The sequence below is a fragment of the Salvelinus sp. IW2-2015 genome, linkage group LG19, assembly GCF_002910315.2.
Source record: "Salvelinus sp. IW2-2015 linkage group LG19, ASM291031v2, whole genome shotgun sequence".
In the NCBI taxonomy this organism is placed as follows: Eukaryota; Metazoa; Chordata; class Actinopteri; order Salmoniformes; family Salmonidae; genus Salvelinus; species Salvelinus sp. IW2-2015.
The window spans coordinates 12,610,926-12,683,014 of NC_036859.1; the positions used below are offsets into that span (position 1 = coordinate 12,610,926).

Consider the following 72,089-nt stretch of genomic DNA (forward strand, 5'->3'; position numbering starts at 1 on the left):
GGTTGGTTGTTGAGCAGTGTTGAGCTACAGGGGTTGGTTGTTGAGCAGTGTTGAGCTATAGGGGTTGGTTGTTGAGCAATGTTGAGCTATAGGGGTTGGTTGTTGAGCAGTGTTGAGCAGTGTTGAGCTATAGGTGGCTGAATATTGAGCAGTGTTGAGCTATAGGGTGGTGAGTGTTTAGCAGTGTTGAGCTTTAGGGAGTGGGTGGGGAGAGGAAGGCTGGAGGTGTTGCCACTAACAAGCCTCCRTCAGCTGGGTGGGTGTTAATTTCAATCTGCAGTCAGATGTCCTTAAGTTTGACCCTCTGGTCAGGGTCACTTGCCAGGGTAGGGAGGGAGAGATTTTTTCCTTGTCTTTCTCCTTCTCTTTTTTATACTTCCTTCTTGGGCAAAAGGCTGGCGTAATAGAAAACAGACACGAGTCAGAATGTGAGGCATTCACAGGAGAAAGAGTTCAGTTCCGTCCTCACTGAGTGGATAAGTCAGGAGAGGATAAACAGAAAAGGCTAAGTAGTCTTATTATACAATGTTTGTTGTTTTTACTATGTGGGGGAGATTATGTTGTTGGTAGCTAGTGTGTCACAGCATCAGATCAGGATCAGGATGGACCCTCCATGCCATCGGCACGGACTTGGCACGGGATGGCCGTGAAAATGTGGACAAAGTTATGTCTYAACAGAGTGTGCAGTGCAACTTCTTCTCCAGGTGGGTTTTGTTCATTCTCTCCCAAACCCTAGGATGCGTAGCTCTTTCCTCTGTCATACTGTAGGTGTGGTAGACTGAACATTTTAAATGAGATTACAATCATTTTATGCACAATTCAGGTGTAGAATGTTACATTTTAATTGTATGCCAAATGTAGCATGGTTTTAAATCAACAGGGTAAAAGTATGGTGCAAAAATATGTATTGAGATGAGCCCAATATGTCTCCTCAGGCACCAGTTTTATTTCAAAACATATACATATTTTAGTCCCACTGTGTAAAACTGGAAGGATATTATTTTGCAGCAAATAATAATCTGACACCAGGTCATTTGTAATTCTTTATCATGTATATTCTCTCAGGTCGCTACAACCTAAACATTTGTTAATTTCTCAAATGGGTTTTTCTCAGTTGGCCGTAGATGGTGATGTTGCCGCTGCAACAATGGGGATAGAGAGAAAATGTTGAGTTATGGACTAATATTAAGAGAATTGCTATGATATCGTCAGTAAACGTGGTCCTATGTGGGTTGGGGAGGGGGGGATGGGTGGGTGTTTTGTATTTTTTKTTTAATCCTTACTGTTGTGTCTTGGCTGTGTTACCATAAATAAATAKAACATGTAAGAAAAAATATATAAAATCCAGAGAAGAATTCCACGCAATTACGGCAAGGTGTTACTGCAACTTGTTTACACCAGGCTAATAAATACTTGTTCTATAAGATATAGAGATGTAGTTCTCATTATTGTTTTCTTGTTATACAGATTTGTACCATTTGAAATATATAAAATATAATATATTTTACATGTGTTCAAAATATTGGGTTAGATTACGTTTAATGATGAATAAAAGTGATAAACTATACCTTTACGTTACTTATTAGGACACGGGTCAAAAGTCAAGATCATGAGGGCAAGTCAGGTGGGATCACCTTCGATGGGAGAACAAATCTTWTGTTGTAATACGGAAATGGAAAGATAGCCTACATAAAAACAATGCATTTATTTTGTCATATCACACAGTCATTTCTTTTCCTCAGCTAAGTGCGGATACTGAAATCAATATTTACAAGATTGATTGATATTAAGAAAATGTATTCATATTTCGTTTTCATTTTTTATATCTGTGTCCATATTGTCCATGTGTTTCAAGTAGATAGACCATACGATTTAAGTGAAAATAGCATTATTTTAAATTAACTGCAACTCTTCTAACTWTTGACTTTTCTTCACAACTACCATCAGTTCGATGCCAAAAGYTTGACAACAAATACATATTGARATAGTAAAATAAATATATATAAAGTATATTTCATGCTGAAAGCCTCATATTTAACACCGATGATGTTCACTGACTGAGTTCATGGTTTATATTTAGGATGTTTTACAGATTTGTCATTCTATTATTTATTTTAAAATCCTCAAATGTAATTATTTCAAATATTGTACATGTGGTAAGGCTACACAGAGGGACAGAGATAGTTACAGACACCTGTGATAATCTGAAGTACCCAAAAGGGTCTTGAGATAGATTACATAAAATCCTTGAKAGATAGCASAATTCTGGTAGTTTACTGGMAAACCTTTAAAGTTTCCAGTAATATACCTCCCTTAAGGGAAAAAAACTAAAACTGGTAGTAGTGCCTACAATTAAAACMTACACATGCATATAGTAATTGCATTCATTAATACAACATTCTCAAATCAATTTGTTCTATCATAATTTTTCCAATATTATTGTTAAAACATGTTGTTTACAGAAATGAAATATTTATATTTAGTAATCCCCAAAGGGCATGAGCATGAAACATGTTTATTGCTTTCTTGCATGAGTAACTTCTGACATCTAGCATGGAATTAACATGTAGAGTCCTAAAATAAAACACGGCAATATCACACAGCGAAAGAGTAATGTGAACAAGTTACACACAAACGTTTTCTCTTTTCCAGTTCCAGTTCAACCAACTGCATAAAATAATGTTMCAAACTACCCACAAACCACTGAATTGCTGTACACAGCAGCCTACCACTTCCAAAGCATGCTCTCATGGGGCACCCTTCATAATAAAGCCATAATCCTTACTGGGCTTCAGTTAAACAAACCTGCCCATCCTCAAGTTCTGGGCAGGGATGTATTGTAGTAAAATGTAAACTCAGTTTACCCACCTTTATTCATTTTATGAACAGTTTACTAACTTATAATACTAGATACGTGTTTCACATGAGGGCTCACCCACCTTATTTTGCCCACGGTAGCTGCCGTCTGTGGCCTGGCCATGTGGTGCTAGCTGCCCCTTTCTCCCCAGTGTGAGACAGCAGCAGCACAGGGTCTGGTGGGTCTGGAGGGCAGACCTCGTGGCAGCTAGACAGACGAACAAGCCTCTCCTGTTCACTGTTTTCACTCAGATGGCAGCTAGCGGAGACAGTGCTGCTATACAGTCATGATACTATCAACTCACAAAGCAGGCAGTCAGTCTGCTCTGTGTGTGAGGGGAGTAGGGACACTAGTGGGAGAACATCCTGGGAGAAGCTATAGATGGCCTACTTCTCTTCCTCTAAACTCAATCTGAGAGTCCCAGGTCAACATTCAGGGGAACCTACAGTATAGGGATTTTCTCTCCGAATAATAGTTTCGCACACAGAGACACCTCCACATCTGCGTTTTCTCTCCTCCCCCATATGCCTCCTATCTTGATATTACCCAGGTGTGTCACTCACAACACTCCTTTAGCTTGGAAAGAAWTCATCTAAATATCCCTCCATTCAGTCATCGAGAAGCTGCATCATTAATCATTAAACAGTATGAGAATAGTAGAAGCTTTTGAGTAATCTATACACAAGGTTATGTACAGATCCTCTCACTATTTATGCATATGCGTTACTTGTCTAAGGTAACGCTCCTGATACTTTTAATGCATTTTTTCAACAAAAAGATGGGTAAACTGTTGCGCAAAATAAAAAAGTTGGGAACAAAACTGTATTTATTTGCGTTTACACCACTATACCACTGTGTGTGATACAGTATGTCAGCAGTAAAAAAAAAGAAGTATTTTGCTAAATTGAATTGATAATTATAATTATTTAAAAAATAATGCATTTGTGTTTTATAATTATAGTGTTTAAGAAAAAAGATTCCAAGAATGCTAATTTAGAACCAKATTTTTTGCACATGGAAGCGAGTGAGAACATCTGTTTATTAATTTCAAATGGGTCCCAGGGATTATGTTCACAGTTGTTGCTTTTAATTAACATTGTGTTGTGTTGTGTTGCGTTGTCATTATGTACTATTATAGCAAAAGTTGTGTGCAAATATATTATTTAAATCTATTTTGCCTACATGTTGGGATTAGAGTGGAATTGTTCATCTCAAATAAATATTTTAATGTTTGCAAAAAGTACACAAACATATTTTAGAGGAATATGAGGATCATAACACAATTGCTCTGTATCATGTAATTTGGTAAATTAAAAGAAAGCAAAAGGTTTAATCAACTGATTAAGGTAAATCTGCAGTAACAAGTTGACTTTGAAAAGGGTAAAAGAAGAGACTTGACTTCTAGGATCTGGTTGGAGTAAAAGTTTTAAAGTAACTGTCTAGTGTTTCCAATATGAGTGAACAAGTTTTCATTCCAAAAACATGGAATTCAATATGTTAAAAAGCAGCTTTTCTGTGTTGTAATGGTGTGGGCATACCCKAACAACAGAATGTTGAGGCCGACTGGGCACACACTTGTCATTAAAAATATTCATTCAAGTAGACTGCTGATTGGACAGCACAGCCAATGAGCCAACATGAGATCATGTTATTTGAGGAAATAGCATTTTTTTTTTTAAATGGTCTGTTTGAGGTGTGGTTTTTTAAAGTGTATTTTTCTCCAATTTATGCTTTGGCCACAAATACGAGAATAGGACGAGTCAGCAACATTATTTGGGAATGAGTTAAACAGAATATGAACTTTTAAAAGTGAGATTTTCACTGGATAGTTACTTTAATACAGAGCTTAGGAGTACAGGTGGTCATGTGAAAATGCAAAGGCAAAAACTCTCTGGTTTGGGTTGTCCTCCGTCATCAATAAACTCTGAGTGGGACAGACAGGGGGGTTTGTGGTTGTGTGAGTACATGTAGGTGGTACCAGTGTTTTGAGTATTTGAGTACACTAATAGACGTACACTAATAGACGTACACTAATAGATGTATAGTCCGGATGGTGTTGATTGTGGTGTTGGGATAACTATAGACAGTGTGTATATATCATTCTTATATCATTGATCTTGGCTTCATAATACAGTTTCTTCTTCTTTTTGTTGAGTTTAGTAACATAATATCTCAATTTGCAGTAAGTCAGCAAGTCAGATGTGCAGCCAGACTTATTAGCTACTTTTGCCCGATCTCTTTCAACCATACAGTTTTTAAATTCCTCATCAATCCATGAAGCAAGGATCTGACCCTTTTTTWAAATGTTTGCCTAAAAGAATATAACACATTAGATCTGGTAAAAGATCAAAGAGAAAGACCATACTTTCAGATAGGAGTCTGGGTGTAATTCKGATTTTGGCCACCGGAAGGCAGCGGTGTGTGTACAACGTTTAAGACTGATCCAGTGAAGAATTACATTACTACCAAATATTTTGTATCAAGTCTGCCAGAGGTTTGCCCAAAAGAGCCGAATTGGTCAATTGGTACATTTTCAAGTACATCACTATAGAGAACATACACAAATGCTATGGTAATACAAAATGTAAGTTTACACACTCCCAGGAATGTCATACATGATGGACCATTAGCTTATACACTAACTTTCACACATCTAGAAGTCCGGGCGTGTGGGAGTGGAGCCAGAGACAGCAGTGGGGTCAAACTGTAGATCCCAAATCCTACATTTGAACATAAAAAGGGATTTAATCAAACAAAACTATGCTACATTTTATCTCTGGGACCCTCAGAATGACAAATCAGAGCAAGGTTACTGAATGTAAGTACGTAATTTACCTTCAGAGGTGAATGTATCACACCAGTTGCCGTGATAAATGTTTTTTGTTGTTGTGCACTCTCCTCAAACAAAAACATGGTCTTTGTTTTCTGTAATAGCTACTGTTAATTGGACACTGCAGTTAGATTAACAAGAATATAAGCTTTCTGCCCATATAAGACATGTCTATGTCCCGGATAGTTGGCTGTTGTATACGTCATTCTAGTCACATTAGCAACAACCATCCCGATTTAGGGACACCGATCCTGTAGAGGTCAACAGTTCTAAGAGTCAGTTTCTTAACAGGTGCATGTTTATCAATAAGTAGCAATTTCATAAATTCATCAAGTGCAGTGTCTGGATCCTCCTTTTTAATCACATCATACCCACACATATTTTTTACATCATCCACATAAGAGTCACAGTAAAATCTTCTGTGTGATCTCTTATAGACTATTTTAGGCCCATCTTTCAAAACTTTGGCTTTCCTGGATATAGCCCTTATATTGTGATCACTGCATCCAATGGGTACGGATACAGCTTTAGAACAAAGTTCTACAGTATTAGTAAAAATGTGATCGATACATCTGGATGATCTTGTTCCTGTAGTGTTTGTTAACACCCTGGTAGGCTGATTAATAACCTGAACCAGATTACAGGCACAGGTTACAGTGAGAAGATTCCTCTTGAGTGGACAGCTTGATGAAAACCAGTCAATATACAGGTCCKCAAGAAAGTAGARCTCTGTTTACATCACATACACAATCAAGCATTTCACACATAGTATTTAGATACTGTCTGTTTGCATTTGGTAYCCTATAGCAACAACCCAAAAGAAAAGGCTTTAGATGTGCCAAGCAACCACAACACTTCAAAACATAAGATCTTCTCTAAGCATTTCAGGGATATGGCTTTGAATATATACAGAAAAACCTCCCGCATAAGCATTTCTGTCTCTTCTATAGATGTTATATCCTTGTTTTGCTACTACTGTATCATCAAATTAATTATCTAAGTGAGTCTCAGAAAAGGCTAATATATGAATGTTATCTGATGTTAGCAAGTTATTGATTTCATGAACCTCCTTAGGGRTAGCTGTCCCACAACTTCCGGTGAAAGGAGGGTGCGCAATTCAAATAAATAATCCTACAAACGATGGATATTAAACATTTAGGTAAATATAAGTGTCTGATATCGGTTGAAAGCTTAAATTCTTGTTAATCTAACTGTACTGTCTGATTTACAGTAGCTATTACAGCGAAAGCATGCCATGTGATTGTTTGAGGATGGCGCCCCATATCAAAATATTTTTCATAAATTCACAAATAGCGATTAAATATTCACTTACTTTTTGAAAATCTTCCTCTGATTTGTCATCCAAAGGGTCCCAGCTATAACATGAAGTGTCGTTTTGTTAGATAAAATCCTTCTTTATATGCCAAAAAGTCAGTTTAGTTGGCACCATCGATTCAACTAGCCGAGAAAGGAATCCYAAAATCTACACAGAAACCTTGTTTCAACAAGTCAAAATATGTTTCTATTCACTCKTCAGATACCCTAAAAGGTAATCAAACTATAATATTTCTTACGGAAAGAAGCATGTTCAATAGGAAACCGATTTTAGCAGGTGTGTCCTTTCTTCATGATGCGCGCAAACARGAATTTCCAAGACMGTGTCCCTGTACTAAAACTGGTATTTCTTCTTCGTTTTTGAAGTTACAAGCCTGAAACTTTGAACATAGACTGCTGACACCCAGTGGAAGCCATGGAKATTGCATCCAGGGTGCTAATTTCCAGTATGCCCTTATACTTTCCATTGTAAGAGCATGGTCTCTCTCTCTCAAAACATTTCCGGTTGGTTTTTCTTTGGATTTTCTCCTACCATATCTATTGTGTTATATTCTCCTACATTATTTAAACATTTCTACAAACTTGTTCTTGTTCTTCTACAAACAAAGTGTTTTCTTTCCAATGGTGCCAATTATATGCATATCCTGGCTTCAGGGCCTGAGCAACAGGCAGTTTACATTGGGCACGTCATTCGGGCGGAAATTGAGAAAAAAGGGGCCTAGCCCTAAGAAGTTTTTTAATATGGGCTGTTTTCAGCCCTTTTCTGGGTAGCTTATCAGAGATAGACATAATATGGAAAAGAGCAGACAAAGCAAGAGAAAAACATATGCATTTAGCAGTCCATTAAATTAATCAGTTGGTGTGTGTGCTGCGGGGTTGAAGCTACGAATCCATAGGCTTGGCTCTCTCATCCCTTCCAGGCTTTTGAGGGGGAGGGTGGACAATGAGTGTCATAGCGGATGTAAGCAATGTCCCCATGCAGCTTTCATTGCTGGGATAAGTTCTTTCCTCTTCTGGCGCACAGCTTCAGGATAGACCTCATTAAGGAAGAAATACTGTATGTTCCTCTCAAGTTCTTGGTTCTTTCCAGAACAGCTACCTTGTCCTTGAACCTCAGCAACTCAACGAATATCAGCCTGGGCCTGTCACCTGGGCCGGTGTTGGGTTTTCTAGTTCTGTGGGCACGCTCCACCTCAATCTTCCTGTGGTCCATCTTCAGTTTCTCCGAGAACATTTCCTTCACTTTGTCCTCAGACTCCGTCCAGGTCTCATGTGGAGATTCWGCAACTCTGCCCACAACCATGTTGTTCCGACTTGATTGTCCCTCGAGATAATCTGATTTCTCTATCATCGTCATCATGGATTCACACACAGAACTGATGTCCTCTCTCAATGACTTACAGATTGCTGTCATCTTGCCGTTCTCCTGTTTAAACTCATCAAGCTGACCCTGGTAGAACTGCAAACTGTTCTTCAGGTCCTGGACCTCTCTGGTCAGGTCTTCTATTCTTTTATTAGTTGACTCCACCAGAATTTGGACAAAACACTTGAAGGTATTTTCTTGTTGTTGTAACAACTGCTTGTAGAACTCTTTTTGTTCTTTAAWTTAAAAACCCTTCACCTGTGATTGAGAGACACCACTGTCTTCAACATTCCTCCTTCCGGCTCTGTGCTTTATCATGTTAGCTAGAAACGTAGGTTACACTGTTACTCCTCGCAGTTCCAGACAGGGCAGGTCGCAGGGAAGATTGAAAACAACAACAAACAGCAGGGATCTAGACAGCCACAAGCCCAGTACAATCCACATTCCCAGCCACAATGGCTAACCGCGTTGCTGGCTGCGTTCAAGCCRTCAAAAAAACTCAGCTAGCTTGATAGGCAGCTAGCTAGCAGCTAGGCTAGCTACTACGCCAAATAGCTCCTCAGACCTTGCCTTGGTTGGCAGGATCACTGGACGGAGAGTAGCAGTCCCAGCATCTGACGCCAACTGCGTCGCGGGATCCAAACTCAAAAGGTAGCTAGCTACTAAGAAACTTTTCATTACACTTTCAAAACAACAAACTTTCCAAAACAACAAACTTGAGCTGTTCTGTTGGTGCTGTGTATGGTCTGTGACTAGTTCTGTTTATCAGGAATCAAGACCCAAGTGCAGACTGTGTGAAGTAACAATGTTTATTGTAACAACAGGGGCAGGCAAACGACAGGTCAAGGCAGGCAGGGGTCGACAATCCAGAGTAGGAGCAAAGGTACAGGATGGCAGGCAGGCTCAAGGACAGGCAGAGTTCAGTAATCCAGACATGGAGCAAAGGTACAGGARGGAAGGCAGGCAGGACGAGAAAAAGAGAGGCTGGGAAAAGACAGGAGCTGAKAGGACAAACACTGGTAAGCTTGACAAAAAATACGAACTGGCAACGGACAAACAGAGAACACAGGTATAAATACACAGAGGATAAGTGGGGAAGATGGGTGACACCTGGAGCGGGTAGAGACCAGAACACGGACAGGTGAAACAGACCAGGSCGTGACACTGTTGGTGTTGTGTATGAGCTGTGACTAGTTCTGTTGGTGTTGTGTATGAGCTGTGAGTAGGACATATTCAATCTCTCCCTACCCCAGTCTGCAGTCCCCACTTGCTTCAAGATGTCCACCATTGTTCCTGTAGCCAAGGTAACTGAACTAAATGGCAATTGCCCATAGCACTCACTTCTGTCTTCATGAAGTGCTTTGAGAGGCTAGTTAAGGATCATATCACCTCTCGCTTACCTGACACCCTAGACCCATTTCAATTTGCTTACCGCCCCAATAGATCCACAGAAGATMCAATCGCCATCGCACTGCACACATACAAGCTCATCATTAAGCTTTGGCCGTGGGTCTAAACCRCWCCCTGTGCAACTGGGTCCTGGACTTCCTGACTGGRCACCCCCAGGTGGTGAGGATAGGAAACAACACCTACACTTCGCTGATCCTCAACACAGGGGCCCTACAAGGGTGCATACTCAGCCCCCTCCTGTACTCCCTGTTTACCCATGACTGTGTGGCAACGCACACCTCTAACTCAATCATCAAATTTGCAGCCGACACAACAGTAGCAGGCCTGATTACCAACAATGACGAAACAGCCTACAGGGAGGAAGTGAGGGCCCTGGGAGAGTGGTGCCAGGTAAATAGKTTTTCACTCAACGTCGACCAAACTGCAGAGGGAGCACGCCCCTATCCACATCGACGGGACCGCAGTGGAGAAGGTTGAAAGCTTCAAGTTCCTCTGCGTACACATCACTCTTGATCTGAAATGGTCCTCCCAAACAGACAGTYTGGTGAAGAAGGCGCAACAGATCCTCTTCAACCTCAGMAGGCTTGTTGTGGCCCSTAAAACCAACACAATRTTTTACAGATGCACAATTGAMAGCATCCTGTAGGGCTGTATCCCGGCCTGGTACGGCAACTGCACTGCCCGCAACTGCAAGGCTGTCCAGAGGGTGGTGCGGTCTGGCCAACGCATCACCGGGGGCAAACTACCTGCCCTCCAGGACACCTACAGCGACCCTGTGTCAATGGAAGGCCAAACAGATCATTAAGTAAATCAACCACACGAACCACGGCCTGTTCACCCGCTATCATCCAGAAGGCGTGGTCAGTACAGGTGCATCAAAGCTGGGACCAAGAGACTGAAAAACAGCTTCTGTCTCAAGGCCATCAAACTGTTAAATAGCAGTCACTAGCCGGCTTCCACCCGGTTACGCAACCCTGCACCTTAGAGGCTGCTGCCCTTGGAATCACTAGCCACTTTAATAATGGAACACTAGTCACTTTAATGGTTGGAGTCATTAAAAACTCGTTTTTCAACCACTCCACAAATTTCTTGTTAACAAACTATAGTTTTGGCAAGTCAGTTAGGACATTTACTTTGTGCATGACACAAGTCATTTTACAACAATTGTTTTACAGACAGATTATTTCATTTATAATTCACTGTATCAAAATTCCAGTGGGTCAGAAGTTTACATACACTATAAACAGCTTGGAAAATTCCAGAAAATGATAAAGCTTCTGATAAGCTAATTGACATAATTTTAGTAAATTGGAGGTGTACCTGTGGATGTATTTCATGGCCTACCTTCAAACTCAGTGCCTCTTTGCTTGACATCATGGGAAAATCAAAAGAAATCAGCCAAGACCTCAGAAAAAGAATTGTAGACCTCCACAAGTCTGGTTCATCCTTGGGAGCAATTTCCAAAAGCCTGAAGGTACCACGTTCATCTGTACAAACAATAGTACGCAAGTATAAACACCATGGGACCACTCAGCCGTCATACTGCTCAGGAAGGAGACGTATTCTGTCTCCTAGAGATGAACGTACTTTGGTGCGAAAAGTGCAAATCAATCCCAGAACAAAGGACCTTGTGAAGATGCTGGAGGAAACAGGTACAAAAATATCTATATCCACATTAAAACAAGCCCTATATCAACATAACCTGAAAGGCCTCTCAGCAAGGAAGAAGCCACTGCTCCAAAACCGAGATAAAAAACAGCCAGACTACAGTTTGCAACTGCACATGGGACAAAGATCGTACTTTTTGAAGAAATGTTTTCTCGTCTGATGAAAGAAAAATAGAAACTGTTTGGCCATACTGACCATTGTTATGTTTGGAGGGAAAAGGGGGAGGCTTGCAAGCTGAAGACACCATCCCAACTGTGAATCATGGGGGTGGCAGCATCATGTTGTGGGGGTGCTTTGCTGCAGGAGGGACTGGTGCACTTCACAAAATAGATGGATTCATGAGGCAGGAAATTATGTGGATATATGAAGCAACATCTCAAGACATCAGTCAGGAAGTAAAAGCTTGGTTGCAAGAGGGTCTTCCAAATGGACAATGACCCCAAGCATACTTCCAAAGTTGTGGCAAAATGGCTTAAGGACAACAAAGTCAAGGTATTGGAGTGGCCATCACAAAGCCCTGACCTCAATCCTATAGAAAATTTGTGGGCAGAACTGAAAAAGCGTGTGCGAGCAAGGAGGCCTACAAACCTGATTCAGTTACACCAGCTCTGTCAGAGGGAATGGGCTAAAATCCACCCAACTTATTGTGGAAGCTTGTGGAAGCTACCCAAAAATGTTTGATCCAAGTTAAACAATTTAAAGGCAATGCTACTAAATACTAAGAGTTATGTAAACTTCTGATCCATTGGAATTTGTTGATGAAAGAAATAAAATCCGAAATAAATCATTCTCTCTACTATTATTCTGACATTTCACATTCTTAAAATAAAGCGTTGATCCTAACTGATGTAAGACAGGGATTTTTTACTAGGATTAAATGTCAGGAATGGTGAAAAACTGAGTTTAAATATATTTGGCTAATGTGTATGTAAACTTCCAACTACAACTGTATGCGTACGTGACCAATAAAATTTGATTTGGTGTTGTGTATGAGCTGTGACTAGTTCTGTTGAGTGTTGTGTATGAGTTGTGTCTAGTTCTGTTAGTTCTTGTATCTCTTTTATTCAACTAAACCCTTAATTATACTTTTTATGTGTTTCCAGATTCTAGTTGAAAAGCCTCTATGACCACCATGAGCTGGAGCTTTCTCACGCGTCTTCTGGAAGAGATCCACAACCATTCCACCTTTGTGGGGAAAGTGTGGCTCACGGTGCTCATCATATTCCGCATTGTGCTGACCGCTGTGGGGGGCGAGTCCATCTACTCTGACGAGCAGACCAAGTTCACCTGTAACACCAAGCAGCCCGGTTGTGACAACGTGTGCTACGATGCCTTCGCCCCKCTCTCACATGTCCGCTTCTGGGTTTTCCAGATCATCATGATCTCCACCCCCTCGGTAATGTACCTGGGCTACGCCATCCACAAGATAGCCCGCACCTCCGAGTTGGAGCGCCGGAAGTTCCACCGCCGGAAGAAGCTCATTCATGCTCAAAGGTGGACGGAAAGCCACCCGCTTGAGGAGGTGCTGGAGGAGGATGAGGACAACAATGCAGAGCCTATGATCTACCAGGAGGAGATGGTGGAAGCTCAAGAAGTCAAGCCTGAGCCGGACAAGCCGCAGAAACATGACGGCCGCCGGCGGATCATGCAAGAGGGCCTGATGAGAATCTATGTCCTTCAGCTACTGTCCCGGGCCGTGTTTGAGATCGGRTTCCTGGTGGGCCAGTATCTTCTCTATGGCTTCCGTGTTAATTCATCATATGTGTGCAATAAGGTGCCCTGTCCCCACAATGTAGACTGCTTTATTTCTCGGCCGACGGAGAAGACCATCTTCCTGCTCATCATGTATGTCGTCAGCTGCCTCTGCCTGCTCCTCAACGTGTGTGAGATGTTCCACTTGAGCATTGGAACATTCCGAGACACTCTCCGCAAGAGGAGGAATCAGGGGGGTCGACAGCCCTCGTATAGTTACCCGTACTCCCATAACATCCCCGCATCTCCCCCCGGGTACAACCTGGTCATGAAGTCAGACAGGCCCAACCGGATTATCCCCAACAGTCTAATTATGCACCATGAGCAGAACATGGCCAACGATGTCCAGGAACATAAACAAGAGTGCACCAGTCCAGATGACAACATCCCCTCGGACCTGGCCAGCCTGCACCGCCACCTACGGGTGGCCCAGGAGCAGCTCGAAATGGCCTTCCAGACCTACAACACCAACAAGAACCAGCCCACCTCGAGGACAAGTAGTCCTGGAAGCACCATGGCAGAGCAAATCAGGGTCAACACAACCCAGGAGAAACAAGGAGCCAGGCCGAAATCAGCCACTACAGAGATTGCTGGGACCGTTGTAAAAAATGGAAAGAGTTCTGTATGGATTTAGGAATTATTAACTTCACATGGTACAGTAATCGTAGTGAAAAGTAATTTTCAATCTCCAGGACCATATTCTGTGGATAATGGAAGATGTGAAATGAGACAAGATAGTTAAAAGCTTTGGAGCGTGAATCGATTGCACTGCCTGAATAGATTTAGCTTTGTCACAAGGAGAAACCAGCAGTGTGATGTGTCGGATCAGGAGCACACAAAATATGCACTATTTACATGCGATATCAAAACAATGGTAAACATAAAAAGGAAAAACAAACATGAAGATATCACTAAATACAGTAATAGTGTATCCTATTATTAGGGTGTCTTTTTGTGCTTTAAATAACATAGCTTGAACATAGTTAATATATGCATATGTTGCTTAGTCAAACATTTCTTATTTTAGCTACTTACAAATATAGGGAGATTTAAAATGAACCATGATGGCAATATATTTTGAATTATTTTTACTGGGATTATTAATTTAACCTTGCTTTTGAACTGGATTAATTTGACAGAATATATTTATAATGTCTTTAAAACTATAACAATATGCAAGTGTGTCTATTTTAAATTGTGACTAGTTAAAAGCAATACCGTGGTAAGCACATTTTAATGGCACTACGATTGAATCCTGATGATGTTTAAGAAAAGGACAGTGAACCAAATGTGAAAAGTAATCTAGAAATTCCTAACTGTTCAGATTTGCACTTGGAACCTTTTAACTAATTTTGAGTTGTATTAAGACATTTAAAAAAATATGCATTAACAATTTATTTGAGGAAGAAATGCTGGATATGTATGGGTTAGGTTGAAAGATAAGATGTGAAATGTTATAGGACAAATGGTGTTCCATCAGCAGAAGTTTGAGCAACACTGTTCTCCGTAGAGTAAGATTTTATTTCACTCTACTTTTCAAAGCTTTGTTGTAAGATTACATTTTTATTTAGCATTCTGCAGTGTCGGAATAAATTAGTTAAAGAAGAAGTGAAAGAAAAAGGTAAGTAGGTTGTTGTTTTGAAAATTTGAACGACCAATTTCTGATAGTTTCTGCTGTTTTTGTGGGCCAAATAATGAATTAATTTACTTTGCTACATTTTAACACAATGTACATATACAGTACATTGCACATAGTAGAAGATGTACACTGAGTGAACAAGACATTAAGGACACTTTCCTAATATTGAGTTGCACCCATTTGCTAAATGACTAAAATCTATAAATGTAAATGTGTCGAAAGTGTTCCACAGGGATGCTGGCCCATGTTGACACCTATGCTTCCCACAGTTATGTCAAGTAGGTCTTTGGGTGGTGGACCATTCTTTATACACACAGGAAACTGTTGAGCATGAAAAATCCAGCAGCGTTGCAGTTCTTGCCACAAACCGGTGCGCCTGGCACCTACTACAGCACCCCGTTCGAAGGCACTTAAATCTTTTGTCTGAGTCACATACACAATCAATGTCTCAAGGCTTAAAAATCCTTCTCTTTCCCTTCATCTACAGTGGCTTGCAACAGTATTCACCCCCTTGGCATTTTCCTATTTTGTGCCTTACAATCTGGAATTAAAATTGATTTTATGGGGGTTTGTATCATCTGATTTACACAACATGCCTACCACTTTGAAGATGCAAAATATGTTTTATTGTGAAACAATCAAGAAATAAGACAAAACAGAAAACTTGAGCGTGCATAACTATTCACCCCCCCCCCCCCAAAGTCAATATTTTGTTAGAGCCACCTTTTGCAGCAATTGCAGATGCAAGTCTCTTGGGGTATGCCTCTATAAGCTTGGCACATCTAGCCACTGGGATTTTTGCCCATTCTTCAAGTCAAAACTGCTCCAGCTCCTTCAAGTTGGATGGGTTCCGCTGGTATACAGCAATCTTTAAGTCATACCACAGATTCTCAATTGGATTGACGTCTGGGCTTTGACTGGGCCATTCCAAGACATTTAAATGTTTCCCTTAAACCACTCAAGTGTTGTTTTAGCAGAATGCCTAGGGTCATTGTCCTGCTCGAAGGTGAACATCCGTCCCAGTCTCAAATCTCCGGAAGACTGAAACAGGTTTCCCTCAAGAATTTCCCTGTATTAATTCTTCAATTCTGACCAGTTTCCCAGTCCCTGCCGATGAAAAACATCCCCACAGGGATGGTGTTCTCGGGGTGATGAGAGGTGTTGGGTTTTTTCCAGACATAGCGTTTTTCTTGATGGCCAAAAAGCTCACTTTTAGTCTCATCTGACCAGAGTACCTTCTTCCATATGTTTGGGGAGTCTCCCACATGCATTTTGGCAAATACCAAACACCTTTGCTTATTTTTCTCTTCAAGCAATTACTTTTTCTGGACACTCTTCTGTAAAGCACAGCTCTGTGTAGTGAACGGCTTAAAGTGGTCCTATGAACAGATACTCCAATCTCTGCTGTGGAGCTTTGCAGCTCCTTCAGGMTAATATTTGGTCTCTTTGTTGCCTCTCTSATTAATGCCGTCCTTGCCTGGTCTGTGAGTTTTGGTGGGCGGCCCTCTCTTGGCAGGTTTGTTGTGATGCCATATTCTTTCCATTTTTTAATAATGGATTTAATGGTGCTCCGTGGGATGTTCAAAGTTTCTGATATTTTTTATAACTCAACCGAGATCTGTACTTCTCCACAACTTGTCCCTGACCTGTTTGGAGAGCTCCTTGGTCTTCATGGTGCTGCTTGCTTGTTGGTTCCCCTTTCTTATTGGTGTTGCAGACTCTGTGGCCTTTCAGAACAGGTGTATATATACTGAGATCATGTGACAGATCATGTGACACTTAAATAAAGTCCACCTGTGTGCAATCTAAGTAATTATGTGACTTCTGAAGGTAATTGGTTGCACCAGATCTTATTTAGGGGCTTCATAGCAAAGGGGGTGAATACATATGCACGTACCACTTTTCCATTTAAATTRTTTATTTTTTTGAAACAAGCAATTTTTTTCACTTCACTTCACCAATTTGGACTATTTGTGTATGTCCATTACATGAAATCCAAATAAAAATCCAGTTAAATGACAGGTTGTAATGCAACAAAATAGGAAAACGCCAAGGGGGATGAATACTTTTGCAAGGCACCGTACACTGATTGATGTGGATTTAACAAGTGACATCAATAAGGGATCATATCTTTCCCCTGGTTTCACCTYGTCAGTCTATGTCATGGAAAGAGCAGGTGTCCTTAATATTTAGTACACTCAGTGTATATCCTCATAAGTTTAAGTTGACTCCATATTTTCTTATATTTAGTTATCTGTCTTGAAAAAGAAAAGCATTTAATTTATTTTTTACTCCCCTTTTCTCCCCAATTTCATGATATTAAAAATGTATATATATTTTATTATTAACCCATCTTTGGAGGACACYTATCTTTTTCTTTTTTTTACAACTTTTCTGCTACATATACATACATTTTACATACACATTTTGCATACACATTTTACATACATGGTACTTTTATATAAAGCAATCACATAACAATAATACATTACCAAACATAAATTCTTTAATCCAACCCCTCAGCCACTCTCAGCCCATCTCACCTATCACAATAGACCCCCCTTGTTTGGTTTCGATCTTGTCTCATCGCTGCAACTCCCCAACGGGCTTGGGAGAGGCAAAGGTCAACTGACGCGTCCTCCGAAACATGACCTGCCAAGCCACGCCTCAACACTTGCTCGCTTAACCCGGAAGCCAGCTGCATCAATGTGTCGGAGGAAACACTTTTAAACTGACAACAGCAGTGAGTCTGCAAGCGCTCGGCCCGCCTAAAGGAGTCGCTAGAGCGCGATGACTCAAGTTAAGTCCCACTTTTATAGTCTTAAGTTTCATCAGCTGTGTTGTACAATATGATATAAACACAGGATATACGGAATTTTGACTGCACTGGGCCTTTAAAACTTTCCGAAGGAAGGTTTCCATTTACCCAGATTTATTAGGCAAAAGCAATGTTGCAACAACAACAAAAACATTGCGACACATTTAATGGAAACGGCAGCCATAGGAGAAATGTTCGAAAGATCGACAACATTTTTATCTGTTCGACAAGGGTGGATTTTTAAATGGGTGTCATGACTCTCTTATCATAAGAGTAGGGGTGTTAACCAGCCATAAAATTATGCAATATATGTCACAACAGGTGTAAATATATTGGTCATGACAGTGTTATGACCATATTATGACAGGTTAGAAGCTGTTATGACATATTATGACATGGTTATGACCGTGTCATAATGTGTTATGACACTGGCTGTTAAGTAAAGTGTTAKCCAAGTATCACCATCCAATATTTTTTTTTCTTCAAGAGTGCACGTTCTARCATTGCACGGACCGTGGCGATACGTTGGCAAATTAGGATGATTAGAAATGGCAAATATTAGTAAATTCTTACATACTATCCATGCTGGGTTTTGCGGGCTACCTGAGACATGAAACAGATAGATGGAAGGGCATACAGGCAATTTATTAATGCGCAATTTGCCTAAATGGATAATAGAAACACTTCAACCATTTAATTTGTGTCTGACACTCTAGGTCAGGGGTACTCAACTCTTACCCTACGAGGTCCGGAGCCTGCTGGTTTTCAGCCAATTGTTGCATTTATTTTTGATGCAAACTTTCTAAATGTCGACCAAAAAAATCTCTGGTCAAGTTGATGGAAACATAGCTAGTGTAAATTAATCAAGTTGTTTGTTGTAGATACATAATTCTGCCTTTAGCATTATGATACTCCAAAGTGCCTCAAATGGTTAAGATTGTTCCTGTGTTTTATTTTATTTTTTAAATAAACCTAGATGAAAATGCTTGGTGTGTCTCTAATTATATGTCATTGCATAGAAATAACCACACACACACACACATACACACGGACATACACACACACACACACACGCTATATGTATAAAGTACAGAATAACATCAAGTCCAACAACTGCAATCACACTTTTCGCTTACTTGACCAATTACTTAACACAACGTGCCATTGGAACACAGGAGTGATGGTTGCTGATAATGTGCCTCTGTACGCCCATGTAGATATTCCATAACAAATCTGCCGTTTCCAGCTACAATAGTCATTTACAACATTAACAATGTCTACACTGTATTTCTGATCAATTTGATGTTAATTTAAATGGATTTTTTTTTTTCCTTTTCTTTCAAAAACAAGGACATTTCTAAGTAACCAGAAACTTTTGAACGGTAGTATACAGGTAAGGTTACATGGAAATGCACTCAACTAATGCCTTTTTATTGTATGCTGTTACTGACATGTTTACACCAGAACCTCARTTATGGGCGTAGCTTGCTTATCTAGCCATTGAATTACACACTAAAGTRAGTGTGCAGCAGTGGAGGCTCCTCAGAGGAGGAAGGGGAGGACCATCCTCTRCAGTGAAATTTCATAAAAATAAAATAGTGAAACATTTAAAAAGTTATCCTTTTTAGATTAAACTATACTAAATACTGTATGTTCATATGTCACCAAATAATTGGTTAAAATATACTGTTTTGCAATGAAGGTCTACATTAACTTCAACAGCACTGCCGAGGCCAGCACCATGGTGTAGCCGGAGGACATGGTGTAGCCGGAGGTCAGCTAGCTTCCGTTCTCCTCTGGCTTCATTGGCTTCAATACAAAACCTAGGAGGCTGGTAGGCCTCACCCCCTTCCATAGACTAACATGGTAATTATGACGACTTCCGAAGGACGTCCTCCAACCAATCAAAGCTTTTGCAGAATGAATTGACATGTTGTCTGTCATGTCTTTGGCATCAGTGAAGACTGATATTTTATCAAATCAATTCTCTGTAATTATTATTACGTGATTAAACTAATCATGTAAATTTAATTGACTAGGAAGTCGGGGTACCAAGGAAAATCTTCAGATCACAAAGTTATAATTTTCCTAATATAACTCTTCAGATATTTTAATATTGGATCAATTAGTCTTTTAATMAATMAATTATTCTTTACCTCACGTTAGTCTCATTCCAAACGTTGTAAATTGTTGGTTATCTGCACGAACCCAGCCTTCACTATGAATCATCCATACATCAATAGTATCAATCATTTATTTACTAACTAACTAAATAATCGCAGAAATGCATAAACAAACAAACAAAGTAGATATGGTTACAAGGAAATGATAGGGGATGTTCCCTAGTGGGCTAACCGATATGGCGGCTTGGTAGACAAAGAGACTGAGAAGGGCGCGAAAGACAAAAGACACTACACAGTTGATAATTATATTAATTGAAATGCTAATCCTTTGCACATGAACGCTCACTCATTCAGGAATAATTGCAATCAATATATATATTTACGCTCAGTGTGTCGTCGTGATCTCTGTTGGAATCGTCAGTCTTTCTGTTGAAAAGTTCATCTGAACTTCTCTTTGCGTCCCTGGAGTCTTTCGTGGTTAGAATGGATACTTCAGAGTCCCATTCAGAAATATTCTTGTAGATAGATGTTTCGGCGGTTGTCGGTCTTCGCATTCCAGGTCGACATAAATTATAGCTGCAGACTAGTAATTAGTATCGAAGATTTGCTCTTATTCTGTCGGTATAGATAGTCTCAGAGTTTAATAATTTCCACCAGTGTAGCCAATGCTCCACGTGGTTTGGTTAGGAATTCAACAACCGTTACAACCTTAGCTGCCTCAGATGACCGAGGAATGCATGGTCTCTACTCAAACCTTAGCCCTCTCGGTAATCGATGTACGCATGGTCTGAAGTGGGCTTCTCCAGGTGGGGGTTATATTCGGAACAGTAGAAAAGGCTGTCCAATGATGCCAGATCAATGGCTGTGCTCATGGAGCGGGCCAATGACTTAGTTAAACTTTAAAGGGAATTGGATTCTCTTTCATTAAACAGTTTAAAATCACATTACATAATTTCACAAATAGTTTAATCTTTACTCATTCATTTTATACAATAATTAGATGCAAATCTCATAACGGAGACTTGTATAAACAGAGTTATGGTAATGTGGCTGTATTGTCTCATGAGGTCACCAACATTAAACAAAATGGACCGGTCGTAGCTGGATTCTCCACCGACCGTTTACACATTCTCCAAAACATGGATATTGGTCAGTTCTCAAGTTCTGTGAGGTAGAATAAGTTCCTTTGTTCTACTGTGAACCCTCTCTCTATACCGCATGGCCGGGGGGGACGAGAGTCTCCTCATGGAATTTACGACAGGAGATAACAGAGCCTGGGTGTAGGAGGGAGAGAGAGGTGGTAAGAAAGAGAGGGAGGGTACTTTCTACACCCAAAGAGGGCCACGTCATGACATGTCCATCCAATCATAGAAGGATCAGAGAATGAACCTAGTATGTTGCATCGGGATTGTGCCACAGAGCATTATGGGGGTTCTATGTATTAAAGCGAGGTTCGATCTCTGCCTAAGATTGATTTCATGAAGAAGGATGAAAAGGTGAGGGCGTTCAATACCAACTTGTATCAAATGTATAGCTGGTTAATTAACAGGGAGCCTTTCATCAAGCCGCCTGTAACTGCACTTCACAATGCTTTACATACTGAACATCTTTTCTGGGATGTCGAAAACAATTCTGAATGATTTGATATCTTCCATCGCATCATCCGTTAAAAGTTTGATTACAGAGATAGGTTGACGCATTTATTTGCGTGAGCTCAAGTAGGCTTTGCACTTTCCTCTTGTATTTATTTAGCAAAGATGAAAATAGTCACTCCAGACAGACACAAGCAAAAACTAATGACATAAATGTTGCTGCAGCCTAGGCTACACCTAAACATTAGAAATCTGACATGCTGTATGGGATGAAAACAATACTTTTTTTCCGTTTTATCAACTGTAGGCTACTAATAAGAGCAGCTGCATAACAGCCTATGCGCCCTGTCCATCTGTACAGGGCCAACTAATTGATAACGTCATGTATTTATAMTCCATTTGTTTGTCAGGAGAAAATGTGAATGTGATCAAATCTAGATTATATAAAAAATAAGGCTGGCTAAAATAGGCTGGCTAAAATGCCTATACAGTTTTATAGGAAAAAATGGTCCTATCATAGCCCATATAACAGCTTTTTACAACTGATTAATCACTGTCATACCTTTTATAGGTTCCAGAATTTTCCTAGTTAGGTTAACGTATAAGGAAAAACTCCAGGCCCCAGGGGGTAAAAATTGCCCCACTGCTCTGGGACCTGTGGTGACACCAGTCTGCTTGCAGGTGTCAGTTATCGTCAGGTATGTGGATGATCAGGGCTTTATTCAGGAACATTTCTTGGGCTACTTTGATGTGTCAAGTGGGCGAGATGCGCAGTCTGTGTTTGACTTTGTGAATTTGGAGATGTCTGAGTTTAACTTCAGAAAAACTCGTTGTCCAAACCTACGATGGCGCAGTTGTAATGGAATGTATCTGCTATTTGTATTTTACAGCTAAGTCCCCTCATGTTCCCTGATTAAGAGGTGATGTCTACTCCACTCCACTACCATTGTCAACATTCTCCTGACATGAACTGAAGCCACGTCTCATGTGTCCGCTCATCCACTGGCACATTGAATGTTTCCCTTCCAAATACTGTGAGTACCGCTATCAATATTCTCTCATTACTGTATGTAGAGTCAATCACATACACAATCACATTATTACACACCAATGATTTTACTCCTTGCTTGGACTAACTCATTCTTAGCCCTTTTGTCTAACTGTGTAGTGTCTGGTGTTATTGTTTTTTGTCTTCCCAGTCAAATCCTATCCTGCACTGGTCAAGCCTCTGAACACCTCAACTCATGCCTCATACCCTCAGTCAATCACTGCGCTGTGATCCCTTTCCAACACTGTGTAAGTAGCCCACTCATTCCCAATCCCCATAATATTCTACTATAAATGGCTTTATTAAATGCTTTAGGTTAAAATAATTKGTGTTTGTCGAWTTTTGAAACACGCTTTGTGGTCTCCGTGCCTTCCGCGCCTATACCGTGGGTCTCCAATCCTTCTCAATTTTTCAAGTCACCAGCCTCCACTGGTGTGCAGCAGTTAGATAATGTTTCAATTCAAGTTAGCTACTAGAAACCCAGGCATGATATTCATTTGAAYCACCCCCATATGATGGTTGACATGTTCTTTCTCCTATTGTTATTTAGATTGAAAGAAGCAGAAGTGGGTTGTGGTGTTCTCGTCAAGTGTGACAACACCATAAAATACACACTTTTTAAACATTTGAAGGTTTATAAAAATCTTCCGTCAGGTGAAGATCAGCCCGTCCAGAGCTTTTTCTATGGGCTGTGTTGCCTCATGGACAGGGATGCAAACTAGTCACCTTTCGGCAAAATTCGCCGTTTTGATTCCAAAATAGGTGACCTACGTGAATGGTGTAGATCCGATGACAAAAGTTTGTGTGGGAGGGGGTTGGATCATTACTGGCTGTAAGCGAACGAGTGATGCACCTTCYGAGCAATACTGGCTGTATCCAAGGCTCAGCCAATTGTTCACATAACAACAGAATGCTGCACACGACTGAAGAGACAAGAGACAACCAATTTGCTAGTTATTGGATCAGCGTGCGCTATGGAAAGACAGCAGATAGTGCAAAGGCAGTTACAGCAGCGCGTTCCCTGAACGATAACGAAGAGGTAAGTGAGAAGCCTTAGCTAGCCAGAGAAATGTTGAGCAACATTAGCCTGCTTAGCTGATCAAATAACAGAGTTTATTGTGTGAAAATTAGCTGGCTAATAAAGTCAGACAGCTAACGTTAGTAACCTAACCAATTCGCTATAGTATTAACTGGTATACGACTCCTTGCCGGTGTTGTGCAGAAAATCTCCCCCCTACCTTCGCGTGAACGCGCACGCACTATATTCTTCATCGCTGCAACTTGCTTGCTAGTTGAGATTTCTGATCACGTTAAGCTGCGTTTCATTKGATMTTTTATGTCGGTTTGATCGCGTGGGAAGCCCTAGTAATGTCCCCAGTTTTGAGTTTGGCTATTTGTTTCAAGTGTATTAGTCTATAAATAAKTATTTTTTGCCAAAATTCGACATCTCTCCCATGTCTTATTCGACTAGTAGTTGCTTGCCTACATTTTACCCCTCCTCTATGTTTAATATAACACACACATTTTCACTCGTAACTTCTCCGCTATGCAATCTGGTTTCAGAGCTGGTCATGGGTGCACCTCAGCTACGCTCAAGGTCCTAAACGACATCATAACCGCCATCGATAAGAGACATTACTGTGCAGCCGTATTCATCGACCTGGCCAAGGCTTTCGACTCTGTCAATCACCACATTCTTATTGGCAGACTCGACAGCCTTGGTTTCTGAAATGTTTGCCTTGCCTGGTTTACCAACTTCTTCTCTGATAGAGTTCAGTGTGTCAAATCGGAGGGCCTGTTGTCCGGACCTCTGGCAGTCTCTATGGGGGTGCCACAGGGTTCAATTCTCGGGCCGACTCTCTTCTCTGTATACATCAATGATGTCGCTCTTGCTGCTGGTGAGTCTCTGATCCACCTCTACGCAGACGACACCAGTCTGTATACCTCTGGCCCTTCTTTGGACACTGTGTTAACAACCCTCCAGACGAGCTTCAATGCCATACAACTCTCCTTCCGTGGCCTCCAACTGCTCTTAAACGCAAGTAAAACTAAACGCATGCTATTCAATCGATCACTGCCTGCACCTGCTCGCTCGTCCAGCATCACTACTCTGGACGGCTCTGACTTAGAATACGTGGACAACTACAAATACCTAGGTGTCTGGTTAGACTGTAAACTCTCCTTCCATCCAAAATTAAATATAGAATTGGCTTCCTATATCGCAACAAAGCGTCCTTCACTCATGCTGCCAAACATACCCTCGTAAAACTGACCATCCTACCGATCCTCGACTTCGGTGATGTCATCTATAAAATAGCCTCCAACACTCTACTCAACAAATTGGATGCAGTCTATCACAGTGCCATCCGTTTTGTCACCAAAGCCCCATACACTACTCACCATTGCGACCTGTACGCTCTCGTTGGTTGGCCCTCGCTTCATACTCGTCGCCAAACCCACTGGCTACAGGTTATCTACAAGTCTCAGCTCACTGGTCACCATAGCAGCACCCACTCGTAGCACGCACTCCAGCAGGTATATCTCACTGGCCACCCCCAAAGCCAATTCCTCCTTTGGTCGTCTTTCCTTCCAGTTCTCTGCTGCCAATGACTGGAACGAACTGCAAAAATCTCTGAAGCTGGAGACTCATATCTCCCTCACTAGCTTTAAGCACCAGCTGTCAGAGCAGCTCACAGATCACTGCACCTGTACATAGACCATCTGTAAACAGCCCATATATCTACCTACCTCATCCCCATATTGTATTTATTTATTTATCTTGCTCCTTTATCTTGCTCCTGGGCCCTCACCAGTTTGCATCCTTGCAGGGAACAGCCCCAAGCCAGGGTAGGCCCAAGCCAGATCTCACTTCCCCAGGAACACTCTGATGTGGGAGGAAGATCCGAGAACTCTGCAAATTATTCCATCGTGTCTGTCAGCAAGTGGCTATTTTAGCATGTAAATCTTGGTGGGGCAAACTCTGTATGAACTATAACAGTGAGAAACGGTGCCCACAAACTGTTAAGTCCTACAGAAAGCTGTCCCAATAGAATAACTTTTTTTCAGCACCATGGAGTGAATCTTTATCACTACTACACCTGGCTGTCAGCAGAGCCTTGTCTGGCAGCAAAATAGTTAATTCAGCCTCATTTACTGCCTGTCACGTTCTGACCTTAGTTCTTTTGTTATTTCTTTGTTTTAGTATGGTCAGGGCGTGAGTTGGGTGGGTTATCTATGTTTCTGTTTCTATGTTGMTTTTTTCGTTTGGCCTGGTATGATTCTCAATCAGAGGCAGGTGTCGTTAGTTGTCTCTGATTGAGAATCATACTTAGGTAGCCTTTTTTCACCTGGGTTTCGTGGGTGGTTGTCTTCCGTGTCTGTGTGTTCCACACGGAACTGTTTCGGTTTTCAGTAGTTCACTTTGTTGTTTTGTATCTCAGTGTTCAGTTTGTTCAATTAAAGATTCATCATGAACACTTACCATGCTGCGCTTTGGTCCTCCTCTCTTTCTCCAGACGAAGATCGTTACACTGCCTTTAAAAAACATAGCTGATATGGCTGACTTGCTTAAACAAATGTGGTTTCTACTGACAATTGAGATGTACAAACTCTAAAAGGCAATCCGTATTTTTTAAGACTTTAATGAGCGAGCTAGGACGGACATAGTCAATATAACTATTTGTTCAGCACTTTTGAAACGTACAACGACAGAATTCAGAACATGGGCCGTTCTTACAGTATTCTCCCTGTACACCAAGTCAGATCCGTAGGATATAAGCAGGCACTGAAAGCTCTTACAATATTCGATGATGACATTTCTCTAAAACAGACTATAAATCAAGTTGTATTGGTCACATACAGTTGAAGTTGGAAGTTTACATAAACCTTATCCAAATACATTTAAACTCAGTTTCACAATTCCTGACATTTAATCCGAGTAAAAATTCCCTGTCTTAGGTCAGTTAGGATCACCACTTTATTTWAAGAATGTGAAATGTCAGAATAATAGTAGAGAGAATGATTTATTTCAGCTTTTATTTCTTTCATCACACTCCCAGTGGGTCAGAAGTTTACATACACTCAATTAGTATTTGGTAGCATTGCCTTTAAATTGTTTAACTTGCGTCAAACGTTTAGTGTAGCCGTCCACAAGCTTCCCACAATAAGTTGGGTGAATTTTGGCCCATTCCTCCAGACAGAGCTGGTGTAACTGAATCAGGTTTGTAGGCCTCCTTGCTCGCACATGCTTTTTCAGTTCTGCCCACAAATTTTCCATAGGACTGAGGTCAGGGATTTGTGATGGCCACTCCAATACCTTGACTTTGTTGTACTTAAGCCATTTTGCACAACTTTGGAAGTGCTTGGGGTCATTGTCCATTTGGAAGACCCATTTGCTTCAATAGACGTTGCTTCAATATATCCACATKATTTTCCTCCCTCATGATGCCATCTATTTTGTGAAGCGCACCAGTCCCTCCTGCAGCAAAGCACCCCCACAACATGATGCTGCCACCCCCGTGCTTCACGGTTGGGATGGTGTTCTTTGGCTTGCAGGCCTCCCCCCTTTTTCCTCCAAACATAATGATGGTCATTATGGTCAAACAGTTCTATTTTTGTTTCATCAGACCAGAGGACATTTCTCCAAAAAGTACGATCTTTGTCCCCATGTGCAGTTGCAAACCGTAGTCTGGCTTTTTTATGGCGGTTTTGGAGCAGTGGCTTCTTCCTTGCTGAGAGGCCTTTCAGGTTATGTCGATATAGGACTTGTTTTACTGTGGATATAGATATTTTTGTATCTGTTTCCTCCAGCATCTTCAACAGGGTCCTTTGCTGTTGTTCTGGGATTGATTTGCACTTTTCGCACCAAAGTACGTTCATCTCTAGGAGACAGAACGCGTCTCCTTCCTGAGCGGTATGACGGCTGCGTGGCCCCATGGTGTTTATACTTGCGTACTATTGTTTGTACAGATGAACGTGGTACCTTCAGGCTTTTGGAAATTGCTCCCAAGGATGAACCAGACTTGTGGATGTCTACAATTTTTTTTCTGAGGTCTTGGCTGATTTCTTTTGATTTTCCCATGATGTTAAGCAAAGAGGCACTGAGTTTGAAGGTAAGCCCGGAAATACATCCACAAGCAGACCTCCAATTGACTCAAAGTATGTCAATTAACCTATCAGAAGCTTCTAAAGCCATGACATTATTTTCTGGAATTTTTCAAGCTGTTTAAAGGCACAGTCAACTTAGTATGTAAACTTCTGTCCCACTGGAATTGTGATACAGTGAATAATAAGTGAAATAATCTGTCTGTAAACAATTGTTGGAAAAATGACTTGTGTCATGCACAAAGTAGATGTCCTAACCGACTTGCCAAAACTATAGTGTGTTAACAAGAAATTTGTGGAGTGGTTGAAAAACAAGTTTTAATGACTCCAACCTAAGTGTATGTAAACTTCCGACTTCAACTGTACACATGGTTAGCATGTTAATGCGAGTGTAGAGAAATGCTTGTGCTCCCAGTTCCGACAGTGCTGTAATATCTAACAAGTAATCTAACAATTCCACAACAACTACCTAATACACACAAATCTAAAAGGATGGAAAAATAATATGTACATATAAATATATGGATGAACGATGACCGAGCGATATAGGCAAGATGCAATAGATGGTATAAAATACAGTATATACATATGAGATGAGTAATGAAATATATATATATATATAAACATTATTAAAGTGGCATTATTTAAAGTGACTAGTGATCCATTTATTAAAGTTGCCAATGATTTGAGTATGTCTGTAGGCAGCAGCCTCTCTGTGTTAGTGATGGCTGTTTAACAGTCTGATGCTCTTGAGATGGTAGCTGTTTTTCAGTCTCTCGGTCCCAGCTTTGATGTACATGTACTGACCTCGCCTTCTGGATGGTAGCGGGGTGAACAGGAAGTGGCTCAGGTGGTTGTTGTCCGTGATAATCCTTTTGGRCTTCCTGTGACATCGGGTGCACCACCCTCTGGAGATCCTTGCGGTTGAGGGCTGTGCAGTTGCCGTACCTGTGCTCACTTGAACAGGAAGGTGGCAATGCGGTCCTTTGTGGGCAAATTTTGTAATATTTTTTTTTTCATCAATGTCTGGCTTAATTTTTTTTTGTAACCTTTATTTAATTAGGCAAGTCAGTTAAGAACAAATTCTTATTTAGAATGACGGCCAAACCCGGACGACACTTGGCCAATTGTGAGCCGCCCTATGGGACGCCCAATGACGGCCGGATGTGATACAGCCTGGATTCAATCCAGGTACTGCAGTGACGCTTCTTGTATGASATTTCCCAGTTCCGAGATTCCAGTTGTTTTGAATGCGGCAGAAGTCACTATGGATTGACAGCATGGCCAATATTGAATGTTTATCCTTTTAAGCTTGGAAAAGAGACCCTTAAACCCAGACTTGGACCACACACCCTCTCCCATGAATAGAATGCTAGTGATTGCTTTGTAATGCTTGCAGTTAGCCACTGATTCCTTCCAAACCACTCATTGTTGAATTAGTGATTTCCAACCTATTGTGTAGTGTTTATGTCCAATGGCCGATGAGCACCGATACGTTTTATCTATAATTTRTCTTCATAATTTCTATTCATATGTCAAGGATTAAAAGGGATTTGCCAGTACATTGTCGACTTGATTCATGATGATGACTGCTAGCTTGCTAGCTAAGGTTTTGAAAGTATGATGTTGACATGATCAATGAAAGCTACGGTAGATATAACGTGATTTGACGTAATTTTATCTGTGTCCAATGACCTTCACCTTTCTTGGATGGGCACTTCTAATGTAACTTTATGGCAGCACCCAACGGGCTTGAAGTTTTGAACTCTCCCCGTATATTTTACGGTGACGTAGTTTCCCCATGAGTGACAAAACACTGAGCCAATCACAGTGCAACTATAGAACATTACCAACCGCTACGGTACGTATTTTCCTCTGGCTGCCCCACCACCACAMAAATCACTGAACTAGGCTGAAACACCTGGATTTTGGAGCTGCCTTACTCAATAAAGCAAAAAAATGTATTTTTTTTTTTACATTGTTTGCAAACTGATATGTAACATYTATTAATGCCAAAATAACATGCCAAACAGGGAACCTGCCCTGAATGACAGGTCACCACTGGTGTCAGCAGGGCAACACAGAAGACTACCACAGGCACCACTATGCAATACATACTTGTCATGCCATATACAATATGGACAAGATGGTTGCATGATACGATATGGGATATGCCTAGCATAGCTGTTGAATTGACGTTATTCCCGTAATAACCCTATAATATTTCTCTAGTGGTTTCTCCTAGGACTTCCCGAGGGAGTGAAGGACCTTCCTCCCGGGGTGGCTCTTCCTCTGGAGTTCAACCTGGTCTACATGCAGGGCATCAGCTTTAGTAAGGGCTGTTACATCGGCCAGGACTCATCACACTGGGGTGGTACGGAAGCATCTGATGCCGTATGCATGTCGGCACTAGCCGAAGGATTGGCACTACAGACCCAGTCTGACAAGTCAGCCGGGAAGCACAGGGCCTGGGTTGGAGATCTGGGCATGAGCCTCATTCGCCTGGCTCATGCCAAAGAGCCATTAACACTCAAGGCTTCTCAGGACAACACAGTCTCTGGAGGCATCCGTGCGATACTGGTGGCCCAAAGACTAAAGCCAAATGAAGATAGGTATTTGACCCCAACAATATGAAACGCACACATGTTGAAATGAGCCATATCATATTTACATGGATAGGGTACCTAAAGTTAAAATGTTCTTATTCCAAATCACTTAGTACAGTATTTCACTGGTAGCACTACCAACCATGTCGTCTATGAATAGTTTCTTTGTTTGCAGTATTGCGATTGCCTTAAATATTGAGTTCATTGACACTATGCTGTTTGCCAGTTGTGCACTGTTTGCCAGTTGCTAGCTATTATCTTAAATATTACTTTATGCATCTCTGGTGTAATAAACATACGAGGACACAAAGTATGGACGTTTGTCATTTTATCAACATCTCATTCAGAACATACAAAAACACCCATAAACTCACACAGGATGACATTTTTTTTTTTGGGGGGGGGGGGGTCAAGATAACATCAGGCAAGTCATTTAGGCTACCTCTGAAACCAAAGCCTTATCAACTAAATGTATTGATAAAGATGCTCACAAAGGGATACTGGGTGGTCTATTCCTGGTAAAGGGAGTGCTGCCCTCTAGTGGAGAGCATGGTCTCTCGAATCTGCTGCAGCAAACTTTCAGGTTGTGAGCTCAGAGTTGAATGATCAAGTCTCTTAAAGTCTTCATTGCAGAGCATGCATTCTAGAATGTGAGCTACCCTCTGCAGGTCAAAGGCAGCATGGTGAAGCCCCAATGTGGCAAGGGTCTCTGAAAGATGACGTGGGTAATTTGAAGAGTTGTTTTCGGAGCAAGAACTCAAGAAGGACATGCGGTTGTCAGCGATAATCTTCAGGAAAGAGGCAAACTCCCCATAATCAATCCCAGAGCAAGACTTCATGATGACCTGTAAAACAAAATACCAACTCAGATTACACAGCTTTTTAAAATACATCTGCTTTGTCAGACAGTGCCTTTGGAAAGTATTCAGACCCCTTGACTTGACCACATTTTGTTATGTTACAGCCTTACTCTAAAATGGATAAAATAAAACCTCAGCAATCTACACACAATACCTCATGACAGTGAACAGGCTTTTCTTCATGTTTTAAAATGTATTAAAAATAAAACCGATACCTTATTTACATTAGTATTCAGACCTTTTGCTATGAGACTCGAAATTGAGCTCAGGTGCATTCTGTTTCCATTGATCATCCTTGAGATGTTACTACAACTTGATTGGAGTTCACCTGTGGTAAATTCAATTGATTGGACATGATTTGGAAAGGCACACACCTGTCTATATAAAAGCTCCCACAGTTGACAGTGCATGTCAAAGCAAAAACCAAGCCATGAGGTTGAAGGAATTGTCCGTAGAGCTCAGAGACAGGATTGTGTCAAGGCACAGATCTGAGGAAAGGTAACAAAAAATGTCTGCAGCATTGAAGGTCCCCAAGAACACAGTGGCCTCCATCATTCTTAAATGGAAGAAGTTTGGAACCACCAAGACTCTTCTAGAGCTGGCAGCCCGGCCAAACTGAGCAATCAGGTGAGAAGGGCCTTGGTCAGGGAGGTGACCAAGAACCCGATGGTCACTGACAGAGCTCTAGAGTTCCTCTGGAGATGGGAGAAACTTCCGGAAGGACAACCATCTCTGCAGCACTCCACCAATCAGGCATTTATGGTAGTGGCCAGACGGAAGCCAATCCTCAGTAAAAGGCACATGACAGCCCGCTTGGAGTTTGCCAAAAGGCACCTAAAGACTCTCAGATCATGAGAAACAAGATTCTCTGGTCTGATGAAACCAAGATTGAACTCTTTGGCCAGAATGCCAAGCGTCACATCTGGAGGAAACCTGGCACCATCCCTACTGTGAAGCTTGGTGGCAGCATCATGCTGTGGGGAGGTTTTTCAGCGGCAGAGACTGGGAGACTAGTCAGGTTCGAGGCAAAGATGAAGGGAGCAAAGTACAGAGAGACCCTTGATGAAAACCTGCTCCAGAGCGCTCAGGTCCTCAGACTGTGGCAAAGGTTCACCTTCCAACAGGACAACGACCTTAAGCACACAGTCAAGACAACGCAGGAGTAGCTTCGGGACAAGTCTCTGAATGCCCTTGAGCGACCCAGCCAGAACCAGGACTTGAACCCAATCGAACATCTCTGGAGAGACCTTAAAATAGCTGTGAAGCGACACTCCCCATCCAACCTGACAGAGCTTGAGAGGATCTGCAGAATGAAAGAAACTCCCCAAATACAGGTGTGCCAAGCTTGTAGCCTCATACCCAAGAAGACTTGATGCAGTAATCACTGCCAAAGGTGCTTCAACAAAGTACTGAGTAAAGGGTCTGAATACGTAATGTGATATTTTAATAAATTAGCAAAAATGTCTAAACCTGTTTTTGCTTTGTCATTATGGGCTATTGTGTGAAGATTAATGAGGGGGGGACTCATTTTAGAACAAGACTAACGTAATAAAATGTGGAAAAAGTCAAAGGGTCTGAATACTTTCCGAAGGCCCTGTATGTCTATCTCCAAGTGTCTTATACACCTGGCAGTGCTGATGCCATGAATCCATAGTGTTCCTCCATTCCTCTATTTCCCTCTGGACAGCAGACAGCTCATTCTGAAGGAACTGCCACATAATGTCCACATTGCAGCCATTCAGCCAGTTATGGTTGATGGAGATGGTGTCTTCCTGCAAGATAATGAGACAGAAGTCAGGTTACTTAGTTCAAAATTAGCCATATGAACCATACAGGTGCTGATACTGATAATGATTTGTAAAAAACCTCTTGATCAAGTGTACCACTTAATTTGTCCCACATCCAAACTGCAGTACTTACCAAATTATAAACCTGATGGTGCCAACCACTGGGCACAAATATGATCTCCCCTGCTTCCTGAATGATCTCTAGTGGTTGGCAGGCCTCATCGCAGTGTGGGAATTGCAACTTGTCTCGAATCTCAGGGGCAGTGACGTCATAAGCAAGGTTGCCATGGCTGTCTCGTAGAAACTCTTCTTGGCCTGGGGGATACAGGAGCCATTTCTTCCTGCCACAGATGTTCGCTGACCAGCTGTAGGAGCGGAACACATCAGCGTGGAATGGCGTCCTATAGCAAAAAGAAAGTACATGTTAGAGACAGATTTAAGAGAATATCCATTATAGACTATAATTAAATGTTTTGTTATACCATGAGCCTTTGGGTCCCATGTAGACGAACCGGTAGTCATCCACCTCCAAAGTATCCCAATACTCATTAAGCCAGTCAGAAGAAAAGAAGACTGGGGTAGTGTAAACGTTGTGTTCAGGAAAATCCCTGTGAAAGACAGAGGATGGAACCATTGAGCCATGTTTAGCTTATTCTTGATACAGCTACCTTCAGTATATACACATTATTTACATACTGTAAAAAATGTTCCAATCATTTTTTATTTATTTCACCTTTATTTAACCAGGTAGGCTAGTTGAGAACAAGTTCTCATTTACAACTGCGACCTGGTCAAGATAAAGCAAAGCAGTGCGACACAAACAACACCGAGTTACACATGGAATAAACAAACATACAGTCAGTAACACAATAGAAAAAAGTCTATATACAGTCTATATACAGTGTGCTCTTACTTCAGAGGCAACATACAGGTGAATTCAATACCTTGACATGTGCCAATCTTTCAGATAGAGACATCCTTTTGGTGACGAGTGTCCATTCTGTATGTACTCTCTCCAGTAGTGAATAAATTCCTTGAAAGGAATAATTTGTTTGGGGTTCGCATTGTATTCTTTCGCATTGCAGTTTGCAACTGGAACCGGAGTCTCATCTGCAAGAGGAAAAAAGAGAAATACTTTGAAAACACAATTTACAAAATGGGTTATTGGTTCATCATAACTGCAACACATGTTTCATTACCAAATATATATATCAGATAATTACACAAACAATGAGAAATGGTTGTCAAATCACAGATCAGAACAGCTCATCCATAGGCTAATCAAACTCATTCATTTGACATCAAAGTTACTGGACATTGTAATAGATATGTAGCTAACAACATTTATTTACCAAATTGCTGCAGCAGTTTCTGGAAGTTTGGCTTCCCCTCTTCAGTGACCCACTGTTTCCTACATTTCCAGTCTTCAGTAAATTTCCTCGAGAACATGCATGGGTGGTTAGGAAGTAAGTACTTTTTAAAGAATTTGGAATAGCTCAAATCCTTCTCTATGTAATCCACAAAGTGCGAAGACCAAAATTGTTCATAGGATTGCCTTGATATTTTAACGAGGCTACAGCAGTTATGATAAGACTCCCTGTCCATGATACTGAATGATGTAAACAAGTCCTGGGTGTAACGTTAACTAGCTAACTAATTAGCAAGCAAGCGACGTACCTAAACTATAGTGACATGATATGTCATATTAATTGCTTTTCCATCATTATTATTGGATTTATATTGCAAAGATAAGTCAAAAATGTGGAGAAGCTGGTTCGTTCATTCGAGCATAAAAAATAGCTTCCTATGGCTATGCTATTTTGCATTTTAGGGGACCACATTTATAGATGCACACGCCCAATATTTGCTTTAATTTGATCGTTTATTTTTTATTTATTTTTTACACATGATCGTTTCCGTACTGTTTGCTAATTCAACGTTGAATGTCTTTAGTAAATATACACTTTGAAATTAGACATTAATAATGTTAATCTACACATTTCAAATAGCAGGATCATTGTTTCTAGACGGACTGTAAACATGTCTGTACTGAGGAAGTGACGTCTCTTCACGTCCAAACAAATCACCTGCTTGGGAACCAATCTGCGAATAGATTTTTTTCTTACATTTTTTTTTCTTTTACAATTATTAAAGTGGCACCTTAAAATATATATTAACCGTTTCCACGCAGAGCAGCTGTACTCAAATAATGACTACTAGCTTTTGCACCATCGATAATATGATCGTCTTACGCAACATTACAAAACTGTAGCTACTGATTTCCTGGAATAGTCATAACCCTGCAGGAGCTCAGGTGCCAGGTTTGTTTAAAAAGTAAACAAAAACATCAAACAATGTTGAATGATCGCTAGTTACCTATTTTGTTTSTTTGAACACGAATGCAATTTACCCCAAATACACATTTTCTTATCTTCTTTTATTTGAGAGGAACGCTTATGAAGAGGGCTGCTAGCTAGCTAGCTTCCTGACATGTTATGATTTTGCATGTTTTGCTAGTCAGCTAGCAAGCTTAGCATCGACATAGTGGKACTCTAATAAAGTAGCTAGTACACAGTAACATATGTATCTAGCTAGCTATACTGTCCATATAGTAGGTCTAAATAGCTAGTCCAAAATACCTTGATTACCATGACAGCTAGCTACTTACATAACAGCTTTACTGCTGGGTTGATTTAAATTCCTAGCTAGCAGTTCCAACGTTTTAGTSTCTAATCTTTTATCTCGATTAACATATTGACCTTGATTCAAATATTATTTACAATACAACATTTTAACATGTTCACCCCTCTCTTCCTAGGTGAGCATCTGAAGCCAAGCCAAAATGACATGCCCAACCCGAGACATCCCCATCCACAGCTGGCCAGGCTCRTACTACATCAACAGTGAGAAGCGCTGGGATGCTGGCACCCTGTCCCTGACCCGCACCATGCTGCGCTTCACCTCATACCAGAGCAAAGAGAACCTGGTTGGCTTCCGCCTCTCAAGGATCATGGAGATCAAGATGGAGTCGTCCAGCTTCATCTTCAGCACTCTGACTGTGTTGGAGCATGGGAATATCAAGCACTGGTTCGGCTCGCTGAGGCCCAACCGGGTGGTGGTCTACAATGTCCTGGAGCATTTCTGGAGGGAGAGGTTGTTGTCCCCATCTGCTGAGGTTCAGGGGGCCGAGGCACAGCCGACCAAGGGGAGGGAGCTGATTAACCTGGTTGCGGGGGCTCAGAGACGGCTAGGGGACACAGGGAATGTCCTCCACCACCAGGGAGAGCAGTTTGATAACATCATGCATGGCCTAGGCAAGATCGACTCTGATCTGGGCGTGGCAGACAGGTAAGGTGGATATTGAATTCTACCTCTGGGCCCTGTCAGTCCATTGTTTTATTGTTTTCAAATATTGTAGCTAATCATGGAGATTTTCCGAAGTTTTGATGCTTTTCTATCCACATGATGATTAAATATACATTAATATATAGTAGTTGTTAATTATTTGAGATTGTATAGCTATTATCCAGAACATGTTTACCCTTCATTTGTGTGAACCGTCACTGAATTGGATTCATTCCTCTAACTTCTGTCACCATTATCTCTGCAGGCTACTGTCTGAACTGGAGTCTCCCCCTTGGTGGCCTTTTGGCAAACTACCCTGGAAGAGTCAGCAGGATGTCAAGGCTGAGCATGCTGCCAGAGAGGCTGCTTGTAAGGGAACAGGCAAGCACAGAGTGATCACCAGCGTACCAGCCATCGTCTCCAGAGGTGGAGACTCAAACCTGAAGCCTGGTTGCTTGATGGTGATGGTCTCCTCATTAGAAGTCCGAGACACAAACTATGTGCTCCTCCACCGCTTTCAGAGGGATGAGGTGGATGACATCCGGGTGCACAATCCGTATGAGATCAGTGTGAGGCAGAGGTTCATAGGGAAGCCAGACATATGCTTCCGACTCCTGTCGGCTAAGATGCCGGAGGCCATGTCTGTGCTAGAGATGCAGTATAAGAAGAAGGTGGAGTACACAAGTGAGTACTCTGCCTTCATGACGACCCCAGCTACGACCCCATGTGACCAGGATCAAGGTTCAATATGGAATGCAGGTAAGAAGTTTAGATTACTCTCTGTGGTCCCAGTCGGGGGTTCTTCTTTGTTTATTTTGCTCTGTACAATGGTTTGTGTTTGGCCACCAAGTGGCAGTAAAGATCTATGGGTTTTAGCATGGCATATTGTTCAATACACATCTTTGAAATTACTTTAGGCTCTCTTGAGGCTGAAATCTCATTATACACTCTAGCTTATTGATTTATTACATAGCTTATTGATTTATTACACAATTCTGATGCATGCCGTGTTTTGTTGTTGTTACGAGCTTTCCCCATTACATTATCATAGGGTTACTGTTACGCTCATAAGAAGATAATGTGTTTGTTTGAGGGGCCTTCTCACTATATCTCTGCCTCCTCCCTTGGCAGCAGGCCTGCTGCAGTACCAGGAGACAGAGGTCCCCATGACAGTCCCAGCAGGAGAGCTGTCCCAGTTGCAGGTGCATGTCCTTAAGCCAGAGGTCACTCAGGCTGAGGCTCAGGAAATCCGACAGGTGAGATACAATATTGGAATCTGGCTTCTAATGCCTCTTCCTGTATACTCAAGCATTTCATCCTATGGATCAAATGCTTTATAACAGTCTGAAGTTATACTGCCCTAACATTTTCTKTTTTTTGCATTCAGATAATGTTTCTACCTGTCTTGTAGACATCTGTTTTGAATTCAGAGGAAATGCATGATTGAATATCCATGTTATGATGCATTAAATGTATGCCATTTCAATAGCAGGTTTTAAAGAACAAGTGTAACTTTTCTTATGTTCTATGAACATCATGGGAAGATAAATGCTCTATTTCCAGTCCAAACCAGAGATTCACTGTAATGATTTTTATTTTACGTATTTTATATATTAGTCGGTAAGACCACAAACCAAACTCCCATCGGGTTACAAGAGAGAGGAGAGAGGGAAAGAGACATGGCCAGTTATTTGGTTAGACTTCTCTGGTCAGACAGTGTATAAAGTATTTCCATTCAAAGTCTCATAATGCTGAACAGTGAGCTCCATGCATGGTCGATGGTTGCAAGACATAAACAGTGACGCAAATGCAGTCAGTCATTTTTCGTTTAACACATTATTATGGGTTGCCCAGAATGGTGTTTTCCATGTTAAACCTCTTCAAAACACAACATTTTGTCTATGTAATTGGTCGGTAATCCGTTACAGGTATGTTGTCATTTTCAGAATCCTCCTGAAACACAGGCTACAGTCTCTTGAGGCTTGGGTGTTTCTTACAGTCCCATAAGCAGTTCTGTAAAGCCGATTGAAGCTGAGGTTGAATGAGGCTTTTGTGGAAATTGCGTTCACAACGGCATAGTTAGTTAGATATTACAAGTTAAGTATTGACTACTTCAGAATGGTATCAATACGATTGTATCTCAATATAATTGTATATATAATCATTTTCAAACAAATCGATCATGTTAGTGACATTTTTCGCAATGAGTCTGTTTACAATCCAGGGACATGTGTTTTGTTTCTCTATCAATGGCTTATTATTTGGTGCCGATAAGTCATAATGGTTCTTTTGAARTACAAAGCCTACCGCTTTCTGAAGTGGTATAGTAGTACACTTTATGACGCACCTAATTTATGTCATGAATTAGGTGAGAATCACTGTTAACCTGATTTCCTACCCAAGTGTACAGCAAATAGCCCCTTTTGTCAAAAGATATTTGATACCTTCGGATTATCAGTCAGTTTATTGTTCAAATCAGTTGAATATTTACAGTTTTTTTATGTGCTTAACACATTTCCTACAACTCACCTCACATCAGTTTAATTAGGTTATTAGCCTACTTTTTAAAACTTGAGTGTATTTTACCTACATGTCTGACTGTGTATGTTGAATGAAAAACAACTAACCAAATGTTCAGAAGTGGTGTGATAAAATTTACCTTCAACATTAGAATTTAGTTAAAGGTCCATTTTACAGTATATGGCACCAGAATCCCATAATTACTCTACAGTATATTTTGAAGTATTGATATCAGTCTATTTATCAAATTTTCCTCTGAAACTGAAGAAACCTTAGAAAGTGAATGCATGCAGTTGTCATTAAGGAGTGCGTTGAAATACTATCTGTCTGCTCGTTGCTGTCTGAAGCAGTTCCTGTGCACTGTTGCTGTGTCTGCGATTACTGGCCTCTGAAAACTGACATAACGTCAATGGGTGTGTGTGTGTGAGCATGTGTAGGATAACATAATATTAGTTTAGAAACCACGTGTTGGGGTGTGGAGTGAGTGRCTATTAAGTTTTGCTTGGCACAACAAGGTTGATTTAAGTTGTTCCATTGACCATAACGTACACAGTTGTTGGAGCGTGGAGATGGASTTGCAGAATTCCCTGAACACAGAAAGTTGAAATAACAAATTGTCATTGACTTGTCTGTTATCGATGACCTCAGGAGACCAGAGACCTCTGTATAACCACCATGTGCTTGAGTATTGTATACTAGTCACATGAATATTGTGTCACACGGCGATTATGTCATGACCTAACGATGGAAGTACAGTTATTATAGATCGTTTTGGTTTTGTCGGCAGTCCCTTCATTGTTTTTAATTTTACAGCTGACAGCCATTCTGTCTTTTTGGCTCCGACAAGCAGTGGAAGAATAATTATGGCTGAGAAAAAAGTGTTATTCCTCCTCTCTGCTCATCTCCCCTGTCTTTTCCACTGACTGACTCACTCACTCCATGTCCTCTCGGGACATAACCCTAGACAAGACACTTTTCCACACCACTACAAGAATCAAGAGATTACTCCCACAGACCTGGGTCAAATACATATGTCAAATATTTGAGCTGAGCTTGATTTACTTTGCCCTGTACAATGGAACAGAGGAAATAGATTCAAAAGGGCCAACCACAAGTTAAATCAAGCATGTGTGTGTGTGTGCATCTATATGGCTCTCTGCCTACTCTCTCAGATGCTGATGCAGCTGAAAAACCTGGCTCTGGAGGCTGAGACTGAGCTGGAGAGGCAAGACGAGGCCCTGGATATTCTGACCAGCTCTACGGACCGGGCCACTATGCACATAGACAAACATACCTGCCGCATGAAGAGGCTGCTGTAGTTCACACACCAGCCAACCGGCTCACTACAGCGCAGTCCAGAAATGCGCTGTGAGTTGCTGTTACCTTACGACAAATGTATGCTCCAAGAAAGTTTTGACATTTGTAACACATGTCTTGAGTCTCAGGTGTAGTCATACACCCTTACGTCATTGTAATGTGTAAAATATAGAAATCAATGTTCCTCTCAATGTGGTAATTACCGACCAGTCCACTAGATGGCATTTACACCAAGGTAAGGAAGTGTTCACTCCCGTCAGCACGTTGTGGAGATATTGTCCTCGTAGCACTGTGAAGAACCATGAATAGATCCATACCTGGTTGTTGTTGTTGACGGATGATCGAATCCCTGGGTCTGTCACATAAGTATAGAGTGGTTTCTGATGTTGTACTTAAATCACTGTGAGGAACGATTGTCACACTGCTGCTAAATGTGTGTTTTTTTCCCTTCTTATTTTTCAGTTGCAGGTGTCAGTAAAGCCATCCCCTCCCTCCCTGCACATGGTTTCCCTCCAGCTCCCCTCCAGCTCCAAGTGTTGCATGTCCCCATGTTGCTGCAGAGTAAGTGATGCATCGAGTGGGATCACTGTATTATAATCCAGTTTGCAGTGGGTATGTAAGAAAGTCCCTTGAAACTGTGTCCCTTGAAATTCACAGAATACTATTTGGTTACTACCTATTCTATAATGTACAGTACAAGAAAAAGCAGACGGCAACTCACAATCTTTCTAACATTGACACTGGATTTGGGGATATCTGTATAATCTTATTTGTATGAATGACTTGCATACTTCTATGTTGTACTGTAATTTATTTATTGTCTATTTATCATTGATAAACTGTGATTTAAACCCAAAATATCTGGTAAATCATGTTTTTCTTCGTACGTTTCATGCCTGAAGTTCCCCATGCTAATGTACTGGAGACAGTAGAGTAAGTATTTGAGTGGTGCCTAATTATCCAATAAAACACTTTTACATAGAAGACAGACGACTGGCTTCAATAGTACAGTACAACCCGCCCAGGTCATAAAAGGCAATATAGTTTCCTTTATTAATTAAAGAAGAATAATGACTAGAAAACAAAACAGGCAAAYAAAATGTCTTAACACTCAGAGAAATGCAAAGCAAGGCAACACCCAATGATAACAAGGTTCACATGTGACAAATTGGCATGGAGAATGTCAGAACACTGGTGAACGAAATGGAAGCGGAAGCTATTTACTATTGAAAGTAGTGCTGCATGCGAGTGGGTCCCTAGCCTGTTGAATGAAAGCGAGTGCAGAGTCCCTTTGTAAACAGGCCTGTTATTATAACATCCTGTTGGCAACAGGAGTTGGTTTGGCATCTGCGCAACACTCCTGTGGGGGCTGCGGGCAGGGGCCGCTAGCTTTCACGAGAGAGGGGGACCACCAGGAGCCAAGAGCCCAGATTCATTTGATTTGGCTGCAGGCGATGGGGTGGCAGAGCTCTCAATTATGACTCCGGACGAAGTTGAACTGCTAAACTGTTTTTTTAAAGAAGACTGACGACCTCTCAAATGTCTTGGCCCGGGTCAGTCACTGGGACTTGATCCTACAGTAAAGGTGAAATAGATTTAGAATGAACACTTGTCATAAGCGTTACATGACAAGAAAAGTGTTGCCAGAGAAAAGGAGGGTTATACCAAATACTTCTTCAAGTCTGATCAAAGATGGTAAACTGGAGATTGTTTATTTCTTTGATGATTTGAGCGATAAACCGTTACATTCATTTCGGAGTCCTCGTGTCCCGAACACCAGAAGCATACCACATGGTTATGTGAATTTCTAGCCTCTAAAAAGACGTGAGGAAGGGAGAGGGAATACATTCTGCTGCGGTTTTGAAGCAGCCTTGCAATAAAAGGAAATGGTGTTGGTCTCGTTTGACCACAGATACATGGGATCCGGCTTTGCCTTTCTAGCTGATGGTATGGAGAGTGGAGACACCATGCAGGCCTTGACATCCACGTCTGTTTACTAGATAGTCCCTGTGGTGAGGTTGTTCTTTCCTACAAGGAGCGTGTCTCATTTGATGGCCAATCAATCAAGTTTGTCTGGGAAAGAGCTACMCAAAGGCTGTGGGATTCTGTCAGGGCACATGTGGGTTGTTCCATGCTCTCCAACTCTAAAATAAGGAGCCATGTGATTGTTATACAAAGTCAGAGTTGTCATTTCCCATTCGGCTTTGAGGTGGATGTTTTTGCTTTTTGGAAAACGTCTATTTCAATTCAGAAATGCATAAGACATCTCATGGCATCCCTTGTTATTTACCATTGTAATGTGTCTAGCTGGGCAAATTTACCCCTTAATTTCACAACGTAATAACAATGAATATATTCAACTGACARGTTTTCAGTTTATAATGCACATTAAACTCTGTCAATGTTGGTAAAGGTTTTTATGTTGATCTTCATTTAATGTAATTCATGGGAATGGATTCCAGGTTCTCTAATTGGAAATGAGAGAAATACACTATTATTTTATTCCTGTGTAGCAATACACTATTAGAGCTGTGTGTCTGTGTGTCTGTCTGTAACGGTTGGACTCTTGACTCACTTCCTGGCTGACCTCTTACTGGTGCAGGTGTTACTGCTGCTGCTGTGTTCGTTTCCACATGCAGAGGGAGGTTCCAGTTTCAGGAAATCAGGCCTGTTGGTTAATCTTGGAACTGGGAGGAAAAGTTACTGGAAGGTGGTTGAGGTCAACTGGGGGACTGAATGGATTCACTCTCTATAAGAGAAAAMATATAACACTTTCTTCTTATAGAACGCTTTGGTTGAAAGTGGATTCTGCTGTCAAGTGTTTTTTTAAATGTTATTAAACATAAATAAATAGGTCTACTGGGATTGATACATACTCTGGTGTACAAGTTCTACTATAAGTTGTGTTGTACTTCTATGAACACTTACAATACATAAATGACATGTTATGTGTTTTCAATCCTTTATTWTAATATCCCTCTATAACCAAGTTTACTTTGATTGTTAATGTGATAAGCATTGGCTAGAGCGCTGCTCTTTTTGTGTACATGTTGTTGAGGATTTGGCTCTGAATTAATTTGTCTTCCCATTGGAAGATGCCCTCTGTTTGACTGTTATTGTGGTACTTTCCCAGATACTGAGAGACAGAATGATATCACACGCCACTTGCATATGTTATTGTTGTGTTTTCTTTGGTCTTCGGACAGAGATGCACTTTGTTGGATTTCTGTTTCTCTTTATTCAGAGAGCAACTCCTCATCTCTGCTGGAGGGAGTTAAATGCGAGTCGTCTTTGCCAAAGCAAACTCCAACTCAACTCAACTCAGATGAGGGGTCTAGTCTATTACTCCATAAGCATGGGTGTGAACAGCACATGTCTACTGTATTGAGCAGCTGAAATAGTTGTGTGTGTCCACTGTCTTTCATATAGCTCACTATTTTTGAGATGAATATTAATCTCATTGACTTCAAATGAAATTGTATTTGTCACATGCGCCGAATACAACAGGCACCTGACAGTGAAATGCTGACTTACAAGCCCTTAACCAACAATGCAGTTTTAAGAAAAATACTTAAGAAATAAAAGTAACAAATAATTAAAAAGCAGACTTGCACTGAATGTAGTGTCAAATAGTTTTTAGCTAAAAAGTGAAAACCAGTCTGGGATTGGTAAACCATGATTAAATATTTACATAGTAAGGAAAGTTAGTCATTCTTTTTGAAGTCTGATAACGGGTATATTTTATTTGAGATAGGATCCCAATGACTCTCCCCACTGGGCACAGACGCCATTTCAAAGTCTAGTTTTGATTTACATTTGGTTGAGTTGTCAACTAACGTGAATTCAAGGTAAAATCATTGGATTTAGGTTAAAAGTTGGGGGGAAAATACTAAATTCCTTTACGTTGATGACCTTTTGTTTTCCATGTTGATTCAACATCATCACATTGATTTTGTTTGTTGAAGTTACGTGGAAACAACGTTGATTCAACCAGTCTTTCCCCAGTGGGTCTCCGTTATGTATGATAATGACACTTGTTGGCTGTGGAAGGAGGGCAAGCCCTCTGATATTCAGTAGAGGGCAGCAGTGAGTTTATTATTCAAGGTCATATTGGGCTGAAATTGTTAATTGATAGACAATTATTAGACCTCCCGAAGTTTCAATATTTGGGCCTGGTGTTCTAATGTAGTTCATATCAGTAAGGCTGGTCTGAAGGTTCGATGCCAGCTGCCCCGCATAGGGATACCTGCCATTAAAGCATCTGGCTCCGAGGATCTTCCCTCAGAGACGAGGCCATTCCCCAAACTATTTTAATAAACGTTCATATTGTGTTTTGCTGTATCTGAAGTCCTCATGATGAAGTTGTGATAGATTTTTGTAACCTCACAGAGTATATATGATAAAACCCCTACTTCACTCTGAACTAGATTTTTCAATTGGCTTCTTATTGAGTTACCCTTATTTGACCAGTTTCAGGAAGCTAGGCGTCACTACTTCACAGGAGAGGCATTTGAACGTAATTTTATACATTTTTATCTAAATGCGTTTATGGGGGAGTAGTGTCTTCTCTAACATGTGCCTCAATAACAAACTTGTATGCCATCTGTAAATATGAATAKAATTGTGAAATTATGAGCGTAGGTGGTTTAGCCCCGGAAAAAGACAGGAATCTTACCGCTAACCATGATTAGCTGAGATAATAGATGGGCAGGACTTCCCGCAAGATGAGTTTAATTGGTCTGCCATGTAGCYTGCTTCTGTCTATAACATGAGCTGCTCAGTATGTGCGGATAACCCTTGCTACCACAGCTTTTTGAAAGATATAACGTTAGCCATGGAGAACTGCAAAAGTGTTGCTACTGCTCTCAACAACATTGCTGCCCTGAATTTAACAGGCGCTATCGACAAAGATCAGTGGGAAAAGTTGTGATGGACTACTTTCTGCACACGGTCAGTGTGAACCGGAGTGACTTGACAAAGGATGTCTTAGTTAAACTGGGGTTCCAGTCTGCCGTGAAGCATTCATCCATGTATACGGGTAAGGGTCTAGCTACAGTTGAAATCGGAAGTTTGCATACACCTTAGCCAAATACATTTAAACTCCTGACATTTAATCCTAGTAAAAATTCCCTGTCTTAGGTCAGTTAGGATCAACACTTTATTTTAAGAATGTGAAATGTCAGAAAAATAGTAGAGAGAATTATTTATTTCAGCTTTTATTTCTTTCATCACATTCCCAGTGGGACAGAAGTTTACATACACTCAATTAGTATTTGGTAGCTTTGCCTTTAAATTGTTTAACTTGGGTCAAACATTTTGGGTAGCCTTCCACAAGCTTCCCACAATAAGTTGGGTGAATTTTGGCCCATTCCTTCTGACAGAGCTGGTGTAACTGAGTCAGGTTTGTAGGCCTCCTTTCTCACACACGCTTTTTCAGTTCTGCCCACAAATGTTCTATAGGATTGAGGTTAGGGCTTTGTGATGGATCTCCAATACCTTGACTTTGTTGCCCTTAAGCCATATGGCCACAATTTTMGAAGTGCTTGGGGTCATTGTCCATTTGGAAGACCCATTTGCGACCAAGCTTTAACTTCCTGACTGATGTCTTGAGATGTTGCTTCAATATATCCACATAATTTTCCTCCTCTTGATGCCATCTATCTTGTGAAGTGCACCAGTTCCTTCTGCAGCAAAGCACCCCCACAACATGATGCTGCATGTTGCATCATGTTGCACCCCTGTGGTTCATGGTTGGGATGGTGTTCTTCGGCTTGCAAGCATCCCCCTTTTTCCTCCAAACATAACGATGGTCATAATGGCAGAACAGTTCTATTTTTGTTTCATCAGACCAGAGGACATTTCTCTAAAAAGTACGATCTTTGTCCCCATGTGCAGTTGCAAACCGTAGTCTGGCTTTTTTTATTGCGGTTTTGGAGCAGTGGCTTCTTCCTTGCTGAGCGGCCTTTCAGGTTATGTTGATATAGGACTTGTTTTACTGTGGATATAGATACCTTTGTACCTGTTTCCTCCAGCATCTTCACAAGGTCCTTTGCTGTTGTTCTGGGATTGATTTGCACTTTTCACACCAAAGTACGTTCATCTCTAGGAGACAGAACGTGTCTCCTTCCTGAGCAGTATGACGGCTGCGTGGTCCCATGGTGTTTATACTTGCGTACTATTGTTTGTACAGATGAACGTGGTACCTTCAGGTGTTTGGAAATTGCTCCCAAGGATGAACCAGACTTGTGGAAGTCTACTTTTTTTTTCAGAGGCTTATTTCTTTTGATTTACCCATGATGTCAAGCAAAGAGGCACTGAGTTTGAAGGTAGGCCTTGAAATACATCCATAGGTACACCTCCAATTGACTCAAATGATGTCAAGTCGCCTAACAGAAGCTTCTAAAGCGTGACATAATTTTATGGAACTTTCCAAGCTGTTTAAAGGCACAGTCAACTTAGTGTATGTAAACTTCTGACCCACTGGAATTGTGATACAGTGAATTATAAATAAAATAATTGTTGGAAAAATTACTTGTCATGCACAAAGTAGATGTCCTAACTATTGATTGTTAACAAAACTATTGATTGTTAACAAGAAATTTGTGGAGTGGTTGAAAAACGAAAAACTCCAACCTAAGTGTATGTAAACTTCCAACTTCAACTGTACATTTTCAGATATTATACGTTTCTAAGTTTGTCAGAAAGTCGTTTTCATTTCATGTTAAAGCATACTGTTCGCTAGCTAACGAATGTTAGCTTGCTGGCTCGCTAGCTAATGTTATGTGTATGATCTGTGTAGGAATAGTATTTGAGGCTAGCTAACATTGAACCAAAACTGAACAAAAATATAAATGCAACATGCAACAATTTCTAAGATTTTACTGAGTTAAAGCTCATATAAGTAAATAAGTCAATTMAAATAAATTCATGACTGGGAATACAGATATGCATCTATTGGTTACAGATACCTTAAAAAAAGGCAGGGGCGTGGATCAGAAAACCAGTCAGTATCTGGTGTGACCATTTGCCTCATGCAGCGTGACATCTCCTTCGCAAAGAGTTGATCAGGCTGTTGATTGTGGCCTGTGGAATGTTGTCCCACTCCTCTTCGATGGCTGTGCAAAGTTGCTGGATATTGGCAGGAACTGGAACACGCTGTCGTTCATGTCGATCCAGAGCATCCCAAACATGCTCAATGGGTGACATGTCTGGTGAGTATGCAGGCCATGGAAGAACTGAGACATTTTCAGCTTCTAGGAATTGTGTACAGATCCTTTCGACATGCTGAAACATGAGGTGATGGCAGCAGATGAATGGCACGACAATGGGCCTCATGATCATAGTTAGAATGCAATTGTGTTTGTTGTCCGTAGCTTATGCCGGCCTGTGCCATAACCCACCGCCACCATGGGGCACTCTGTTCACAACGTTAACATAAGCAAACCACTCGCCCACACGACGCCGTGCATGTGGTCTGCGGTTGTGAGGCAGGTTGGACGTACTGCCAAATTCTCTAAACCGACGTTGGAGGTGGCTTATGGTAGAGAAAGGAACATTAAATTATCTGGCAACATCTCTGGTGGACATTACTGAAGTCAGCATGCAAATTGCAATAACAGGGATGTAAACACATTTGTGCATATGGAACATTTCTGGGATCTTTTATTTCAGCTCATGAAACATGGGACCAACACTTTACATGTTGCATTTATCATTTTTTTCAGTGTAGTTGGTTAGCTTTAGCTACCTGTAGATTCATACTACAGCATTTCATGCATGGTTGGGATTATGGTTCATTTTTTACCAAGCTAGCTACATGTCTAAACAAAAGACTCCAGTTTGCCAGATTGTTACATGACCCATCAAGTTAGCTAGGTGTGTCTGGGGGTGATTACAGCCATCTATTGTATTTAATGAACATGTGTACATGTCTAGACAATACTGACCCATCCACTTAGCTAGATGTGGCTGGGGGGTGGTTAAAGTATTTATTTCACAAGACCCATCAATTTAGACAAGTGTGTCTGTCTAAGCATTATCTAATAATTATAAAATATTTATACACATTTTTATCTGGACACAATTTTGATATTGCTACTATGCAAATATGCAAGTTACCATTTCACTGTACCTTTTTTWAAATATTTTTTATTTGATTTGATATAGTGTGGGTTTTCCAGTGACGGTAATGAGAAGAACAACATGAACTGCACCAAAGTCAGATTAGGATATAAGTATTTGGACAGTGACACAATTTGCATAATTTTGGCTCTGTACGCCACCACAATGGATTTGAAAGGAAACAATCAATATATGCTTTAAGTGTAGACTTTGTTCTTTAATTTAAGGGTTTTGTCAAAATTATTGTATGAACCGTGTAGGAATTACAATTACATACAATTACATTTTTATACATAACTCTCCAATTTTTGTGGCTCAAAAGTAATTGGACAAACTAACATAATCATACATTAAATTGTGAGTTTTAATACTTGGTTGCAAATCCTTTGCAGTTAATGACTGCCTGAAGTCTGGAACCCATAGACATCACCAGATGCTGGGTTTCTTCCCTGGTGATGCTCTGCCAGGCCGTTACTGCAGCTATCTTCAGTTCCTGCTTGTTCTTAGGGTGTTTTGCCCTTAGTTTTGCCTTCAGCAAATGAAATGCATGCTCAATTGGATTCAGATCAGGTGATTGACCTGGCCATTGCAGAACATTCCACTTTGCCTTGAAAAAGTATTGGGTTGCTTTCGCAGTATGCTTCGGGTCATTGTCCATCTGCACTGTGAAGCGCCGTCCAATGAGTTTTGAAGCATTTGGCTGAATCTGAGCTGATTATATAGCCCTAAACACTTCAGAATTCATCCTGCTACTTTTGTCAGCAGTCACATCATCAATAAATGCAAGTGAACCAGTTCCATTGGCAGCCATACATGTCCACACCATAACAATACCTCCACCATGCTTCACAGATGAGGTGGTATGCTTCGGATCATGAGCAGTTCCTTCCCTTCTCCATACTCTTCTCTTCACATCATTATGGTACAAGTTAATCTTTGTCTCATCTGTCAATAGGATGTTGTTCCAGAACTGTACAGGCTTTTTTAGATGTTTCTTGGCAAACTCGAATCTGGTCTTCCTGTTTTTGAGGCTTATGTTATGAATGGTTTACATCTTGTGGTAAACCCTCTGTATTTACTCTGGTGAAGTTTTCTCTTGATTGTTGACTTTGACACAGATACGCCTATCTCCTAGAGTGTGTTCTTTATCTGGCCAACTGTTGTGACTGGGGTTTTTCTTCACAAGGGAAAGAATTCTTCTGTCATCCACCACAGTTGTTTCCCGTGGTCTTCTTGGACTTTTGGTGTTCCTGAGCTCACCAGTGGGTTCTTTCTTTTTAAGAATGTACCAAATAGTTGATTTGGCCACACCTAATGTTTTTGCTGTCTCTCTGATGGGTTGTTTTGATTTTTCAGCCTAATGATTGCTTGATTTGCTGGACAGCTCTTTGGACTTCATATTGAGGGTTAACAGCAACAGATTCCAAATGCAAATGCCACACTTGAAATCAAGTCTAGACCTTTTATAGGCTTACATGTAAATTAACTAATGAGGGAATAACACACACACCTGGCCATGGAATAGCTGAGCAGCCAATTGTCAAATTACTTTTGTTCCCTTAAAAATGGGGGGACCACATATAACAAGTGCTGTAATTCCTATACCGTTCACCTGATMTTGATGTAAATACCCTCAAATTAAAGCTGAAAGTCTGCACTTTCAGCTCATATTCATTATTTAATTAAAAATCAATATGCTGTGGTAGACAYKTCAAGTGTATTTTTACCTGGAGTTTTTCCTTATTGTAGGCTACTACTTTCACCACTTTTAGTCTTGAAATCTTTGGTTGTTTACTACACTACCTTACTCACTCTGTTTAGCGCATGGCCTCACATGTGAATCCTTAAAGAGATAGGTATGGTTTAGGCTTAAGAGGGTGTGAACGATGCTTAATAGGTGTAGAAAAATAAAAGCTCTCCAGTAGGTGTACCAAACATTCAAGGGCCATTTTCTCAAATATGGGGTTATAAGTTTATTAACTTTCAAAGCAGAAATACTTTCCAATTGTTCCTCAACTGCAGTGTATTACATACCATTTTGTAGCTCTGAGTCTCTATTTTTATCCAATGTAAAAAATACCATTTAAAATTTTACAACATAAGACTGAATCGATGTGGTCGGTCTTTTCTATTGTAAGATAAACAATCTACTCCCAATTGGACAGTCAATCAATCAAATGTATTTATAAAGCCCTTTTAACATCAGCCGCTAGACTGAAACCAAGCCTAAAACCCCAAGCACGGCCCAGTCACTGTTCTTTCTATAAAGTCTACTCTTTCAWATTATGAAACATTTACAGTGAACAGGGTAATGGAAATTGGAAACCATTTCTCCCCCAAAATATCTAAACAGGTCTTGTTTTCTTTCTGAACCTTAAAATGTAACGTTATGACTATAACAACTGTTCCCCGAAGGAGGGAAACGAGGTACAACATGAAGTACTTTGGGGAGTCACACTCTCATGACTTTGGTTGAAGGATCTACAATCACACCTGACAAGGCCAATGAAATCCCCTCTTCACTGGAAGCCACGTATACCACAGGTGATATGCTGTGGCTCGGATTCATTTCTTCAATTTAATACCGCTCTTCATCGACCGTACCTTGTTTCCTTCCTTCAGGGAAGAGTAGGTATAGTCATAACGTTACGTTCCCTTTCAGTCATTCAACTTCGGTACAACATACTATGTGGGGAAATATAATCACGCCCCTAGCCGACCCCAACGGATACTAAATGAAACAGCCCATGGCAGACCAGACCTGACCCTGCCAGATGGGGCAGTCTGGGTATTGCACACACAACGTGCTGGCTAGTGACTTTACCCTGTCCCAGCCATAAGCACAATGTGTACTATACTGGGAGCAGTGACATCCAAGCAATAAAACTTCACAAAAGTTTGTGGTGATGCCCAACTCGCCGCAGCACAAATATCTCCTACAGTAAACCCTTTACAAAAGTGGTTGCGTACCCCGCTAGGTAACCCTTGCCCCAGGTAACCCTTGCTGCTGTATGCCTCCACAATCCAGTGGGGGAGAGAACTGTCCCAAGCTGGATTAGCAAAACAGACAAAAAGTTGTCACATTTCCTGATATCCTGTGTCCGTTCAATGTACTGTATGTAAATAAAGCTCGCACCGGACACAGGGCATGTAACCTTTGTTGCTCTTCAGAAGCAAAATGGGGCGAAAAGGTAAATAGCTAAAAAGAAAGCTAAGGAACTGTAAGACAGCCATGAATTTCGGGGCGAAGGCCGCATTTGGACGCAACGTGACCTTAGAGTCGTCCGGGGCGAACTGAGTACAGGAATGGTGTACTGATAACACACGGAGGTCCCCAACACGTTTAGCCGAGGCCAATACTATGAGCAGGCCGGTTTTGTAGGAGAGGATCTTCAGTGGGGGCAGCARACAAGTGCCTCCAAAACCAGCGSCAAGTCCCATGTGGGCGCAATAGGTTAGAGACCGGTCTGAGACTACGTACACCTTCGTACAGCGCACCCCACCATCGGGGGGATGTGTCTGTCGTGATCACCTTGCGGGATTCAACTCAGCCCATGGGAGCCCCCTGACAAAAGCAAAGGGTCCCACCACTGGTCCATGGCCAGTACGCCTGACGGGGAACCTGAAGCGACCATCCTAGACTGCGAGATGCATCCAGGTGAGTGGCTAGCACTCAGCGCCGGAAGGGCCGTATCAACAATAGCCCCACGGGAACGACTTCCATCACAGAAGCCATCATCCCTAATAGGCATAGGAACTGGCGAAAACGCAATGTGTGAACCAGACAAAATTTGGCTAAGCAGAGCCAAAACCAGACACCCTCCGTGGGTGATACGTGAGTGAGTCTAGCTCGAGACCCGGGTATGGAATGCGCCGAGATGGAGTTTCTGGTTTCTTATGAAGTCTAGAGACTAAAATGAGACAGTAGCATGGATGTGTGTAACACCGCTTGCCCCCTCAACTCAGCCGCCACCAGCCAATCGCTGTAATAGCCGGCAGCTCATGGGCATTCTGAGTTTGTAAAATATGAGGTGCTTGATGAGGGCATGTAGGTCTAGAATGGGACCCAAAGTCCCGCCCTTTTCGTAACCAGGAATACTGTCTGTACCAGCAGTCCCAGATCTTCGACATAGGAACCACTCGGATTGCCTGCTTCTTGAGACAGGAGGATATTTCCTCCCTCAAAATGGCCACTGAGGCCTCGGAAACAGTCAACTTGATAACGCTACAGAAGCCTAGGGCACTCACAAAAAATTGTAGTCTATACCCTGTTGTCACTCTTTGCATGATCCAGGGTGACACTGCGCATGTGCACCATTGGTCGGAGCAGACAGGGAGACTCCGGTCAAATGCCATCTGAAGGGGCAGGARGCCACCTTGTGGACTGGGAGAGGTTGGTTCTTCTTCCATTTACACCACTCTTGACAACCGTGTGTCTGAACATGGAGAAGGAACACTTTTTATCAAACTCACATATGGGAGACATCACTTTTAACACACGATCAGTGATGTACCCCGATTGGCCGTGCGACTTGGGGGTACTGTTGTCACAACGAGCTTTCATTGGTTTAGAGGGGAAYATGCGTTTCGGTAACCGGCTGGTACCCAGCTCTGGACCGCACGGATTAAAAATAGACCCAGGGAAAAAACTTTAGCACTTTATTACTCTATCGACCAGTCATAGGTACTGGTGACAAAGCGCCTTGTAATCTAGCTGGAAACGGGACAGACAGCTCTGAAAAACGGACCCCTTCTGTTCTAATTTGATTCGCATTAATGAAAATTGTTTAGGGGCTCATATGAACCACAGAGACTATGTGTGGGATTGTCATGTCCAACCCTGCTCGTTCCCACGACTCCGCTACCAACAACTAATCGCCTGTAGAGCCCATAACCTGTATCACTAGACACCTCATAGGGACTAATGAGCTACAAGCAGGAATCAGGAATGATACCAGCAATTAGCCATCTATGGGGGAGGGGCACTCCCTTGTGGTCAGTGTCCCAACTTTTCACTCTCACCCTGGAGAGATTGATTTACCCCTTGAACCACGTGGAACGTGGGGTAACATAGCGGTCAGCATTAAACATGGACAAGCTTCCAACATATATTGTGCTTCCGTGAGACTGTATAGCCTGCATGGGGCCTTCAGCACAGAAAGTCCAGGACGTGAGCATGCTCTACCACTATGGGATGGTTTAGATGGCGCGACTTCTCATTTTCCAATTGTTTGTTTTAGTAGGGTGAATCGAGGTGAAGAGCGGAATAATTGAAGGAATTAATCCGAGCCTCACGCTTATCACCTGTGGAAGGCGGGCTTACAGCGAGGTGCGGATTTCATTAGCCTTGTCAGGCGTGATTGTAGATCCTTTAACCGAAATCGTGAGAGTGCGACTCCCAATAGTATGTTGTGCTGAAGTTGACTGACTGAAAGGGAACACCTCATACTTTTCCTTGTGACTGCTGAATGAAAACACAATGGTTGGGAGTGTAGCCTACCTTTGGCACAGTTTGAGAAGCTAGGGACAGGGTCTTTTTGTGATGACTGGATTATGTATTCATTAAAATCACATCTATACTGCTCCCCAAACAAGTTGTCAGGCTGGGAGCCAGCTTACACCGCATCAGTACTTTTACGAGTGGGCCCCCCAGAAACCTTCAGCGAGACTGTTTTTAGTGGCGCTTGCTGCAAATGGAAACACTTAGCTCTTACAATAAATTACCCTGCAGCCAATGATGGTGATGCCACACTGCACAGACCCCCAGCCCTGCCACTCTGCCCGGTCAGAGAGACACGCACACATAGCAGCAGGGTTTGGATTGCGCAATGCAGCCATTATGGATGATGGAATGATGATGTGCAACATCAGGTCTTCGCAGAGATGGACAGAGTTGAATGGTAACTGTGCTACTACAGTACAGTACATTTGCAAATGAGTTTTCAATTGCAACATGAGAATGGGGTTGTTGTACTAGGGTGTAGTGTCCTCTGGTGAAGTGTGATAAAGACAAGAGATAACATAGTGCTCTCTCTGGCTTCCCCCCCGGGTTGAGGTTGGGTTCGTGTCAGGATAAAGTTGAGTGTTTGGCTCTTGATTTTCTGGAGGAAAATAGATAAACAACCATTAGTGTTGGTGGAGGTCAGTACTCTAGGGCTCTCAAACTCAACTCTGGACCTCGAAGCCGGTTCCACTGTGTTTGTCCATTGTTTTCCTCTAATCGATGACCAGGTAGGTGCAATTACTTTTCAGGTAGAACAGAAAATCAGCAGGCTCCGGAGCTCCAAGGGTAAGAGTTGAATATCCCTGCTCTAGGGRAATATCCCTAARTCTCCAAAGTACTGCTATTCAATATAGACACTACTATTCTGAATCTGCTTTGTATGATTAAAATATACATGATAAAACTTCTATACGCTATTGTCAAATTGAGTGGCCGTTTTTCAACCAACCAATGCCACACCCTCTTTCTACCAGATTCAGATGGGGTCAAGTTCAAACATTATGACAACACACTTAAAGGTACTTTACTTTAAACTGCTGTATTAGATGTCCAGGTGCAAAGGGAAATAATAGTCACCAAATAAGTGTTACCTTTGCCTAAGACCACCTACCAAAATAAATACTCGTAATTATCATGCCTGCTGGTGTTAACTTGTTTGACCACCTAGTGATGTACACTGAACAAAAATATAAACGCAACATGTAAAGTGTTGGTCCCATGTTTCATGAGCTGAAATAAAAGATCCCAGAAATGTTCCATACACACAAAAAGCTTATGTTCCATACACAAAAAAAAAATGGTGCACAAATTTGTTTACATCCCTTTTAGTGAGCCTTTCTCCTTTTCCAAGATGATCCTTCCACCTGACAGGTGTGGCATATCAATAATCTGATTAAACAGCATGATCATTACACATGTGCGCCTTGTGCTGGGTACAATAAAAGGCCACTCTAAAATGTGCAGTTTTGTCACACAACACAATGCCACAGATGTCTCAACTTTTGAAGAAGGGTGTAGTTGGCATGCTGACTTKTGTAATGTCCATCAGAGCTGTTGCCAGATAATTTAATGTTCATTTCTRGACSATAAACRGCCTCCAACGTCCTTTTAGAGAATTTGGCAGTACCTCCAACCGGCCTCAACCACAGACCACGTGTATGGCGTTGTGTGAACTAGTGGTTTGCTGATGCCAATGTTGTGAACAGAGTGCCCTTGTTGGTGGTGGGGTTATGGTATGGGCAGGCATAAGCTACGGACAATGAACACAATTYCATTTTATCGATGGCAATTTGAATGCACAAAAATACCGTGACGAGATCCTGAGGCCCATTGTGAGGCCCATTTTTTAAAAAGGTTTCTGTGAATCCCAGTCATGTGAACTCCATAGATTAGGGCCTAATGAATTTATTTCAATTGACTGATTTCCTCATATGAACTGTAACTCAGTAAAATCAATGTGTAATGGCCTTGGTTATAGCTAAATAGAAGAGACTTTTATCCGTAGGTTCTTTTCAATGTGTTACCACATTTATTAACATAAATGCCAAGTAACAAACGGCATGTGACTGTATACTAAGTAGCCATGTTCCCAACTGCCCTCATGCTCTAGCTCATGCTCACAAGTAACAATATGAATTAACACATTCATCACACAAAGAAATTGTTGCATGTTGCGTATATATTTTTGTTCAGTTTAATTGCAGCTGACCAAACAGATTGTTGTTGAAATACTGCCCCGCTGTTATAGCCACGTTGTGTTTTCACCGAGAGGGCCGGCGGCGCAACCATAACAAACACAGCTGAATGTGGGGTTTACATTTCAGCTGGATGACGGTGCACGCAGCATCTGGGTGGGACTTGGGAAAAGGGAGCTCGGCCATCCGCTGTGCTTTGTCTGGCCACTGGCCAGCATGGTAAGCAGAGCCCTGACAGTACGACCGACCTGTGAAGTCATTGTCCAGATGCACTTAAAAATGTCCAAATGCAAATAATACGTAAAGAGACAGACAGAATAATTTACAGGTTGTGCACAACATAATGCATGCAGGGACTACAGGAGCGTGTTTGACAAAGTAAAGCCATGCCAGACAAAAGGGTTTCAAATTAAATGAGGGTGTGGACCGACAAGGTCAGGTCAGAGAGACTGTGACGTGGCCCTTTAAGAACTTCCAGAAGGAAGCTGCCGGCCTGGGCCTCATACTGTTGGCGCTGAGGTGCAGGCCTGGGTTCAAATTGTATTTGATTTCATTCAAATACTGCCAGCATTTGATCGAGCCTTTCTGGAGCGCAAGATGGGGAGGATTTTGCACTTTGGAGACTTTTCCATTGACTCCATTGTGCCAGGCAAAGCCAATTAAGCCCAGCTAAAGTATTTGAAAGTAAACAAATACTATTTGATCCCAGGTCTGTGAGGTGTCAACGGTTGCATAGAGCCAGCCTTCAACAAGAGGCTAAGGATAAACACCAATCACTGTTATACCAACAACAGGTTTAATTGAGGAAATGTAGTGACACTCCTGCTAAGATAGTTCTGGGAGTAATTTGTTTAGTTGCACTTGGGCCTTGGCTCAGAATCTATTGGCACTCTCATTTTCCTTCGTCAGATTTTTACAAATGAGCTTGTTGTAATCTTTTGACCTTATTCCTCCCTCCCTGAGTGTTTCTTGCCATGGTTTTCAGAGTTTTCTTAGAAGCTCAGATGATGAAAATATTCCCATTACTGTAACTTGCCATATATTTGTGAAGAACTTTCAAGTTTTAACACAAATTGTGACAGAGGACACAGTAAGGTGACCATTGACCAAGTTGCTCAAGAAGGAGATAGCAGAACACATGGTTCACAGATGGATTCCGTTTAAATCAGAAGATTTCCAAGATTGAATATACGATGCAGGTCTTTCTCTGTCCTTCTCTCCTTCTTTATATGATTAATTTTATAAGTATCTCTTTTAGTCCTCATTTGGACTAATCTTCCAAGAATCCTTAAAAATAAAATGTAAAATACAATCACATTTTTACACATAACACACTGTTACAAACATACATAAAAAACTGCATATTGACCAGATAAATACTCTAACAGTCTGAAAAGATTGATTCCTTCATCTACCATAGTCCTGCACAACCTTCCTTTTATATTTAAATGGTTCTAAAGTATTGTTTCTGMTTTTCTCAGATAAATTAATCAATTTATGTATTGCTCTGAATCGAAATGTTATTTTGCCTATTTCTCTTTTCTGTCTGGATAACACATAGATGGTGGACAATCTATTTAAATGGTGTACATTGTGAAATAAAATAACCATGTTCTTCTCAATTACCTTGTTGATTGGTGACCAACCAAGGCCATTGTGCATGACTAAAACATAAGAATCATATCTCTACCTTAAAACAATCCTTGCTGCTTTGTTCTGTACAATGTGCAGCCTCTTAATTTCATTTTGCTGATCCTTTCCCCAGACCACAGAACAGTAGTTCACCTGACTCCCAATTAATGCTTGGGTTGTTTACTTAAGAATCGTTCCCGGTAAATATTTTGCTATCCATCTGATCATGCATGCAGTTGTAATATTTTTTGTTGTTGCATAGATTAGTTATTTTAGACGGCCATTATAAGCAGTTATCTAGACGCACCGCTAGTAGTTTGGTTTCTGCCACTTCCTCAATTTGTATTCCCCCCATACTTCATTGTATCCCATGCTGTGTTGGCCTTTTCCTGGTGGAACAGACCAACATAACCTTGGTTTTCTTTTCAAGATCTACTTGTAGAGCTTGCTGTGCCTGTTGAACCGATTGTCTTGCTGTATAAATTGAAGTATAATCTGCAAATATAGTTGCTTGAGTTTCAGATAAGGCATAAGGAAGGTCGTTGGTATATATGAAGTAAAGAAGTGGACCAGGGCACCTCCCCTGAGGTATTCCACAGTTTAAAGCATGAGGGGGAAGAAAACGACCCATTGATATACAGAACCAGTCAAAAGTTTTGACACACCTACTCATTCAAGAGTTTTTCRTTATTTTCACTATTTTCTACATTGTAGAACTATAGTGAAGACATCAAAACTATGAAATAACACATATGGAATCATGTACTAACCAAAAAAGTGTTAAACAAATCAAAATGTATTGTTTTATAGTGTTGTGACTTTACTTTCATTAATCTGATGACTGTTATTTGTTTAATTCACTAACTATGTTTAATTGTTACCCGATTAAATTCATCATGTAACAATTAACTCATAAGGAATTCTGGGCACCACGGAAGAGGTTGTTTAAAGAGTTACCATCTCCTGAATTAAACTCTATAAGGTCTTTACCTATTACATCAATAAACAGTCATCGTATTAATCATTACCTCTTATCATATCATCATTCTGAACAGTCGTAACCTCATGCATTTGCAAAAAATCCAGCCTCACTCATGATTCAGTACTACACAAGTTGGTTTAATAATGTATTTACTAGCTAACTAAATGATAACAGAATAAGCATACACCCATTACATGAGACAAAGGTCCCTAGTGGACTGACAAAATATGGTGGCTATTACACAACAAATTAAGAGGGGTGGGGAGGAGAGAGAGAGAAAAAGGGACACTTATCGTGGATACATTTCAGAACTATTCTCACATTAATCATATACTTTGCACCGAACCGCCGCCCGTTTGGAATAAGAAATCATGAATGTATTTACGTGTGAGTGCCTTTTTCAGTTGGGAACCAGCCCTCTTTAGAAAGATTGGCCTTTCAGTGGCAAGCTGTCTGGCTCTGATTGTCCGAAAGGGGTCTCCCCTTTCCCGTCTTSTACTGTTGTTCACTCTGGAAGATAGCCAGCCATGTCGACGGTTCCCATTGGTGGTGAGCGTGGGAGGATAGTCTCACTTAGATTCGCTTTTCTCGATATCTGTCTTAGGACAGCTAATCAGCTGTACCAGGGATTGTCTGAGGTGAGCTTCTCGCCTTTTCCTCCTCGTGTTGATAGTCAGGATTTAAACGACTTTAGACGTGGGCTACAGCTCCCCATCTTTCCCGGTCTAAAAGAAGGTGAGTTTATTTCTCCACCTCGTGTTGAGTTTCAAAGTTCCAAACATTTTAAATATGAAGCTACCACCTCATGTTTCCTGGTCGAATGTTAATTTCGTTACTAAGGCTTTTAATGCACTCTGGCAGAAGGGGAAGGCTCCGTCTTTCTGACACGCTCTCCGACCTCACTCGCGGCGTGGCTACTTATGCACAGTTTATAGGAGATAAATTATCTTATAGCTCCTAAAATCACATTCATATCTTAACAAAAATACTTTCATCKTGTTTCATATTATATGCACAACAAATTGGATGGAAACTTGACAGATAAAGGGGATATACTTTCCAAGTTATGTTCCAGRCATACAGTTTTGTATAACATCACAAAATGAAAGCAATATTACATTCATTTTCCATAGCTCCCCACTGACCATTCCCCACATTATGTTATAAATGTTGTTCCATTATCCACGTTTGACCGTGTTAGAGTTTCAAGTGGAAAACTGTCTGTGGAACAAAGATATTCCTTTGGTTGATACTAAAGGGGGAGAAAGAGCCATAAACTTACATTTACGACAGGGTGTCGAGGTGTCAAAACCCGCACACCAGTTCCCTCCTCCCCTCTCCGGGTAAGAGAAGGTTTGGTTATTGTCAGCCATTGCTATGCTGATCTGACCCAAAGTGATCCTCACAGGACAGTCCTGAAATGTTTGCGCACTCTTGGCATTATCTCAACCAGCTTCACCTGGAATGCTTTTCCAACATTCGTGAAGGAGTTCCCACATATGCTGAGCACTTGTTGGRTGCTTTTCCTTCACTCTGCGGCAAACTCATCCCAAACCATCTCAATTGGGTTGAGGTCGGGGGATTGTGGAGGCCAGGTCATCTGCTGCAGCACTCCATCACTCTCCTTTTTGGTCAAATAGCCCTRACACAGCCTGGAGGTGTGTTGGGTAATTGTCCTGTTAAAAAACAAATGATAGTCCCACTAAGAGCAAACTAGACGAGATGGCGTGTCGCGGCAGACTGCTGTGTTAGCCATGCTGGTTAAGTGTGCCTTGAATTCTAAATAAATCACTGACAGTGTCACCAGCGAAGCACCATCACACCTCCTCCATGCTTTACGGCTTTACAGATTTCCACCAGTCCAATGTCCATTGCCCATGTTTCTTGGTCCAAGAAAGTCTATTTTTCTTATTGGTGTCCTTTAGTAGTGGTTTCTTTGCAGCAATTTGACCAGGAAGGCCTGATTCACGCAGTCTCCTCTGAACAGTTGATGTTGAGATGTGTCTGTTACTTGAACTCTGTGAAGCATTTATTTGGGCAGCAATTTCTGAGGCTGGTAACTCTTATGAATGTATCCTCTGTAGCAGAGGTAACTATGGGTCTTCGTTTCCTGTGGCGGTCCTCATGAGAGCCAGTTTCATCATAGCACTTGATGGTTTTTGAGACTGCCCTTGAAGAAACCTTAAGTTCTTGAAATGTTCCGTATTGACTGACCTTCATGTCTTAAAGTAATGATGGAGTGTCGTTTTACTTTTTGTTTATTTGAGCTGTTCTTGCCATAATATGGACTTGGTCTTTACCAAATAGGGCTGTCTTCTGTATACTACCCCTACCTTGTCACAACACAACTGATTGGCTCAAACGAATTAAGAAGGAAATAAATAAGGAATACCTGTTAATTTAAATGCATTTCAGGTGACTACCTCATTAAGCTGGTTGAGAGAATGCCAAGAGTGTGCAATTCTATCATCAAGGCAAAGGGTGGCTAATTTGAAGAATCTCAAATATAAAATATACTTTTTTGGTTACAACATTATTCCATGTGTGTTATTTCATAGTTTTGATGTCTTCACTATTATTCTACAATGTGGAAAATAGTACAAATAAAGAAAAACTCTTGAATGAGTAGGTGTGTCCAAACTTTTGTCTGGTACTGTGGGTGGACAGGTTCCTGTCATTTAGAATAACTGTACACAATTCAATGCTGCCTCCTTAAACCCATAATGCAATCATTTTGTCAAAATGATTTAATGATGCACTAAATCAAATGCTGCACTAAAATGTAAAAATAGTACACCCACAAACCTGCCATTATCCATAGCATTGAGCCACTGGTCAGTCATGTCAACCAATGCAGTGGTAGTGGAATTGGTTTTGGGATAAGCGTGCTGATTGGCTGTAATCAGATCATTTCATATACCCCCGTATTTGTCTACTCACAATACCCTCCAATATCTTACGGAGTGAAGGGAGTAGACTAATTGGTCGACTATTGTCAGGAATAATGGGTTCTTTTCTGTTTTTCGGGATTGGACACAGTTTAGCATGCTTCCATACATTTGGAAATGTCCCCTTTTCCAGTGACCAAGGAAATATGTATTTCAGTGGAGCTGCAATCTGGGGAGCAGCATAGTGAAGTAAAACATTGTCCATAAGATCATAACCTGTAGATTTACCATTGGGTAATGACTTCAATAGGTTTAATACCTCTACTGACACCATTTGTAGACTAAAAGAGCTTTTTTTTTTGTTGCTCATAATATGATCATCTATCCATTGGACAATAACTTGTTTGGAAGAATGGGTGTTTACATTATTGCTCAGTAAATACATTTTCCTTGTAAAAATTGTTTTTGTTATTGTTCTCCCGTCAACGTCCACACTAGTGTCGTGTCTGACTATGATTAAATGATATGCCATGCAATTTTATCATATCGATTACCTAACATTTAATTGATTACGTGATTGAATTAAACCATGCAACAATTAAACCATTAATAACCTTGGGCACCACGGAAGCATTCATTTATATAGAGTGGTTATCTCCCGAATCCACTCTTAAAGATCTGAAGATCTTTTATATCAATAGCAGTCAATTATTAATCGTCACCTCGATCGGTCTCATTCTGATTGTCGTAAGTACTTGGTTATCTGCACGAACCCTAGCTAATAAGTTGAATCAGCAATGCACAAATTGGCTTAATTATTTATTTACTAAATACCTAAATAAGCACACAGAATTACATATATATACACAGGATAGATCACACATCAATTACTAATCATGTCATGAAAAGCCCCTAGTGGGCTAACCCGATATGATGGCTGGTTACACAAAGGAAGGCGGTTTAGTTTGAATGAAAGAGTGGGAAGACTGAGGGACAAAGGGATTGGGTCTCTATCGGACCTTGAGAAGCTATGCTACCATAAATACAGAATCTTATGCATTCTAATAACCGCCCATTCGGAAAAGGAAAATGCAAGATATATATATTTACTCTGAGCTGTGCTTCGATAGATGGGTCGAAMATGGAAGACTGGTTTACCCAGCAGAGATCGCCATTGTCCTTTGAATAATCTTTCTGGTTGTAGTGTTGTAGAGCGGATATGTTAAAGTACCCTGTCTTTCTCCGGAGATTGTCTGTCCTTTCCTAGGCCACATACATTTACAGCTGCAGCTGATAACTCGACGTCTAGGATGTATCACTTCTTTAGTGAGTAATCGTTCAGAGTTCATACCAACTTGCCATAATCAGCTCGTGCTSTATTCTGGCTGGTCTATTCGAAATTCACCATTCCAGCGTGGTGATTGTCACCTCCACATTGAAATTCGCACTTTTAAATATTAGGACWGCAGCTTTTGTACTGGGGGAGAGAAGGGCGTGTTTCATAGTTCTCAACCAATGTCTGTTCACTTGGGTGTGGCCACTGAGTGAGCGTAGTTTACTTATGAAAACAATTCTCTCATTTAGAAGATAAAATTACATTTCATCTTTTCACAAATAGTTTCATATTTAAACATTTAAATTGCACAACAATTCCATGTGAATCTGATAACTAGAATGTGTAGACTTTCCAAGATACAATTTATGTCGTCCTATCATCAGTTATAATGTCACAGACACCAACTGATCTGACATCATATTCTTTAAGTACCCAAACGGACACTTTCAACTGGTTGAGAAAGGGAAATATTGTTCCATTCCCCAACCGTTTGATGTTACCATACTCTCTCTATGTTAACAAAGGGCTTTCCAAGAGTCCATTCTGTAGAGTGGAGAGAAAAGGGGGAAAGGTATTTATGAGGGGGTCATAAACCTCACCCAACAGGGCGATGTCATGACACTAGGCATGATGAGATAGATGTACCAAGTAAGCCCTTAACTGTATTCCATACCTTTTTTAAATCATTTTTACAATCAAAAAAGCATTTTTGTAAATTGATTTTTTTTTCTTACGATTTAATTTAACTGCATAATTACGTAGTGTTCTAGATTTCTGTTAATCAAGTTCTAGTTTACATTTGGCTGCTAAGACTTTTGCCATATTTCTTTGAGAAAATGCCTCACCCAGTTCATCAGTTCTTTCTTTATCTCCCCTCTCTCCTTTCTCTCTCTCTCGCTCTCTCCCCCTCTCTGCACTTCCTTCCATCTGTCTTTCCCTCTCTTTTTCTCTCTCAGTATCTCCACAATCCATCTCCCTCTTCTTTTTTCCCTCTTTTCTCCTTCTGTGGGTTTATTTCCATAACTGCAAGGAATTTTTGGGCAACACCTATTTTGTGGAAACCCCTTCCGCAATCCCAAACGGTTTGTCCACGTAACCTCAGGGGAGCAGCCAGTAACTATGTAATTGGAGAAGATTGAGTACACACACTAGACTAGCCTGGTGAGCCTATTGAGGGGCTGAAATAAAGATGACCAGATGTTTACCCAGTCCAGTCCTACCATATGTGAGTGATGTGGAGGATACTGTGTGCAAATGGGGTAGAGAGTGGTAGCAAGAGAAAGAGCGGGAGAGAGAGAAGAGGGGTGTGAACCTTTGACCTGGAGTGTTCATTACAGATTGAAAAAAAAGAAGAAAAAACCCTKAATGTCTATTGACCATAAAGCTAATGGAAAACAATGACGTGCTACGCCATCTATCGGTTGGTTGGTTTTCCTCCTGAGGAAATGTAGTGTTCCCCTCAGGATATCAGTCAGGAATCCCCTCCTTCACTGATGGAAACCATGGAGCCATCAAAACAGTTGCTCTGTAATTCTGCATGCGGCCTGGTTTCAATTAAAGCATTGAATATCAAAGACAATCACTCCCATTTTAATGTGATTTTGTTATGTGTATCCAGTTTATTTTGATGGAAAATATGCGGGTGGAGCACTTGCTAATTGGTATGGAAAACTTGCACCTGTGGTAGACCAATGTTTTAAGAGTCAGAAACATTGAATATTTGTGCCGTTCTGGTCTCTTTTGAGGAGGAGTTTATCCAAAAACATTTTCAAACAGCAATCACATCTGACCATGTTAGGCAGTCAGACAGACTAGGGTGCTTCTGCTCCAGCTCAATTTTACCTGTCAGTTAACCTACTATATACATTAAGTATACCAAACATTAGGAACACCTTCGCTCCACAGGGATGCTGTCCTAATGTTGACTCTAATGCTTCCCACAGTTTGTGTCAAGTTGGCTGGATGTCCTTTGGGTGGTGGACCATTCTTTCTACACATAGGAGACTGTTGAGCATGAAAAACCCAGCACCGTTGCAGTTCTTGACACAAACCGGTGTGCCTGGCACCTACTACCATACCCCGTTCAAAGATATGCATTTGCCTTGCACCAAATTCTGTAACAAAACATGAAAACAAACATAGAAAAATATGGTAATCAGGAATGAGGACCACCTGTCATTAAGGGACAACTGTGCTGTCAGTCTCCCATTATTGCCCCTTGTGCTAAGCCCTGTGCCATAACCACATTTGTGGTAATAATTCATGAATGAAAATGCCAAGTTCTTCTTGATTAGATCATTTCGTGTCAGAGTTGAGTAGTAGCAGATTGAGGACGGATATTATGTCACTGTTTTCATCGCTCAAAACAACCTTGCAAGCAAAACATTTTAACAGCGGCATTTTAAAGTAAGTTTTCTGCAATTCTACGCATTTTGTCATCGGTGGAGAGAAGATTTCACAATTTTATAACACATTTCATGCAATTCTACTCATGTGGCCATGGGACGCAGCGAAAAAATACACATTTTACAGCTGATTTCCTGCAATTCTACTAATTTTGCCATAGGGTGGAGAGACATTTTTACAGTTTTGAATATGCTATCTGAGTTTGAGTGACTACCAAAATCAAATTGAGATAGCTGGCTAGATTCATTTACCAATCTTAAAATGATTTGCTGACATGGGCTAATTGAGTGACAGTCAGTGACTGATATAACAAGAGATGATTAACTGCTGATGGACAACCACATTTTGAAATTGCATCTTATGTATTCCACTATTCTAACTCTCAACAGTAAGTTGAAACCTCGACTGAGTTCCTAGTTTTTGTAAACTGATCCACGAGCCACTCCCGCCAGTTGCCCATCCCTGGTCTAATACATTCATTTTGAACAATAGCAACATGTGCATCCATTACTACAGTCTAATATTGGGACACTTGGTATAGTCTGTATTGTACAATACCATTGGCATTAAGTCTACTTGTATCATAAAATAAAACAGGACTCTGCAACTCTACCTCTTCTACGGAGGTGAGTGAGTTGGMTTTTTTTCTTCCTTTGTATGTGTTCGACAGGGAAGGTTCCATCAAGACATTCTTTCCATTCTGGGGGGAGAAGACGTGGAATCACTCCATATATACAGTATCAGTCTGGACACACCTACTCTTTATTTTTACTACTTTCTACACTGTTGATTAATAGGGCAGGTCATCTGATGCAGCACTCCATCACTCTCCTTCTTGGTCATATAGCAATTACARAGCCTGGAGGTGTGCTGGGTCATTGTCCTGTTGAAAAACAAATGATAGTCCCACTAAGTGCAAACCAGATGGGATGGGGTATCACTCCAGAGATGCTATGTTAGCCATGCTGGTTAAGTGTGCCTTGAATTCTAAATAAATCACTGATAGTGTCACCAGCAATGCACCCCGACACCATGCTTCACAATGGGAACCATACATGCAGAGATCATCTGTTCACTTACTCTGCGTCTCACAAACGCACAGTGGTTAGAACCAAAAATCTAAAATTTGGACTCATCAGACCAAAGGACAGTTTTCCACTGGTCTAATGTCCATTAATTGCGTTTCTTGGCCCAAGCAAGTCTCTTCTTCTTATTGGTGTCCTTCAGTAGTGGTTTCTTTGCAGCAATTTGACCATGAAGACCTGATTCACGCAGTCTCTGAACAGTTGATGTTGAGATGTGTCTGTTACTTGAACTCTGTGAAGCATTTATTTGGGCTGCAATTTCTGAGGCTGGTAAGGTCTGTAAGGAGGAGTGGGCCAAAATCCCTGCTGCAGTGTGTGCAAACCTGGTCAAGAACTACAGGAAACGTATGATCTCTGTAATTGCAAACAAAGGTTTCTGTACCAAATATTAAGTTCCGCTTTTCTGATGTATCAAATACTTATGTCATGCAATAAAATGCAAATTAATTACTTAAAAATCATACAATGTAATTTTCTGGATTTTTGTTTTAGATTCCGTCTCTCACAGTTGAAGTGTACCTATGATAAAAATTACAGACCTCTACATGCTTTGTAAGTAGGAAAACCTGCAAAATCGGCAGTGTATCAAATACTTGTTCTCCCCACTGTATATCAGCCACCCTGTCATGTACTGTACCCAGTTATCAGATGGCCGGAGGAGATACGTGTAGCCAGCAAAGGTTTGAAACTGGCAGAAAAATGTCATGCTCTCAGCCATGAGGTACATGCCTTATCATTTCCAAGGTTATAGGAAAATGAGCTGACCCACCTTAATATATTTAGCAGTTTAATCTGCAACACCATATGAATCTTTAACATGAGCATCTCCTGTGTTGGTTAGTATTCACCCCATGCAGTGACAGAGTGTGTGTTAGGATCCGGTCCAGTGCATTACCTAGAATGTGGATTGGTCTGTTGAGGCTTCCAGGGGAAGCAGTGGAGCCTCAGATCTGTCTGCAATTGTTTATCTCACCTGTAATGTGACTGGATTCACATTATATGTCAGTAAATTACAGTAGCTACACTCATTATGGCATCCTGTCCTGTGTATCTTGGATATCTGTATATCACAAGTATCAACACAAGTATCAACACCTGCAATTTATTGATGTATTAAATTATTTAAATGTTGGTTTAACAGGAATTAAAGGGCAGTAACGCTTAAACGGTTTATAAATCTCAAAGTATAATATTATGGTGGTAAATTAGACACATTTCTTAGTGATAACGCCATCAGTAAATGTAATGATTTTAGTCAACCAGAAATTATGAATCTTTACTGCATCAAATCAAATCAAGCGTTGTTTATACAACACATTTCAGACATGGAATGCAATATGCTTTACAGGAAAAAACTTTGAAAAAACTATTAAAATAAAAGCTGAAATATTAACTACACAACAAACATAAGATTGAAAACAAAATAATGACAAAAACTAAACAACTAAAAAGCACCCTAAGGAAAAGCAAAGCTAAAAATGTGTTTTAAGATCTCTTTTAAATATGTCCACCGTTTCAGCCCCTCTCAGGTTTTCTGGCAGGCTACTCCAGAGGCTTGGGGTATAATAATTAAAGGCTGCCTCTCCATGCCTCTTGGTCCTAGGCTTTGGGATAGTTAAAAGGCCAGTGCCAGAGGATCTGAGGGACTTACTGGGTGCATAACTTAAAAGCATGTCTGACATGTATGGGGGTGCACAATCGTGGATTGATTCAAAAACCAATAGAAGAATCTTAAAATGAATTCTAAAACTCACAGGTATCCAGTGCAGAGACCTTACACACCGGTGTAATGTGTGCTCTCCATCTGGTCTTGGTCAGTACCCATGCTGCAACATTCTGTATGTTTTGCAGTTGACCAATGGTTTCTTGGGTAGGCCAGACAGGAGAGCATTACAGTAGTCAAGCCTGCTTGTAATAATAGCATGGATGAATCTCTCTGTATCAGCCTGAGAGAGAAATGGCCGCACCTTGGCAATGTTCCTCAGGTGGTAAAAAAAACTATTTTGTTCACATTCCTAAAGTGTGATTCGAAATTTAGTTCAGAATTTAAAATAACACCTAGGTTTTTTACCTGGTGTTTTGTTTTTATTGCCCATGAATTAAAATGTGTGGCTAGATTCTCTCTCTGTGCTTTGGCTCCAACAATAAGTATTGTCTTGATTTATCTGGAGGAAGTTGTGAGCCATCCAAGTATTTAAATCACTAATTCAGTCTAATAATTTATCCGTTGAGGAAAAATAATCTGGTGACACAGAAATGTATAGCTGTGTATCATCTGCGTAGCAGTGAAAATCAATGTTGTGCTTTCTGATTACGCTTCCAAGGGGTAACATTTATGAACTGAACAGTAACAGACCCAAAATATAACATTGTCGAACGCCACATGTGATATGTATTTTCTCTGAGTTATGTTCACCAAAGGTGACAAAAAACTCTTGACCGGTTAAATAAGTCCTAAACCAATTTAGAACTGGACCGGAGAGGCCAACCCACCTCTCCAGTCTGTCCAGAAGGACATCATGGTCAACAGTGTCGAATGCAGCACTTAAATCAGAGAGCAGTTTGGCATCTGTGTTGGCTCTAAGATAATTTATCACTTTAACTAAGGCTGTCTCTGTGCTGGGCACGAAAACCAGATTGGAATTTTTCTAAAATACAGTTTGCAAAATAATTTAGCAGTTTGAACACCAATTTCTCCAGAATTTTGCTGGAGAATGGAAGGTTGAAGAATGGCTGAAAATTGCTAAAAGCTTAAGAATCCAAAATTACTTTTCTTCAGAAAGGGTTTCACCAAAGCNTGCTAGACCTCATGTGGCTGGAGTGTGTCAGCAGTTCCTGCAAGAGGAAGGCATTGATGCTATGGACTGGCCCGCCCGTTCCCCAGACCTGAATCCAATTGAGAACATCTGGGACATCATGTCTCGCTCCATTCACTAACGCCACGTTGCACCACAGACTGTCCAGGAATTGGCGGATGCTTTAGTCCAGGTCTGGGAGGAGATCCCTCAGGAGACCATCCGCCACCTTATCAGGAGCATGCCCAGGCGTTGTAGGGAGGTCAAACAGGCACGTGGAGGCCACACACACTACTGAGCCTCATTTAGACTTGTTTTAAGYACATTACATCAAAGTTGGATCAGCCTGTAGTGTGGTTTTCCACTTTAATTTTGAGTGTGACTCCAAATCCAGACCTCCATGGGTTGATAAATTTGATTTCCATTGATCATTTTTGTGTGATTTTGTTGTCAGCACATTCAACTATGTAAAGAAAAAAGTATTTAATAAGAATAGTTCATTCATTCAGATCTAGGATGTGTTATTTTAGTGTTCCCTTTATTTTTTTGAGCAGTGTATATATATATATATATATATATATATGGCAACGTGTGTCACTCTTCTCCCTTCTCTCCTGCCATGTGGTTTTCTGGACCGGCGAGATCTATATTTTATGAAATTAAAGTTATTTTGTAATGGAGCCCTAATCCCCAAATTACAGGGGCAGTATCATCAAATATTCCTTACATCTGCAAACAGAATGAGAGAGCGGTATCCTTTCTCGATAGAAGACGGACAGAGGCTTGATATGGCCCACTGGGTAAGTTGTAGCTTACACTGTGAAGACAACATATTTACTGTTCATGATAGCGTCATCGGTGAAGTGTTTGTGGCTTGTGAGTTAAAATACACTACATGACCAAAAGTATGTGGACATCTGCTTGTCGAACATCTCATTCCAAAATCATGGGCATTTATATGGTCTCCCCTTTGCTGCTATAACAGCCTCCACTCTTCTGGGAAGGCTTTCCGCTAGATGTTGGAACATTGCTGTGGGGCCTTGCTTCCATTCAGCCACAAGAGCATTAGTGAGGTTGGGCAATGATGTTGGGCGATCAGGCCTGGCTCGCAGTCGGCGCTCCAATTCATCCAAAGGTGTTCGATGGGGTTGAGGCCAGTCAAGTTCTTCCACACCAACCTCGGCAAACCATTTCTGTATGGACCTCGCTTTGTGCACGGGGGCATTGTCATGCTGAAACAGGAAAGGGCCTTCACCAAACTGTTGCCACAAAGTTGGAAACACAGAATCGTCTAGAATGTTATTATATGCTGTAGCGCTAAGATTTCCCTTCACTGGAACTATTGGGCCTAGCCCGAACCATGAAAAACAGCCCCAGACCATTATTCCTCCTCAATCAACATTTACAGTTGGCACTATGCATTGGGGCAGGTATCATTCTCCTGGCAACCACCAAACCCAGATTTGTCCGTCAGACTGCCAGCCGACTCTTGGCATTGCGAAAGGTGATCTTAGGCTTGTGTGCGGCTGCTCAGCCTTGAAAACCCATTTACTGAAGCTGCTAACGGACAGTTATTGTGCTGACATTGCTTCCAGGGCAGTTTGGAACACAGTAATGAGTGTTGCATCCGAGGACAGACGATTTTTACGCACTACGCACTTCAGCACTCGGCGATCCCATTCTGTGAGCTTGTGTGGCCTACCACTTCGCGGCTGAGCCGTTGTTGCTCCTAGACGTTTCCACTTTACAATAACAGCATTTACAGTTGACCGGTGCAGCTCTAGCAGGGTACAATTTTGACGAACTGACTTGTAGGAAAGGTGGCATCCTATGACAGTGTCACGTTATAAGTCATTGAGTTCTTCAATACCGTCCATTCTACTGCCAATGTTTTTCTATGGAAATTGCATGGCTGTGTGCCTCGATTGTATACACCTGTCAGCAACGGGTCTGGGTGAACAGCTGAATCCACTCATTTGAAGGGGTGTCCACATACTTTAACATTTTCCCCGATAGTGTATTTACCATAAGGATGTACAGTGCAGATGCAGAAAACATAATCTCTTAGGTAAGAGAGATACTGAAATGAACCTTGCATACTGTAGGTAGGACCTGTTATGATCTCCCCCTAAAGGTTTAATCTTTATTGGAGCAGTGGACAGCAGGTATACCGGCCGAGAAACCAGGGTTTGAGACCTACTTTGCACTGTCACGCTTCACAAAATAGCTACAATACTGTACGAGAAGGATTTGGATCTCTTCTTGGAATGTTAGTCAGCTGATGCATCTGTCATCATCTTGAGTTGACTGTCATTTRAAACAGGCTTAATGTATCTGCATATTGGCCGTTTCATGTGCACAATGGGGATATAATGTGCTTGGATATTGTACTGCATGACTCAAAGCTTGACCAACTACTACATTTCTAGACCTGACCTTTTCACTATGCTTGGAAAGAGATCTGGCTGTTACAACATCTTAGTCTTGTCTGCATACTGAACATGATTTTAATGATAAAATAACACTCAGTTAAGCCCTCCGTGAGTGAGACGTGATTTATATGAATAGGAATTTAACGGCATTAAAACAATGCTATTTGTATGACATCAGCTGTTCCTTCAAGGAACCCCATCCAGTTAAAATACAGCCTGAAAAAAGTCAACAGTATTAGCATAGTGTTTCGACTGATAGAGCAGCGCACTACAATAATGGAAGCTCGCTGTGGCCTAGGGATAGCGCCACATGTTTGAGGAAAACATGATATTACAGTACTATTAGCAATAGGACAAGTTGTCTCAAGAGTGTGCAAAGCTGTCATCAAGGCAAAGGGTGGCTACTTTGAAGAATCTAAAATCTAAAACATATTTTGACCTTTTTTGGTTACTACGTGATTCCATATGTGTTATTTCATAGTGTTGTTGTCTTCACTAATATTCTACAATGTAGAAAATAGTACAAATAAATGAGTAGGTGTGTCCAAACGTTTGGCTGGTACTGTACATAAAATGGCAGGAGTGGTGCTCGCTCCTACATTTAGTGAGCATATTAAAACTGTCTCAATTGATTTACATGTGAACAGGAGGGCTTGAACCTGCAGATGGATGATGTCATAGAATGAAATACTTTATGTATTTCAGTCATCAGAACCAGGTTCCTTGACTAGCACCATTCAT

General features: G+C 41.1%; 3 protein-coding genes across 6 annotated transcripts; 2 read left to right on the forward strand and 1 right to left on the reverse strand.

The window, feature by feature from the left end:
- Positions 1-12,570: 12,570 nt before the first annotated feature.
- Positions 12,571-18,657, forward strand: LOC111979603 (gap junction gamma-1 protein-like). The gene has a single exon (XM_070448823.1). The coding sequence runs from the start codon at positions 12,587-12,589 to the stop codon at positions 13,847-13,849; it is 1,263 nt and encodes a 420-aa protein (XP_070304924.1). The 5' UTR covers positions 12,571-12,586; the 3' UTR covers positions 13,850-18,657.
- An 11,798-nt stretch (positions 18,658-30,455) lies between these two features.
- Positions 30,456-34,624, reverse strand: LOC111979743 (2-oxoglutarate and iron-dependent oxygenase JMJD4). The gene is made up of 6 exons (XM_024010429.2): positions 34,144-34,624; positions 33,736-33,901; positions 33,274-33,399; positions 32,925-33,192; positions 32,630-32,776; positions 30,456-30,989 (listed from the first exon to the last, which is right to left on the reverse strand). The coding sequence occupies exons 1-6, from the start codon at positions 34,394-34,396 to the stop codon at positions 30,654-30,656; spliced, it is 1,296 nt and encodes a 431-aa protein (XP_023866197.1). The 5' UTR covers positions 34,397-34,624; the 3' UTR covers positions 30,456-30,653.
- A 226-nt stretch (positions 34,625-34,850) lies between these two features.
- Positions 34,851-40,831, forward strand: LOC111979646 (synaptosomal-associated protein 47). 4 transcript variants are annotated; one of them, XM_024010253.1, is made up of 6 exons: positions 34,851-35,125; positions 35,610-36,139; positions 36,402-36,895; positions 37,268-37,392; positions 39,829-40,024; positions 40,436-40,831. In XM_024010253.1, the coding sequence occupies exons 2-5, from the start codon at positions 35,634-35,636 to the stop codon at positions 39,973-39,975; spliced, it is 1,272 nt and encodes a 423-aa protein (XP_023866021.1). In that variant the 5' UTR covers positions 34,851-35,125; positions 35,610-35,633; the 3' UTR covers positions 39,976-40,024; positions 40,436-40,831. The 4 variants fall into 4 exon arrangements, with proteins under 4 accessions (XP_023866021.1, XP_023866020.1, XP_023866023.1 ...); XM_024010252.1 differs by having other exon boundaries at positions 34,851-35,112; XM_024010255.1 differs by having other exon boundaries at positions 34,851-35,112; positions 37,271-37,392.
- Positions 40,832-72,089: the final 31,258 nt, after the last annotated feature.

Bases quoted from the DNA above. Each gene is read 5' to 3' on its own strand.
- LOC111979743 (XM_024010429.2), bottom strand. From the start codon at position 34,396: ATGGACAGGGAGTCTTATCATAACTGCTGTAGCCTCGTTAAAATATCA. The intron at 33,193-33,273 runs GTATAACAAAAC...TTTTTGCTATAG, and splicing joins ATGGGACCCAAAGGCTCATG to GACGCCATTCCACGCTGATG. The intron at 32,777-32,924 runs GTAAGTACTGCA...ATTATCTTGCAG, and splicing joins ACCATCAGGTTTATAATTTG to GAAGACACCATCTCCATCAA.